This window comes from Theropithecus gelada, chromosome 12 (genome assembly GCF_003255815.1).
Source record: "Theropithecus gelada isolate Dixy chromosome 12, Tgel_1.0, whole genome shotgun sequence".
NCBI classification, from domain to species: Eukaryota; Metazoa; Chordata; class Mammalia; order Primates; family Cercopithecidae; genus Theropithecus; species Theropithecus gelada.
The window spans coordinates 124,069-195,940 of NC_037680.1; the positions used below are offsets into that span (position 1 = coordinate 124,069).

At 47.6% G+C, this 71,872-nt stretch overlaps 1 protein-coding gene and 2 pseudogenes across 4 annotated transcripts; all 3 read left to right on the forward strand.

The window, feature by feature from the left end:
- The first annotated feature begins 26,695 nt into the window (after positions 1-26,695).
- On the forward strand, positions 26,696-39,246 carry AMER3 (APC membrane recruitment protein 3). Of its 4 annotated transcripts, none has more exons than XM_025404885.1 (2): positions 26,696-26,934; positions 33,191-39,246. In XM_025404885.1, the coding sequence occupies exon 2, from the start codon at positions 33,210-33,212 to the stop codon at positions 35,793-35,795; it is 2,586 nt and encodes an 861-aa protein (XP_025260670.1). In that variant the 5' UTR covers positions 26,696-26,934; positions 33,191-33,209; the 3' UTR covers positions 35,796-39,246. The 4 variants fall into 4 exon arrangements, with proteins under 4 accessions (XP_025260670.1, XP_025260672.1, XP_025260671.1 ...); XM_025404887.1 differs by having other exon boundaries at positions 26,913-27,064; XM_025404886.1 differs by lacking the exon at positions 26,696-26,934 and adding an exon at positions 27,528-27,612.
- A 22,914-nt stretch (positions 39,247-62,160) lies between these two features.
- LOC112636435 lies at positions 62,161-65,189 on the forward strand (annotated as a pseudogene).
- LOC112636118 lies at positions 64,417-66,547 on the forward strand (annotated as a pseudogene).
- Positions 66,548-71,872: the final 5,325 nt, after the last annotated feature.

Here is a 71,872-nt window from a genome sequence, read left to right on the forward strand (position 1 = left end):
GAGGCAGGAGAATGGTGTAAACCCGGAAGGTGGAGCTTGCAGTGAGCTGAGATCTGGCCACTGCACTCCAGCCTGAGCAACAGAGCGAGACTCTGTCTCAAAAAAAAAAAAAAAAAAAAAGAAAGAAAGCAAATACTCACTAAATGAAAGCCAATAGAAGAGACAAAGCTGACTTTACAGCAAAACAGCCTTTCTAGAGTAAAGAGGGTGACTACATGGTAAGTTCCAATTTATCAAAGGAGATAAAAGTAACGTATAATAAGAGAATGAAAATTTATAAAGCAAACATTGACAAAATGACAAAATTTTGAAGGGAAATTAGCAAACCAACCTTCAAAGCGAAGTTTAAGAGTGCTCTCTCTCTAACTGGTAGAGCAACCAGACAAAATAAATAAGGATATTGAATATTGAACAACACAATTGACAAGCTTGACCTAGCGAATAAATTTAAAATATGGCACTTGACAATTGGAAAATACATAATATATACAAGCATGCCTGGAATTATTAAGAAAATTGACCACATGCTACCCCCATAAAGCAAATCTCAGTAATTTCAGAGACTTGATTCCTATGTAGATTGTATCATTTGGGTCCAGTGTAATTAAGTTAGAAATAAGTAGCAAAAAGATAATTGAATAAAATACGCTTGGAAATGTAAGAATCACATTCTAAGCAATTCATAGATCAAAGACTAATTAATTAAAAGCAGAAATCAGAAAATTATTTAGAACTGAGTGATAATAAAAATAGTACACTTCGAAATGTATGAGATGCAGCCAGCAACATTCAGAGGCAAATGTACTCTTACGTGTGTTCCACCCAAAATGAAAAAGGCTCAAGATTAATGAGCTAGCATCCAAATTAAGAAACTGGAAAAAGAACAGCAGATATGTGTGAGTTAGCTCTGACTGTGCCCCACAGGGGCTTTGCAGATATGACTGAGTGAAGGATCCTGAAAGGAGGGTTATCCTGGACTATCAGGTGAAAGGATGAAACCCCAAGGGCCCTTGCAAGGGAAAGGAGGAGGCAGGAGGGTGGGAGAGACATGTGATAATGATGGCAGCCAGGCTAGAGACCAGGAGAGATGGGGAGATGCCGCGCTGCTGGCTTTGAAGATGGAGAAGGAGCCACCACCCTAAGAATGTGAGCAGCCTCGAGAAAAGGCAAGGAGGTGGATTCTCCCTTTGAGCCTCTGGAAGGACACAGTCCTGCCTGCACTGATTTGAACTCAGTAAGACCCGTTTTTAACCTCTGATCTTTAGAACTGCAAGCTAATACATCTGCATTGTTTCATACCATAGATTTTTGGTATTTTGTTACAGCGGCAACAAGAAACTCTTCCAGTGGCCTTGGCTTGGATGCTCTTCTCTGCTTCACAGTGTTGCCACTGCCAGCAGGTTAACCCAGGCTCGTTCACAGGCTTTCAAGAGAGGTTCACAGGTTTCCACGACAGCAGACGTGCCAGAAGCTGAGAAGCAGCAAGCCATGACTTTGCTGCACTCTGCTTGACAAAGCGCCACGCAGCACAGCACAGCAGCAGGCTCATGGAAGAAACAGTAGACTCTACCTCCCCATAAAAGGAGCTCCAAGCCCACACGGCAAGGGACAAGGATACAGGGAAGGGAAATACTAGGGCCATTGGCGTAATCTTCAACCACAAATACAGCAAAGTTGAGGATGTCCTTACTTCAGCAATTACATTCCCACATATATTCCCTAGATAAACACTCGTTCATGTACTCCATGTTCACAGAAGCACTATTAGCTAAAAATGAGAAACAACCCAAACAACCGTCAATTAAAGAATGGGTCAATGCCTATGGAAGAGTCATGCAATGGAATACTATACAGCACTGAAAAATAAACAGTTGTACACATCAGTATGGATGAATCTCATAAGTATATGGGTTTCAGATGAATCCCGTAAGTATATGGTTTTTGGAAAAAGGCAAGTCCCAGAAGAATACATACTAATATGACTGTATTTGGAGATAAGGCCTGTAGGGAGTTAAGTAAGTTAAAAGAGGTCATGAGGGTGAGGTCCTAACCTGATAGGATTGGTGACCTTAAAAGAAGAGAGGTATCTCTCCCTTCCTACAGTGAAAAGATAGCCACCTGCAAGCTGGGAAGAGAGGCCTTGCTGGGAACTAGTGCCGCCTGCACCTTGATGTCAGACTTCTGGAGCCTCCAGCACTTCGAGAAAGTATGCTTCTGTTGTTTAAGCCACCCAGTGTGTGGTATTTTGTTACAGCAGCCTGAGCAGGCTAATACAGTGGGAAAGTATTAAAAAAAGATAATAACGAACACAAAATTCAGTAAAATGCCTATTGATATGTGGTGGGGAGGACGATGCAGAGTTCTAAACTGTGGTTCACATATTTCTTCAGCAGGGTGATGGGCATACAGCGGCTGTTCCTTTGTTATATTTAAAATTGCATAAAGAGGCCGGGCGCGGTGGCTCACGCCTGTAATCCCAGGATGTTGGGAGGCCGAGGTGGGCAAATCACGAGGTCAGGAGATCGAGACCATTCTGGCTAACACGGTGAAATCCCATCTGTACTAAAAATACAAAAAACTAGCCGGGCGTGGTGGCGGCGCCTGTAGTCCCAGCTACTCAGGAGGCTGAGGCAGGAGAATGGCGTGAACCCGGGAGGCGGAGCTTGCAGTGAGCTGAGATCCGGCCACTGCACTCCAGCCTAGGCTATGTATGGTTAAGTTGATTCAGATTGTGCTCACAGAGCAAGACTCTGTGTCAAAAAAAATAAATAAATAAAAAATAAAAAATAAATAAATAAATAAAATAAAATAAAATAAAAAATAAATAATAAAAATAAAATTGCATAGTTTATATACACCATTTAATGCATGATGCGTACCAAATAAAATAATTAAACCATGTAGCCTACAGCCTCCCCCCAGCCCTCCCACTTCCCCTCTCCCCTGTGCACAGAAGAAAATAAGACCCAGGAAGGACAGAATGTGCCCAAGGTCACAGGCTGCTCATGAAGAGGCCAGCCTGCCAGCTCCTGGCCATGTGCCTCACCGGCTTACACCAGCAACAAGCCGCTGTGGCGTGGTGGACTGTGATCACCCCAGGCTCCCCCTGCTCAGGAAACCGCTCGGGTGGATTTGTGAATTTCCCCTCAAAATTTTGTCAATGTTGGCTTTATACATTTTCATTCTCTTATGATTCATTTTATCTCCTTTGATGAATTGGAACTTACCATGTAGTCACCCCCTTCAGTAAGACTGTTTGGCTTTAAAGTCAGCTTTGTCTCTTCTGTTGCTTTCATTTAGTGAGTATTTGCCTTCTTTCTTTTTGAGACAGAGTCTTGCTCTTTCGCCAAGGCTGGAGTGCACTGGTGTGATCTCCGCTCACTGCAACCTCCGCCTGCCAGGTTCAAGCAATTCTCCTGCCTCAGCCTCCTGAGTAGCTGGGATTACGGGCTCCCTATACCATGCCTGCCTAATTTTTGCATTTTTAGTAGAGATGGGATTTCGTCATATTGGCCGGGCTGGTCTTGAACTCCCAACCTCAGGTGATCCATCTGCCTCGGCTTTCCAAAGTGCTGAGGAGCCAGCTGGGGATAATGTGAGCATTTCTGTTATTGGTCCAGAGTGGCATGTACTGTAAACAGTCCACCAACAGAAGTCTTCTCTCCCATCTGAGGGCTCTGTGGCCTGTGGCTGCCATCTGTGGCCGCTAGGACAGCAGAGGTCCCAGCTCTCCTGATAAGCGGCCAGTGAGATGCGCCACCCCAGACCCAGAAACATGAGCCAGTGATGCCAGAGCCGGGGCAGCCATCGTGGTCGCTGCAACACCATCCCTCGGGCAGCAGAGCCCCTCTGAACCCGCCCGTGTGGTCAGGCAGGCAGGCTGCGGCCTCACTGGCCAGCAGCAAGGGTGGCACCGTGGTGACTCTGAGACCTACCCAGGATCTCTCAGTACACCTTTCCTTCAGTTAAACCAGCCAAGGTTGGATTGTTGCTTGTGACTAAGAATTTGGATTTATACAGAATTTGATATAGGAAGAGGCAGAGTCATTACAAGTTTAAATAATAAGGCTTAGGCCAGGCGCCTGTAATCCCAGCACTTTGGGAGGCTGAGGCGGGCGGATCACGAGGTCAGGAGATCGAGACCATCCTGGCTAACACAGTGAAACCCCGTCTCTACTAAAAAAAAATACAAAAAATTAGCCGGGCGTGGTGGCGGGCGCCTGTAGTCCCAGCTACTCGGGAGGCTGAGGCAGGAGAATGGCGTGAACCTGGGAGGCAGAGCTTGCAGTGAGCCGAGATCACGCCACTGCACTCCAGCCTGGGCGACAGAGACTCCGTCTCAAAAAAAAAAAAGAAGTGAACTCATGGGAAGCCCTGTCCTGGTGGTTCTACATGAGAAACAATTCTCCCTAGCAACTTATGAATGTAACATGATCCCAATCCATACTTGAAGCAATATTGCCTTTACAAAAAAATGAATGAACAAGGATAGCCAGGAATGTCCTGGAAAAGTAAGGAGCGGACACTGGGCCTGCCAGCTACAACCATGGGGTGCTAGCAGGGGATGGAACGGGGCGCTCAGAAATCGCTCCAAGACACAGGGCATGCAGGTATCAAGCCTTCTTCAGCAGAAGCCCACCATCTGTACTCCTCCTTGTGGCACTGGGGCTGGGCTCTGCACACCCCGCTTGACCACCTGCCAATAGGCTCTGCCAGTAACGCTCGCAAGAGGCCAGCTGGAGGGGAGGTGAGACACTGGGCCTTCCTGTTTCGCCCCGTTTCTGTCTGCATCCCCCAACAGCAGCCCTTCCCCTCAGCAGGAACCGCTGGTTCCCTCTCACTGTGGCAGCACCCACTGGAGGGCACCCCTTTCTCTGGCTCTGGTATCCACAGCCTCTTCCCTGTGTCCCACAGTGCTTGGGGAGGAGCCGCTTCCTAAGGTACTATCTCTTCCTTTCTCAGGGTCCCCTCCTGCCCCTTTAAACATGTTCAAACAAGTCCCTATGTCCAGTTCTTTCTATTAAAAGAACAGTGTGGTTCTGTTTTTCTGACTGGTTCCTGACTGATAGAATTAAAGAGATGATAGATATATAGCTTGACAGACACCATTCCATAGCAGTGGGAATGATGGATTATCCGATCAATCATGTTGGAACGCCCAGGAGACCATCCAGACAAAGACAATTTCCAGGCTAATCAAATAGTTAAACATCAAAATACAATCATAAAGAGCTAGAAGTTGTTACACTTTTTTTTTTTTTTTTTTTTTTTGAGATGGAGTCTTACTCTGTAGCCAGACTGGAGTGCAGTGGTGTGATCTTGGCTCACTGCAACCTCCGCCTCCCGAGTTCAAGTGATTCTCCTGCCTCAGCCTACTGAGTAGCTGGGACTACAGGCGCATGCCACCACGCCCAGCTAATTTTTGTATTTTTAGTAGAGACAGGGTTTCACCATGTTGGCCGGGATGGTCTTGATCTCCTGACCTCATGATCCACTCACCTCGGCCTCCCAAAGTGCTGGGATTACAGGCGTGGGCTGCCGCACCCAGCCAGTTGTTACACTCTTACAAGATAGAAAGTTTCTCAGTAGAATACAGGATACTGAAGTGTTATAAGGATATATTAACTGATTTCCCCATAGAATACTAGAAATTTCTGCAGAAGGGAAAAATGCCATAAGTGAAATAAAAAGACAAATCAAAAATTGTGACAAAATATTTGCTACTGATACGCAAAAGGGCCAGTTTTCAAAAAAATATAAAGTCAATAAGTTTAAGATGAATAAGCCAATTAAAATTGTCAAAGAACACACACACAGTTCACATAAAGGGAAATGGCCATGGCTCATAAACATATGAAAAGATGATGGGCCTCACTCATTCAAGAGACATGGAAAATAAGGCCACATGGACATGCCATTTCTCACCTCTTGGTTTGGTAAAGACTCAGTAAATTTAATAATACTTTCCGTTGACAAGTGTGATAAGCCCAGCTTGTGAGAATGTAAATTGTTTAAACCCTTAAGGGAGGGCAATTTGCAATAACTAACAATATTTTAAACATGTACAATAATGATCCTATGTGATAGATAGCATATCACCTTCTCATTTTGCAGATTAGGAAACTGAGGCACACAGAGGTTTAGCATCTTCCCCAGGGCCACAGATCTAATAAACAGTAGAACTGGAATTCAAGCTCGGGCAGTCTGGCACTGAATACAATATGCAGGAACACTCCACTACACGAGTCATCCACTCATGTGACCCAGGGGTTCCACTTCCAGGTCTTTATCCTACATCTCTCATTGCACATGTACAAACTAAATATGTTCACAGATATTCACTGTAGCAGAATACTTCGAAATAATCTATTTCCCTCCAAAAGAGATATGTTCAAATAATTACACTGCATCCGTAAAATGGAATACAATACAGCCGTTACATAACTGAAACTTATACCAAAAAAAAATCACCAAGACAAACTGTTGAGTGTGAAAAACAAGGAGCAGAGCGCTTCCAGTTCTGGCAGCAATGGCGCCGCCTCTCCAGGCCTCCCCATCACACCATACGATTGACAAAAGCTGGATAAATCCCGTGGAACGGTAGTATGCATTACAGAGAGCAACCAAAGCAGCCGAGGTAAGGGGCTGAAATCCTTGAGTGAAAGTCATGAGTTGCGTTCCACATCTCGTTTGACTCTTCCCCCGGAAGTTATTCCACGGCCCACAGGAAACAGAGCCCAAGCACAGCAGAACATCGTAACTGGGCTGAGGGTACAAGGGCCAGCAGCACAGACAGAGGGGAGCTAGGGAGAGGGAACCCCAAAGCCGGCATGCGCATTCTCTTCAAGGTGTGCAGCGGCAGGGCTGAACGCCAAGAAACTAGGCAAAAAGCAGCCACTGGGAGGAAAAGAGCTGGTGGGAAGTTGTTGCCGACATGGTGCAGGGGAAACAGAAGCTGGAGTCAAGTCCTGCCGTGGGGGAGAAGAATTGCGAACATCCCAGGCTCTCAGTCGCATGCCCGAGGAGGGAGGCCATGCAAGAGGTCAGGTAAATTACAGCAGCCTGTCCCAGTGGACAGTAGAACATATTCAGACTGAAGCGCAATGAGAAGGATGGGAAATGCAGAAAGGGCATGGGAGAGATATGGGATATGGAAAAAACACACACACACACAAAAACAAAACGGAATATATCTATATCTGGAATCCCAGAAGTAAGAGATTGGGAGAGAAGCAATATTTAAAGGAACACTAAGCGGCTGGGCGCGGTGGCTCACGCCTGTAATCCCAGCACTTTGGGAGGTCGAGGCGGGTGGATCACGAGGTCAGGAGATCGAGACCATCCTGGCTAACACGGTGAAACCCCGTCTCTACTGAAAACACAAAAAACTAGCCGGGCATGCTGGCAGCGCCTGTAGTCCCAGCGACTCAGGAGGCTGAGGCAGGAGAATGGCGTGAACCTGGGAGGCGGAGCTTGCAGTGAGCTGAGATCACGCCACTGCACTCCAGCCCGGGCGACAGAGTGAGACTCTGTCTCAAAAAAACAAAACAAAAAAACACTAAGCAAGAATTTTAAAAATCAATAAAACATGTCAAACCACAGATTAAAGAAGCCCTGTGAACACCAAAGGGGATAAATACAAGCAAAACCACACATTATACTAAAACTGCTAAAAATAAAGGATAGACAAAATATAAAAGTAACCACAGAAAAAAAGACATGTTACTTTAAAAGGAGCAAAATGAAGACTGGCATATTTGAGAAATAATGGAAGCCAGAAAAAAATGAAATAATATCTCAAAGCTCTGAAAGAAGAAAGACTGCAAACTTCAAACTTTATACCTGGGGAAAATATGCTCCAAAATTAAAAGTGGAATAAAGCAGATTTTGTGTTTTAAAAAAATAATACAATTGTAACACAAACCTGAACAAGTAATGAACAAAAATGTCATCTTGAAGAAAGGGCCCTTCAGGATGCATGGAACACAGAAAGGAACAAAGGAAATTGGAAAAGAAAAGTAAGCGGTAAATGCACTGACTGCTTACAACAACAATAGTAAAAGTATCTTTAGGGCTTAAAATACACATGGAAAAAAGATAATAGTCATTGCATTAAATGAAAATGAATGAAACACTTCAATTAAAAACATATTTCCAGACTGGATAAAAAAATATAAAGTCCAACTACATGTTAACAAAATACACATGAAATGAAGAAACACAGAAGGACTGAGCAGCTGGACCCAGTCGAGGGTGGGGAAAGTCTCAGATCCCTCAGGGGTGAAGTTCTGGGCCACCCCTACCTGCAAGGCTGAAAGGATCTAGAATGGGTGACAGGGCAGGGAGATGATTAATATTGTCTACAATCTTGGGACCAGCTAAAACCCTAGGGATTGTAGCTCTTGTTTGGTTTTGCTGCTTTCTTCAAGTTATTTATTATTTATTATTATTATTATTATTTTTTGAGATGGAGTCTCACTCATTCTGTTGCCCAGACTGGAGTGCAGTGGCGTGATCTCGACTCACTGCAACCTCCACCTCCCAGGTTCAAACAATTCTCCTGCCTCAGCCTCCGGAGTAGCTGGGATTACAGGCACCTGCCACCATGATGGGCTGATTTTTGTATTTTTAGTAGAGACAGGGTTTCACCATGTTGGCAAAGCTGGTCTTGAACTCCTGACCTCAGGTGATCCACCTGCCTCGGCCTCCCAAAGTGCTGGGATTACAGGCGTGAGCCACCACGCCAGGCCTATTTATTTATTTATTTATTTATTAGCGACAGGGTCTGGCTCTGTGGCCCAGGCTGGAGTGCAGTGGCACGATCATGGCTCACTGCAGCCTCGACCTCCTGGGCTCAAGCATTCCTCCCATCTCAGGCTCCTGAATAGCTGGGACCACAGGCATGCACCATGTCCCATGAATGTATTTTTTATTATTTTTAGCAGAGATGGGGTCTCCCTATGTTGCCCAGTCTGGTCCCGAACTTCGGAGCACAGGAGATCCAACCACCTCGGCCTCTCAAAGTGCTGGGATTACAGGTGTGAGCCACCATGCCCAGCCTGGTTTCGCTTTTTTTTTTTACTCCCCTTGTCGATTCTCTTCAGAGACCATTGCTTTCCACTCCGTGACAGGGGCTCTGTGGCTTGCTGGATTTGTCTCTTCACCGTCAGGGAAGAAATGACATTGTGTTCCCAGATCAATGCAGTGTAGCTGCCGTCGGTGACTGGACAGAATGAGAGGGCATGAGCGGGCCAGGCAGTTTCAGGGAGGCCTGCAGGAGACACAGTCTAGCTGCCGCCACAGCTCCCCAGGGCCCTTGGACTCCTGCTGGTCCCCACTGGGCTACAAGCAGCTTAGTGAGAGACATGGGGGCGGGAGGATCCGCTGGCTCGGTGCCTCTGCAGCCTGGAGAGATGGAGACATTAATGTTCTGTGGGAGGATGGACCTTTAGTCAGCAGATCAGTTCTTCTCCTGTGAGATGCAGCAGTTCACAGGTCTTTCAGAAAATGAAAGGCAAAATGGGAGCTTCAACCCAGTATGCATGTCCTACCACGCAGCTGCCAGCTCTTCGGGGCACAATTCCAGGTGCTTTCCTTGCTTCTCTGACTCATTCTCCTTTTCTTTTCTCCTGCTTCCCTGGAACTGCGTTCTTCAAAAGATAGAGCATACACATTTTATCTGGGACTCTGCTCTCTGAGGAATCCCATGTAAGCACAGGTCAAAGAGGAAAATCCAGACCGCTGTTCGTAGAGTCCAAATATCCCAGTGTTTTACCTCTTGAATAGAGAAAACATCTGAAGAGGAAGTCAAATCAATCTCTGAAAAGGTAGTTGCATGTAAGGGTACAACTCTTCGCTCCAATGGGTTATCTGTGTAAGATGCCACTCCAGGAGAGAGGCCATGTTCTACACACTGTGGACATGAAAAAATAACGTTTGGCCGGGCACAGTGGCTGACGCCTGTAATCACAACACTTTGGGAGGCCGAGGTGGGCAGATCACAAGGTCAGGAGATCAAGACCATCCTGGCCAACACTGTGAAACCCCGTCTCTACTAAAACTGCAAAAAACTAGCCGGGCATGGTGGCAGCGCCTGTAGTCCCAGCTACTCGGGAGGCTGAGGCAGGAGAATGGCGTGAACCCGGGAGGTGGAGCTTACAGTGAGCTGAGATCCCACCACTGCACTCCAGCCTGGGAGGCAGAGCGAGACTCTGTCTCAAAAAAAAAAAATTGACGTTTAACGTTCTTCAGGTTATATTTTAGTGAATGTTAACATATGATCCAAAATTCTATGGGATTTCTAAAATTCTAATATGCCTGAGTCTATGCTGTCAATCATTATTATGGTTATTGTTATTGTAGGCCACAGAAATAACCACATTTCCTTGTCAACTGTGTCTTCAACTATGAGTATTTAAAGTCATTTCCACAGTTAATTGCTTAATTCTGATGCAGTTTCTGAAACTTCAGGAGCATGCAAAAATCCTTGAGTATATGGTGTCTTTTAGGAGTTTCATAAAAGGATGGAAAGAACCCTGAAAAGCACTCTTGAACAAAGTCCGGGGGCAATCCAGGGAGCCCAGGCCCAGACCCGGCAGGCAAGAGGCAAGGCTGCAGCAAGCAACTCTGCAGGAAGCACGACCTGCGCATGCCACCACCTACTGAGGCCTCAGCACAGGCGGGGCTTCCCCTCCACCTGGGCGTAAGTGGCAGGGGCCCAGGATCCCTCCCAGGTAAAAGGTGTGCCCTTGGAAGACGCAGAGGCAGGAGAAACAATCCCTTCCTTGGCTGGCTCCAGGGGCCAGAGACCTCAGAGAGCTCTTTGTGCTTCCCTGATAACCCCCCAGGGCGGTCTTGTCGCCGGAACCCTACGGGGCAGCAGATGGTTGTGCGCTTGATCAAACACAGGCAGAGATAAGACAGTGTCTGGGATTGCCCCAGAGGTGCCATCGCTGGCAGGAGTCAGAGGACACTTGAGACAGTGATGTGCTCTCGCCGAATCTGTTGAGCTGAGCTGAGTGGTCTGTTTTTCCTCCCAAGGCCAGCAGGCCAGCAGGGAGACCGAGAGGAGAACAGCGCTTAGCCTGGGGCGGCCTGCCGGGGAGCAGCAGGCCCACCGCCCTTCCCGAGAGGCTTGGCTGGGGCGGGGGTGAGGCCAGGGTCCAGCCCTCTCTCCAGTCTGCCAGGAGCTGAGGCTTCACCCCGAAGGGCATGCACCTCAGGATCCATCTCCAGAGAAGCTGAGTGGGCCCAGACTCCGAGTGTGGGGGGTGTCAGCAAGCAACTGGGGGCTGCATGCACCGCCAGCAGAGCACCCGCAGGGCTCCTCACCCGCCGTCGGTGGGGGAAGCCTCCAAAGTGAAATGCGCAGATCAAAGCAAACACAAGAGAGGATGGAACACAGAGGAAAAAGGCAATGCCGGGGCAAAAGGAAACTGGAATCTACAGAAGGGAAATGATAGGAAATAGGGAATCCAGGACTCCAGGAAGAGGGGTTCTGAGAAAAGGAACAACCGGGGCCCCAGAACACTTCTAACACCTGCCAGGAGCTCTTAGAAATAAATTATGCACGAGAAATGAAAAGCTCAAATAGAATAGGAACATGAATTTGAGAAAATCTATTAGGAAGTAGAGAAAATAATAAAATCAAAGGATCAACCCAGGAAGTCCAACTTATAAATACTAGGAGTTCCAGAAGGAAAGACGAGGAAAGGAATTATTACAAAAATATTCAGTAAAATTTCCCAAAGTTTAGTTTTCAGATTTAAAGAGCCCACTGAGTTTTCAGCATAATAAATGGAAAAAAAAAATCCTACCAAGTTATATATTACCAGCACATTTCAGAACAGCAGGAATAATGCTAAAAGTTCCCAGAGAGAAACGGGGCAAATAGGTGACAGAGATTTTTTTTTTTTTTTTGTAATGGAAGAAAGAGGATCAATTCCTTTATAATTCTGAGGGAAAGTTGTTCCCAGCCTAGAATTTAGCACTCAGTCAAATCTAAGAGTAGAATAGAATTATCTCAGACATATAAAGTCTCAAAAAATTTACCTAAGGAAGCTACTAGAATACAGATTACAGCAAAACCAGTGAATTAGCCAAGAAGTAGGAAAATGACCCAGTCCAGGAAAGGAGCCAGAATCCACCAGGTGGTGAAAAGAAATCCTTGGGCTGGGGCTGTGCCACTGGTCCCACAGGAGTAGAAGAGGGAGTTCCAGGGTGGAGATATTCACAAAGAAGAAGTGAAAGAAATTGATAGATGAGGAATGCATTTGACCATGTGAGAAATATAGTTTATTTACATAGTTGTTGAAGAGTTTGAGCCGCCACAGATACATGGAAAATTAAACAAACAAAAAGAAGCAATGATTAACTCCAGGAAAATAAAAAGTACAAGGAAAGCAGCCTGATCCCAGTACACTACTGAGTTCATCAGTGAATAATACTGACATTATCATAATAAGAATGCAGCACTGATTTTTAAAAAAGGAAAGTTGTAAAAGATACCTCATTCCTAATACCCAAAGGTATGTGGAGCTGTTTGGGGGCAGAGATGGATTTACCCAGAGTCCATCCCTGTGCTTCGTCCTCCTTATGAACTCATGCAGTGTGGGTAAATCTCTCACACGGTGGGCAGCTCAGTCTGCTCTATGAAAAAAAAAAAAAAAGTCTGTAAATCTGATTACAAATCTGACCGGTGACCCAGGCCTAAGTGTTCCAAATCTGAGTTCTGGGGGCTCAACCAAGGTTGCCTGCACATCCTTCCACACAGCCTGCCCAATTCTCCAGCAGCTGTGCAGTGGAAACACATGGGTTTGGGGTACAATGGTGGAAGATTTGGGCTCTCTATCTGCTCTGCTGAGAACAAGCTGCATCACTTTGTGCAAATCTCTCAGCATCAGGCCTTGGAGTCCTCATCTCTCAAGTGAAGGCAGTGATGCTAGGTGGTGTGTCTCATGAGGCTGTCCTGGCCATCCACTCTCTCACTTATGAGCACTTACTACCTGCCAGATCTGCACACATATAACCTCGTTTGGTTCTCACAATAACCCTGAAAATTAGGTATTATTGTTTCCCCGTCATGCAAATGAGAAAATTGAAACAACTGGAATCAGTTTTCCCTGTGATTCCTCCTCCAGACTTCAGCCAGAAAGGTCTAACTGTGCACGGGTCATTTCCTGCTCAAAACCCTTTGTAAAGCCTCTACTTCTAAAATGTTGGGGTGTTTCCCATTTCTCCTCTAAAAAGGCACCCAAAAGCAACCAAGAAGAAGAGGAACAGAGACAGAGATGCTACTGTTGATAAATCGAAGAGACATCTAAAATTCAGAGCCGCAAAACAGAAGGGAAGACTGCCAGGCGCAGGCACACCAACCAAGGCATGGCGGGGACTTGGGGGAACCTCGCCCCTCAGAGCTCAGAGACAGCCAGCAGAACGTGTGTTGTTGCTTTTTTTTTTTTGAGACTGAGTCTCGCTCTGTCGCCCAGTCTGGAGTACAGTGGTACAATCTTGGCTCACTGCAAGCTCCACCTTCTCAGTTGACGCCATTCTCCTGCCTCAGCCTCATGAGTAGCTGGGACTACAGGCGCCTGCCACTACACCCGGCTAATTTTTTGTATTTTCAGTAGAGACAGGGTTTCACCGTATTAGCCAGGATGGTCTCCATCTTCTGACCTTGTGATCCGTCTGCCTCAGCCTCCCAAAGTGCTGGGATTACAGGCATGAGCCACCGCGCCCGGCCCAGGCTGCTCTTAAATCCTGGGCTCAGGTGATACTCCTGCCTCAGCCTCCCAAAGTGCTGGGATTACAGGCATGAGCCACCGGCCCGTTCCCAGAACATGTTTTTTAAGGTTAAGGTACATCTTAAATGACGAACCGATGAAGGTCAACAGAATCTGAGAGCACAAGATGGAGCTGGGGCTTCCCAGGACTGGTGTGGTTGGGACAAGGGTGATGGGCTGTGCCAAGGTCATGAGGGGAAGCCACATTTGTCAGGAAAAGCCTGTGGTTTGCAGGGGCGCAGGAGGGAGGCCTGTACTGAGCTGCCTGAGCTGCCTTTGGGTGCAGATCTGAAAGCTGAGGATTGATAAAGCTAAACACAGTGGCCTCACGCCACATGTGAGGACAGCCCCAGACCACTCTCCATGGAGCCCCCTGCCAAGCTGCTTCTGGAGGAGCTCAAGCAGAAGGAAGCTAGCAAAGCTGCTATGTAAAGCCATCACTACAACAGGGGATGTGGGAAAGAGGAGGACAAACACTACCACAAAAAATGACAAGTATGTAAAGTAATTCTATTGGTTCGTTCTCGCACTGCTATAGAGAAATACCAGAGACTGGGTAATTTATAAAGAGAAGAGGCTTAATTTGCTCATGGTACTGCAGGCTGTACAGGAAGCATAATGCTGGCATCTGCTTGGCATCTGGGGAGGTCTCAGGAAACTTATAATCATGGCAGGAGGTGAAGAGGGAGCAGGCATGTCACATGGCCAGCATGGGAGCAAGAGAGAACTGGAGGAGGTGCCACACACTTTTCAACAACCAGATCTCAAAAGAACTCACTATCATGAGAACAGCACAAAGAAGATAGAATCCACCTCCATGATCCACTCACCTCCAACCAGGCCCCACCTCCAACATTGGGGATTACAATTCAACATGAGATTTGGGTGGGGACACATATCCAAACCATATCAGTAATGCATATGTTAATTAGCTTGACTTAGCCATTCTACAACACATACATATTTCAAAACAACACATACAAGATAAATATATACATTTTATTTGTTGATAAATAAGTAAATTCATTAAAATGTTATGTTTAAAAAGTTTTGCCAAACATAAACAGGTAGTGTAGTTCACCTGGAAACTACACCACTCCACAGAGAATTGATTTGATTTGATTTCCGATTCAAAGGCATGAATTCAAAGGTGAGTTTGTAGGGTAGCTGCTGGACCAGATGACTTTACAATTGTCCCTTCTAACTCTCCAAAGGACTCCATGGCCCAGGAGCACTACCAACAAAATGTCAACCTTTGGTCCGCCTTCTTCATATCCTCCAGGGAAGTTCTGACCAATTTCTCTTATAAGCTTCCCACATTGTCCAAGAAAATTACCACAGGCCTCCAGGATGAGTCTAAAGGAATCTTGACCATGCACAGTGTATTAGTTCACTTTCACACTGCTATAAAGAAATACCTGAGACTGGGCAATTTGTAAAGGAAAGAGTTTTAATTGACTCACAGTGCCACATGACTGGGGAAGCCTCAGGAAACTTACAATCATGGAGGAAGGTGAAGGGAAAGCAAGGCACGTCTTACATGGCAGCAGGAGAGAAAGAAGAGTGGACTGGTGAGCTGACAAACACTTTTTAAAACCATCAGATGTCATGAGAACTCGCCTACTATGACACAGCAGGAGAGAGAGAAGAGTGGACTGGTGAGCTGACACACACTTTTTAAAACCATCAGATGTTGTGAGAACTCGCCCACTATGACGAGAACACCAAGGGGAAAACTGGCCCCATGACCCAGTCACCTCCTACCAGATCCCTCCCTCAACATGTGGAGATTACAATTCGAGAAGAGATTCGGGTGGGGACACAGCCAAACCATATCACACCGGCAGGAAGTTTTGTGAAACAAGCCCTGGATGCCCAGGGAGCCTAGCCAAGCTCAGAAGGCAGCAGTTGGGAGGAAGGGAATGGGTTCTTGTGGGTTTGGTTTGTCTCTTAAACTATACTCTAGGTCCTCCCTACTCAAAGGAGGAGGAAGAAGAGAAAACAAGATGACTACGATGACAACAAACAAGTAGTAGACGAGATCTTGGGCCAGGAAAATGCTGCCCTGGATGAAATGCAAACTGAGATTAAACAGTTCAATTTTGACTTCAAGCGAGCGAGAGAGAGAGAGAGAGAGAAAGAACAAACGAACTACCAAGTGTTCAGTGAAGCAATAATTTCTGCAAAACAATAGCAAAAGCAGAAAAACATGAGTGCATGGAAATTACAGCAAAATAACAAAAGGAGAAGGAGCATGAATCAGCAGAGCCTAAAGAAAGTAGAAGAATTAAACAATTGTGGAAACAAAATTAAATAGGAAGCTGCACAGAGAGAGTGGACTCTGCCATTCCTGGTGAGGAAGGAAAAGGACAGCAGGGGATGAGAGGATGCTAGTGAACAGGAACTTGCAGGGCAATGGCACCCAGTCATCACGACAAATCATATTTTAATGCAATCTTGTCTGACCTGCGGCCCAGAACGGCTTTGAATGCAGTCCAACACAAATTCGTAAACTTTCTTAAAACATTATGAGATTTTTTCTGATTTTTTCTTTAGTTTATCAGCTATCATTACAACTGTACTAGTTCGTTTTCAAACTGCTATAAGGAAATGCCAAGACTAGGTAAATTATAAAGAAAGGAGGCTTAATTGGCTCACAGTTCTGCAGGCTGTACAGGCAGCATGATGTACAGTTCCTACATGAACAGGAGGCGGGCTCTATAGCATGATGTACTGATGTTCAGTATGTTTTATGTGTGGTCCAAGACAATTCTTCTTCCAGTGTGGCCCAGGGAAGCCAAAAGATTGGACACCTTTGCTTTAATGCAATATTCTTAAAATCAAAATTAATGCATAATGAACAAAATATCAAAATTTTAAATAAAGACAGAATCAATTTTTTCCTTTTGCCTCAGGCTCCAATATGATTCCACAGAGCATTGGAGGAGAACACTGAAAGAAAAATGAGCAAGAAAAAGTGAAAATAAACACAGGTTTTAGAATAATTAAAGAGAACATTATGGAAATTGAATGGATAGTTATTGTACTTGAAAGAAACCCTTAGGCAGCCAGGCCAAAAACAAAATGGCAATAAAAACCTCCGTCTTTTTCGTAGGTATGTTGAGGTATGTATTAGCATGTGTAGCAATACCTAACTCACACGTTTTGTTTGTTTGTTTGTTTGTTTTTGAGATGGAGTTTTGCTTTTTGCCCAGGCTGCAGTGCAGTGGCACAATCTCGGCTCACTGCAACCTCTGCCCCCCAGGTTCAAGCGAGTCTCCTGCCTCAGCCTCCCAAGTAGCTGGGATTACAGGCACCCGCCACCATGCCTGGCTAATTTTTGTATTTTTAGTAGAGACAGGGTTTCACCATGTTGACTAGGCTGGTCTCGAACTCCTGATCTCAGGCGATCCACCCGCCTCGGCCTCCCAAAGTGCTAGGATTACAGGCATGAGCTACCACACCCGGCCCCTCACATGTTTTTAATTTGTGTTTCCCTAGTGACCCAAGATAGATACCTCTACACATGCATAAAAAGATTGAGGTTGTGGTTGTTTTGTTTTCTGGCCTGACTGAAGGGAGTCTGCTCATCCTTAATCTTAAAGATCTGCTGGACCATAGAATGGTCCCTTGGATTCCTATGGTTCAGCTGAGCCTAAACTAAAATTTTAAAATAACCCTGACAAAAGGAAGTGATCACAGCCGGACACAGCACTGGATGTGGTATCCAGAGCTCATTTCTGTTCAGCCTGACGTGCAGTGCTGCTCCTGAGAGCTGACTGTGAGCGAGGAAAGAGGTTCTGGGAAAAGCGAGTGTGCATCCCCCTGCCTCTGAGAAACGGTAGCAAACACTTTAAGCCACCCTCCTTTTGAAAATAGTTTACATAGCAAGATTTAATATTGAAAATGCATCGTAAATAAGTCATTGATCAAGACCCAAAATTAAGAGAAACATGGATTCCTGGAAAGTCAGTATCAGTTTTGCCCTAAGGGCATCTGCAAAACATCAAGGTCTAATCACTGAGAGGGGCTTAGAGAGGGGACACAGGGTCCCAGGGTGAGGAGTCTGGGAGGAGGCATTGGCATAGAGCTGGAAGACTGTCTCGGATCATTCTTGCTGCTAGAGCAACACGCCACAGCCTGGGCAAGGTATATGTAATATTTATTTCTCACAGTTCTGGAGGCTCAGAAGTCTAAAATTAGGGCACCAGCAGGTATGATGTCTAGTGAGGACCCAGTCTCTCTGTGTCCTCCAGAGAGGACAAATGCTATGTCCTGACACAGCCAAAAGGACAGAATGACAAAGGGGGTCACATGCTGTGGGAGGCCTCCTTGATAAAGGCCGTCTTCCCACCCGCAGTGAAGGAGCCTCATGACCTAATCATCTCCCCAGGGCCCCACCTCTCCACACGACTGCGCTGGAGATTACATTTCTTTCTTTTTTTTGAGACGGAGTCTCGCTGAGTCTCCCAGACTGGACTGCAGTGGCATGATCTCAGCTCACTGCAAGCTCCGGCTCCCAGGTTCACACCATTCTCCTGCCTCAGCCTCCCGAGTAGCTGGGACCACAGGCACCCACCACCTCGCCGGCTATTTTTTTTTTTTTTTTTTTTGTATATTTAGTAGAGACGGGATTTCACCATGTCAGCCAGGATGGTCTCGATCTCCTGACCTTGTGATCTGCCCGCCTCGGCCTCCCAAAGTGCTGGGATTACAGGCTTGAGCCACCACGCCCGGCCTAGAGATTACATCTCAAGAGGAATTTGAGAGGGAACACAAACATTCAAACCTTAGCAGAACCTAAGTGTGAAACAGGAAGTAAGCCCTCGGAATTGAAGGAGTCCGCAAAAGAACCTTCCTGTGTTGAACCGTGGCTGGTGGAGAAACTCAGCCGAGACTTTGTGAGCATCAGTCAGTCACTGTGTGGATTTGCACCTCAAAGCAGAAACAACCCTCGCTTGTAAAATTTGATTTTTTTTTTTTTTTTTTTTTTTTTGGGGGGACGGAGTTTTGCTCTTGTTGCCCAGGCTGGAGTGAAATGGCGCGATCTCAGCTCACCGCAACCTCTGCCTCCCGGGCTCAAGTGATTCTCCTGCCCTAGCCTCCTGAGTAGCTGGGATTACAGGCATGCACCACCAGGCCCAGCTACTTTTTGTAATTTTAGTAGAGATGGGGTTTCACCATGTTGACCAGGCTGGTCTCAAACTCCTGAACTCAGGTGATCCTCCTGTCTCGGCCTCCCAAAGTGCTGGGATTATAGGCGTGAGCCCCTGCGCCAAGCAGATAAATTTTAAATTTAAAAAGTGATGCCAGATGGGTAGAGCTCCTAGAAAACTAGAGGAAATGAATTCCAATGAAGGAAGTTAGTCAATCCCAACTAAAGCTTCAAGAAATTCCCACAGATAAAGTTCAAGGTAATTGGTCAGCTCAATGTGAAAAAAAAGTCAAAACTCACAAAGAAATAATACAACAGAGAACCAAGAGAAAAAGCAGAATCAGATCCAGACTTCGGATCAGACACAGAATGTGAAATAAGTTTAAAGGGCTTAAAGAAATAAAAGAGAGACTTAGAAATATGAACAATTAATGAGACACTATAAAAATTAACAGGGGAACGGATAGATGAACAACACTTTTAAAAATGCATTATCTAGTAATTGAAATTAAAAACTCAATGGACAGCAAAAAAGCTGCCACAAAAAAAACTGAGGAAATATAAGATATATCTAAAGAAATTATGCATAACCCAACCAAATAATAAATCAAAAAGATTTTAAAATATGTTTTGAAGAGGGAGAGTCATGGAAAGGAGATTGAGAAGATTTAACATAACTAGATTCCAAGAAGGAATAATAGGGAAATGAAGAAAAAGCAAAATTTGAAGAGATAAAGCCTGAGAATATTCTACAATTATTTGAAGGTGGTAAGCCTCAGATCCAGGAAGCAGTTGGCCCTAAAAAGGGATACATAAAAAGAAATCTGCAATAGACATGTTACCAGGGAAGTTGGAAGCAACAGAAAGAAAAGATTGACTATTTACAAAAGATCAACAAATAACCGATGACGGGTATGTATCGTTCAGAAGATGAGCAAATCACCCGGTGACCTTTCACGTTGTTAGTTATCTCTGCTAAGACCTTTTTCTGGGCATTGGAGCATCCTCAGTTCATTCCCAGGATAGGCCAGGAGTGCGTGACACCTACAGCCCTTGGCCCATGATGAATGTTAAATATATGGCCCACCTTCCTTTCTCCAGGTGTGGATAACTCAGGAATGCTCTAGATAGCTTCTTGGAGCCTCACAGGGAGACGGAGGGCCAGCCCCTGACAGGAGCAAATGGCCTGATAGTGTCCCCATCCGCTGCCTCAGCCCCACTCACTGCGAGCGCTTCCTGACATCACATCCCAAACTAGTAAGCACCCACATCATCAGGGCCAGCTTCTGGGGGAACCCAAACAGGACAGGCTCCAGCACAGCAGCCTTCTGCACCCCTCACCCTCTCAGCAGGCCATTTTTCCTAAGCAAGCCCTCCTTCCACCTCATTCTTTTTTTTTCCTTTTTTTTATTTTGACAAAGTATTGCTCTTGTTGCCCAGGCTGGAGTGCAGTGGCACGATCTCGGCTCATTGCAACCTCTGCCCTTCGGAGTCAAGCAGTTCTGCCTCAGCCTCCCCAGTAGCTGGGGCTACAGGCATGTGCTACCACACCCAGCTAATTTTTTGTATTTTTAGTAGAGACAGGGTTTCAGCATGTTGGCCAGGCTGGTCTCCAATTCCTGGCCTCAAGCGATCCACCCGCCTTGGCCTCCCAAAGTGCTGGGATTACAGGCATGAGCCACCGCATCCGGCCCACCTCATTCTTTTTTTTTTTTTTTTCTTTTTTTTGGAGACAGAGTCTCGCTCTGTATCCCAGGCTGGAGTGCAGTGGTGCGATCTTGGCTCACCACAAGCTCCGCCTCCCGGGTTCACGCCATTCTCCTGCCTCAGCCTCCCGAGTAGCTGGGGCTACAGGCGCCCGCCACCACGCCTGGCTAATTTTTTTGTATTTTTAGTACAGATGGGGTTTCACCTTGTTAGCCAGGATGGTCTCGATCTCCTGACCTGGTGATCCACCTGCCTCAGCCTCCCAAAGTGCTGGAATTACAGGCATGAGCCACTGTGCCCAGCCGGGCCCACCTCATTCTTTAGAGTCATGGCCTGGCCGTGACACCAGCCCCCAAAGGCATGGTGGCCAGGTCTGTACACATCCAGCCCATTCCCTGCATAGCAACCCCAGGAAGAGGGGTCCCCACTAGTGACTTCTTCTGAGGAAAACAGTCATACAGGGTGAGAGTTTAACCAAGGACATGAGGGATCTGCTCAGCCAGCAAGGCTCAGGGCAGTTGGGGCAGGCGTCTGCCTCTTCTTTCAGTGGACTGCAGGGGCCCAGTGAGATGATGTGCATGGACACGCTGCAGACTTTCCAGGAGCATATGCTTCTTCACACACGAGCCAATGCTGGCTGCACATCCACTATGCACACAACACTGTTGGGAAGAAAGAAGAGCAGTCACTCGACCCAAAGCAGAAGCAGATGACAATGATCGTGACAATTATTACAGCAATGATGCGAGTAGGGAAAAGCAAGTTGTAACTAAAATCATAGGTAAAAACTATGTGGAAGACATCAGGAAGGGCTAGAAGGAAGTTAATGCATCTGAAGGCACTTGCGCTTTTGGGAAGAGGGAGGCTATATTATTACCTCCTAGCCATCAGGAATTTTTCAGCTCCATTATAATCTTATGGGACTAATTCTGTCGTTGACCAAAACGCCATTATATAGCACATGATTCTGTGTGTGTGTGTGTGTGTATTGTATGTGTGTTTTTAGTTTTTTTTTTTTATTAATCATGTTGGTTTATAAAAACTTGGAAAAAAATCACAAGGCTGCTCATAATTCCACCACCCGAATACAATCTTTTAAATATTTTAGTATATATTTTCAAGTTGTTTTGTTAAATATATTTATTTTACAGAATTAAAACCAGATTATATGTATTTTTTCTATGCTGCCATTTATTTAGAAACATTTCATGAGTATCATTTCATTTCCCAGGTTATAAAATATGGTGTCCAACATATTTTCAATGACTGCATAATTCCCCACTATATGGATGTAACCAAAATTTATTTAACCATTACCAGTTTGGGGGCCAGAAAACTATACTCTGTTTTAGACTGCATTATAAGCAATGCCATTATAAGCATCCTCAAGGTTTTTGTACGTCTAATGGTTTCCCAGCCTCTCAGCCACTTTATTTTTCTCCATAACTAACCAACCATCTTGTTTATAACCAACGTACTATACCTTTATTTTATTGCCTATCTCCCTCGATCAAAATCTAAGCCCCTTGAAGGCAGAGCTTTTCATGTGATTTATTGCCAATGCCAAGTACAGTGCCTTGGATGTCATAGTCACCAAATAAATACTTGTTGGATGTGGATGGATGCATGAATGGATGGATGGATAAACAGAGGGATGACATGAGAGAAATACAGAATATGATAAAATCCTGGAAAAATGGGCCAACAGAGTCAAATGCTTTAATGGAGGGATTAGGGAGAGGCAGGAGTTTGTGTGAGTTCTCTTGGTTCCAGAAAACTGTTTGTGCTTGTGGATGCCAAGTGTGGGTAGGGTTGGGAATCTACGCTACCTTCGTCAGCCAGGGGCTCTTTCAGGCCCCTCCCCCTCCCCCTTTTGAAGTAGACCACCCCCAGGTTCAACCAGTTTCAGACTCTACCATTTTGCTAACCCAAGCCTTTTTTTTTTTTTTTCTTTTTTCTTTTTTAAGACGGAGGTTTGCTCTTGTTGACCAGGCTGGAGTGCAATGGCGCGATCTCGGCTCGCTGCAACCTCCACCTCCCAGGTTCAAGCAATTCTCCTATCTCAGCCTCCTGAGTAGCTGGAATTACAGGCGCATGCCACCACACCAGGGTACGTTTTGTATTTTTAGTAGAGACAGGGTTTCATCACATTGGTCAGGCTGGACTCTAACTCCTGACCTCAGGTGATCCACCCGCCTCTGCCTCCCAAAGTGCTGGGATTACAGGTGTGAGTCACCTCGCCTGGCCCCTAAGCACTTTCATAGGTTAAATGAGATTGTGCCAAATAAACTGTATTTCATTATTTTTTTCCCAGTGTTTAAGGGCATAGTTGTTAATAAGGGTGATAAAAACAAGAAATATAACTAAGCCAGAGAGCCTCGACATAAAATTTTAAAATAAAAGGGTTTGGGCCGGGCGTGGTGGCTCAAGCCTGTAATCCCAGCACTTTGGGAGGCCGAGACGGGCGGATCACGAGGTCAGGAGATCGAGACCATCCTGGCTAACATGGTGAAACCCCCTCTCTACTAAAAAATACAAAAAACTAGCTGGGCAAGGTGGCGAGCACCTGTAGTCCCAGCTACTTGGGAGGCCGAGGCAGGAGAATGGCGTAAACCCAGGAGGCGGCGCTTGCAGTGAGCCAAGATTGCGCCACTGTACTCCAGCCTGGGTGACAGAGCAAGACTCCCTCTAAAAAAAATAATAATAAATAATAAATAAATAAATAAATAAAAGGGTTTGAATGCTTACAAAAATAGGGACAAAGCTACAGTAATCAAAACAGTATGGTACAAAGACAGACAGACAGACAGATAAAATAGGATAGAGAGCCCAGAAACAAACCCTCAGATATTTAGTCAAATGATTTTCAATACGGATGCCAAATCCATTCAATGGAGAAAGGACAGTCTTCTCAACAAATTATGATGGGAAATCTCAACAAATTATGATGGGAAAACTGAATAGTCACATCAAAAAATGAAATTGGACTCTTACCTTATGCCATAAACAAAAATTAACTAAAAATTGATCGAAGAGCTAAAAGTATGAAGCTTTTAGAAGAAAACCTAGAAAATCTTTGTGACATTGGATTTTGCAATGATTTCTTTGATATGGCACCAAAAGTTCAAGAAATAATACAAAAAATAGATAACCTGGACTTTATCAAAATTAATGAAAGCCACTCATCAAGAGTGACAAGGCAATCCACAGAATGAAAGAAAATATTTGCAAATCATCTATTGGGTAGGGGATTAACATCCAGGATATATAAACAACTCCTAGAACTCAACAATAAAGACAAACAATCTAATTAAAAATGGAGAAAGGACTTGAATAGATACTTCTCCAAAGAATATATACAAATGGCCAATAAGCATATGAAAAGATGCTCAGTATCATTAATCATTAGGAAAATACAAATCAAAACCAGAATAATATACTACTTCACAGGCATCCTAATGGATGACTACTATTTATAAACGAACCAAAACACTCAGAAAATAACATGTTGGCAAGGATATGGAAAAATGCTCTGCATTGCTGGTGGGATGTAAAATTGTACACAGTGGAGAACAGTATGATAGTTCCTCAAACAATTAAACATAGAAACCATATGACTCCAACACGGCACTTCCATGGTTTATATTCCAAAGAACCAAAAGCAGGAACTTAAACAGATATTTGTACATTGCTGTTTATAATAGCATTATTTACAATAGCCAAAAGTGGAGCAACCCAAAGGGTCCCTTGACAGATGAACGGATAAACAAAATGTGGTCTCCACACACAATGGAATAATATCCACTCTTAAAAAGGAAGGCTATTCTGACTCATGCTACAACATGGATGCACCCTGAAAACATTATGCTAAGTGAAATAAGCCACAGAAGGACAGACACTGTATGATTCCACTTCTGTGAGGTACCTAGAGTGGTCACAATCAGAGAAAACTAGAATAGTGGTTCCCAGCAGCTAGGGGGAGAGGAGAATGAGGAGTTTTAGTGCTTAATGAGCACAGAATTTCTGTTGGGGTCAGGAACGTGTTTTGGCAATAGACTGTGCTATGCTTGCACAACAATGTGAGTGTAAATGTCACTGAACTGTACACTTAAAAAAGGGTAAATGGTAAATTTCATATTATGTATATTTTACCACAATAAAGAAAAAGAAACCAGCCGGGCGTGGTGGCTCAAGCCTGTAATCCCAGCACTTTGGGAGGCTGAGGAGGGTGGATCACCTGACGCTGGGAGTTTGAGGCCAGCCTGACCAACATGGAGAAACCCTGTCTCTACTAAAAATACAAAATTAGCCGGGCGTGGTGGTGCATGCCTGTAATCCCAGCAACTTGGGAGGCTGAGGCAGGAGAATCGCTTGAACCTGGGAGGCAGAGGTTGAAGTGAGCCAAGATCACACCATTGAACTCCAGCCTGGGCAAGAAGAGTGAAACTCCATCTCAAAAAATAAAATAAAAAAATTTTTTTAAAAAGAAAAACCAACTGTTCACTGTTTAGAAAATATGAAAGAAAGAAAAGTTTTTAAATATTGAAAATTTTAAAAGAAAAAGAAACGGCTCAAAGCAGTAGGTCTGATGGTACCCCACAAATGCAGCTGACCTGACTGGCACAGTGGACAGCCAGTTCATTTGTGCCCATAGAAAACTCTTTGGCCTGCCAAGAAAGCAAGGGGTGGTGTGGCCAGAAGGTCTGAGACCCTGGGGACAATCAAGTGACCAGGAAGCTAGTTCTAGGAAAGAAAAAGTTTACACCACTGCTCAAAAACACAGATAAGAAATCTAAGTCAATGTATTGTAAATATAAAATGTAAGTTCACATTAGAATAATATTTAAGAAAAATCATTCAGTGGTATCTGAACTGGGTAGCCTAGTGTAAAAGATTTTTCCAGGGGTCCTTGGGGAAGACCTGATCCTACATCTTGGAGAAATAAAAAATTTAAAATATATATTTTCATGTTACCCAAAAGTTAGGGGTGTTTGAAAACTCTCTGAAATGACAAAGTAGAAGAGTTGGAACAGTTTGCACTAGCCGAACGATGACCACATAAGCATCGAATATGAGCAACTATCCCTCACTGGAAGAAGCTGAATCTGTAATTATCCTCAAAATTACATGATTTTGGCCGGGCATGGTGGCTCACGCCTGTAATCCCAGCACTTTGGGAGGCCAAGGCGGGTGGATCATGAGGTCAGGAGTTCAAGAGCAGCCTGGCCAAGATGGTGAAACCCTGTCTCTACTGAAAAAAAACAAAAAACAAAAATTAGCCGGGCGTGGTGATGCACGCCTGTAGTCCCAGCTACTTGGGAGGCTGAGGCAGGAGAATCACTTGAACCCGGGAGGCAGAGGTTGTGGTGAGCCAAGATCTCGCCATTGCACTCCAGCCTGGATGACAAGAGCGAAACTCCATCTAAAAAAAAAAAAATATGATTTTATAAGAAACATAAAAAGATCCTTAAATGCAAAAGGGGAAAGCGTAATAAGGGGGCTAATGCTTACTAATTTTAACAAGAGGAGGACAGTGGGGTCTGGGGGAGTCCTACCCCTGACTTTGGGTGTAGGTGGCAACGAGGCAGAAACCGCCTTGTGTCCTACCTAAGAGAAAGAGGGAACTCCCACAGCCAGGATCTGCCAAAAAAAAGGTCAGGACTACCAACAACATGGGCGAGGGGGCCTCTGGGGTCACGCTGTTAGTCGCTGCGTAGAAAGAGGGCTCGAATCTAAAAAATGCAAGAAGGTAGGTCACCCAAGGGTGGGGAAGGTCCTGGCTGGAGGATGAAGGGGCCTCTTGGCTCTGGGGCAAGACGATGTCAAGGGGAATGACAAACCAAACCAATCCAAAGCCAGGGGACTCTGTGTCCTGGGTTCTCGGACAAGGTGACTGGGAGGGAGCCCACCAAGCTCAGGGAAAGGCCTGGCCTCCGTCATCCACCTGACCTCTGCCCTCCTTTCAACCTCAGCCTCAGCGTAGACCCGGGAGTCCTGCGTCCTCTCGTCCTGCTCCGCCTGGGCACACCATGGCCGCGAACCTCCTGCTGGCATCAGCCCCTCCCCAGCACCGGCTGTGCGCTCCCGCCCCGCCCCCCGCACACACCCCCGCCCCACACTCCCGGCACTGCAGCCTGAGCCTTCCTGGAGTTACTTAATCCACCCCAGCCCCAGGCACTGAACCACGCGTGCAGACCCCTCGTCCTCAGTTCTGCGGAGAGAGGGTCCCCACAGCATTTCTGCTCCTCCCCCAAGACTGCGGCAGGGCCCAGCACCAGCAGACCCCACACAGTGAGTACCTGTAGGGCAAGTGCCTCTTTCGTTCTCATTAATAATAGTCAGCTCCCTTCTCCACGGGAAGACCCTGCCTTGCAGCCGCTGCCTGGCCTGCCCCTTCTTGCAGGCCCGCTCCGAATCCTGGGTAGGACTCGTGACGAGGCTCCGGGTGGCCGAGCCCTTCCGCTAGCGGTGCGGTCGGCTGCGCTGGCGCTCTGGGTTGAGGGGGAGGGGCTCCCACACCTGTGCGCGCCCGGGAGCGGGGACAGCGGCGGGGGCGCCCTGCGCACGGGGGCGAGGGGAGACGACTGCGCCTGAGGGAGGCACAGCCGCAGCCGGGTGGGAGGCAGAGACACCGAGAAACAGAGACCGGGCGATACGCACAGACAAAGCCGGCCCGAGCGCGGCGCAGGAGGCTACAGCCTGGCGGAGCAGCCCTCACCACCCCTGCGCGCCAGCGCCGACGCCCTCCCCGGCCCGCCCCTCCCGCCGGCCTCCGGAGGCTTAACCCTCGCCTGCCCGACCCCGCGGGGCCCCTGGAGCGGCGGTGGGTGGGTGCGGGCGCCGGGCCTCCCCCTCCAGGCCTCAGCGCGCGGCGCCGGGAGCTGACCGTGGTGCTGAGCGCAGCTCGCGCTCCGACGCGGTGCCCGACGCTGTGGCGGCCGCGCCCTGCTGCACCGCCAGCCCCCTGCGGTAAGTCGCCAAGGCCCCGAGAGGCTGCGTCGGTCCTGCCCCGCGGATGTGGATCCTGGGGGGAGGGCGAGAATTAGGGAATATGGTGCGTTCTCTGGCGCGATGGACGGGCAGAGTGCAGGAAGCAGGGTCGACACCCTCCACCCAGTGGTGCCCGGCGCAGTCAGGGGCCTGGGGGCGGTGACCCTTTTAGGTCTGGGCTAGGGAAACGGAGAAACCGTCCGCCCGCGGATGCAGGAGCTGGAGAGAGCCAATACGGCTGTGAGGCCCATCTCCTTGCCCCTGGGCAGTCCAGAGGCGCCCTCCGAGGAGGTGGGCCAGGACCTTCCCTCCCCAGAGGGCCCTTTGTCTCCCCAACGTGGGGGTTGGGTGGCTTGGTGGTGCTCTCACAGCAGATTCTATTTCTGCTTTATTCTCCATTCCCACCCCCCACCCCCCCTCCCCAGAGCACGGTCGCTTTCCCTCCCCACAGTGGCCTTCACTCCAGCCCTCCCATGACAAGGCAGACTACTACTGAGAACGCTATTGCCCCATAGCTCTGCCTCCAGCCCAGTTTCCAGAGGTTCCTGGGCCTGCGCTTTTTTATCACCATACACTCCTTTGTATCTCACTGCTGCGACTTTCCTACATACTGGGGAAGGCATAGAAAATACCAAAACTATTAGCCAAACGTTTTATGTCTCAAGGCGTTTCTGTGGCATGTGTATTCCTCCAGGGTTTTTATTTTGCTCCATGAAAGCAAATACCCAGACACTTCCATGTTAAGAAAGGAAAGACAGGCACAGAATTACCTTCTCAAAGTAAAAAGGAAAAGCTGGGCAGCTAAGCCTGAGTTCGTCATGTAGAAAAGCAACCAGTATAATAACTTCGTTTGCCCAATTTGCAATAAATTCATGTCTGTGTGTGCCGTGTAAAGCACTGTGATGGGAGGTGCACAGACACAGGAGTTTCTGCCACCACCTTCTCTCCCCTAAACCCTGCTTGGGCTCCTAACTCGCCTCCGTATCTCCACTGTCCATTTTCACCTGCATCTTTGAAAGTGAGAATTGGCCCCTGTCACTTGCCCTGGAAGGCTGGCTCACCGTGGCTTGCAGATAAAAGCACGGCCCTCACTGAGACCTCAGGTCAGGTGTGGTGTGCGCAGCCCATCTCCAGGCCTCATCCCTCTGGCTTGCTGCTCTGGCCACTTGAGCCGCTCTGGCCACTGGAGCTGCTTTCAGATCCTTAAATACTCTCCTTCTCTTGCGCCTCGGGGTCTTTCTGAAGCGTGTTCTGTCTGCCTGGAATATGCGTCCAGTGTCTTTTGCCTGGCTGTCCTCTTCTGTCTTATAGGGTTTGGTTTAAATATCACATCCCTGTAACAGAATTACTTAAGTAAATACATTGTGTGGTCTCTGTTCCCATGGAACTTGCAAGTTCATCTTAGAGATGAAAGACTCAGCCCAGGGCCCTGGTGTCACTGAAACCTGTCTTAGAAAACGATGCACATAGGCCGGGAGTGGTGGCTTACACCTGTAATCCCAGCACTTTGGGAGGCCAAGGCAGGAGGATCATGAAGATCATGAAGTCAGGAAATCAAGACCATCCTGGTCAACATGATGAAACCCCATCTCTACTAAAATTTAAAAAAAATTAGATGGGCGTGGTGGTATGCTCCTGTAGTCCCAGCTATTCAGGAGGCTGAAGCAGGGGAATCGCTTGAACTCAGAAGGCGGAGGTTGCAGTGAGCTGAGATCATGCCACTGTACTCCAACCTGGAGACAGAGCAAGACTCCATCTCAAAAATAAAAAAAAAGAAATAAATAATAAAAGAGAAAATGATGCACATAATAAAAAAAATTAGCTGGGTGTGGTGGCACATGCCTGTAGTCCCTACTACTCGGGAGGCTGAGGCAGGAGAATCACTTGAACCCGGGAGGCGGAGGTTGTAGTGAGCCGAGATCCGCCGCTGCACTCCAGACTGGGCGACAGAGCAAGACTCTGTCTCAAAGAAAAAAAAAGAAATAAATAAAGAAAAAGACAAAGAAACTAAAAGAAAATGATTCACATAAACTGTATCACAGAATTAAAATCTCAGAGTCTGCATCCTGTTTAGGGAACTTAGGTGTAAACATTTGACTCAGATGTCTCAAATATAAAACAGTGCATTTAATTAAGTAATAGCTCACCGCCTGCTATAGCTGGAGTCCCGGAACTTAAAAGAATTTTCAAGCTCGTTGGGGAGTGAGACCAAGCACCAGAATGAATAGCTGGTGGTTGCTGATCCCCGCAGACAAGAAGGCACCCAGAGGGTAGGGACAGGTCTGAGCCCTCCTTGGGGGAGGGATATGGCACTTGTGGGGTGGACCTGTCATGTTTCTTGCTGGGGTTCCACTGATGCGTCTTTAGCCACAGGGTTACAAAACAGTGTGCATTTTTGCAACTGAGAACCTGGGAACATTTGGCCTCTGCCCTCAGGCAGTAACAACGCCAGCATCTGGCTGTCCACATAAATCCCACTCTGCCCCAGAGAACTGTCACAGGAGTTGACTTCTCAGCCTGCCTCCAGCCAAGCAGTGGGCCCTCCAACCACCCAGGGAGTTCCTACCCCCATCATAGGTCACACATTTCCAAAGAGACAGGTTCCGATAAAGTATTTTAATATGGATTTGGACTGGACCGAACACAGACTAGAGTTCATGGGATGCTCCAGTATTGCTGCGCCTCTGGCTCATCATTCTGTGTCCTGTGTTATTGTCCTGTCTCTATGTAAAGTGCTCAATCAACTCAGAAGATGGGCTTGGCATTGTTAGTGTCACTGAATCCGGCCATCTATAGCAATGACAGCTATTTTAAAGGATCATTTTTCAAGTTCAGAGTGGAGTGAAATTTCCAACTGTTCATGATTTTAAATCAGTTGACTGTTATGAGAACTGAGAAACTGGTAGTTTTATTTATAGACATCTACATCAGATAAAACATTTGTGTTCTTGCAGTTGCAAAATTCTGCACACAGTGAAATAATCCTTGCTGTGCCTGGCTGAAGTTATTTCCAATAGAATGTCAATCAAGATTTTTTCCAAAACATAGAAAAGACTAAGGCAAATAGAGATCTCATCATGAATATTTCCAAAATTTCCTGCCATAGGAATTATTATCACCTTCAATTATAATTTTTCTAAATTTGTGTGAACTACCCTTCTTGCTTTTAATTTTCACTTTCATTGTGTTTTACAATACTTTTCATGAAAACACATTTATTATTCTACTTTTAGATTTCCCACAAAAGCGTCTGAGCTGTTGGTTTATAGACTGTCAGGTTCAGAATCAGATAGACCTGGGTTCAGATCCCAACTCCGTCACTTAACACCTGTGTGACGTGGGTCAGTTCATTGACTTCTCTGAATCTGAATTTATCCTTTGTAAAACGGGGGTTACAATTGTTTGCCCCTCATACAGTGATGGGCCAAGCTATCCATCTGGTTAGGTGGGTGTAACCAAGACTCCAGCCAGGGTCATCTGAGCCACAGCTTGGAGAGTAAGCCCTGTGCTGTGTGCGGCAAAGCCCGGCAGAGCTGGGGAGGCCTTATCATGGCTGCAAAGGATTGTGCTGAGTGGAAAGTCTGCAGGTGCAGGGTGGGTAAGGCTTAGGCATGCACCATCTGGCATGAGGCCGAAAAGCCAGTGTGGCTGCTCAGGGCACTCTCCCTCTGCCCAGGGTGCCACCAGCAACAGCTGAGCTGCAGCCATAGCCCAGCCCAGGTTCTGTGGCTCTCCTGGCATGGTGCCTGCTTCTTTCATCCTCCAACCAAAAGTCTGAAGTGCTCCTCCAAGGGGAGGAAGCATTTCCCTCAGGTGGGAGCGGGTGGAGGCTGGTCGGCTTGACCCTGCCAGCCCCGGTAGTGCCAGCTTTTCCACCCCCTCCCATCTTCTTGGCCTCAACGTGCCCACTGGGCTATAAGGCAGCCCCTTGCCCCTCTGGGTCCTCATGAAGAAGCATTTCAGGGTCTCTGGCAGGTAGCTGCAAGGCTTACTTGGGGTGGGGTGTGAAAGACACACAGGCTGATGGAGCCCCAGGTCATGTTCATGCCTGCTGCAGGCTTCCTCACAGCCAGGAGCTGGGGGATCAGTGCAGGGCTGCCTCTGGGTAGTCCTTATGGAGAGGCGAAGGAGCCAGCCACAGTTTCTCCCTGGCCAGGACTGACTGTCAGGCCACTCATTACCAAGACAGGTGGAGACCCTGGCAGACAGGGGTGTTTTGGGTGAAAGGAGCAGGCTGAGTCCAGGGCCATGAGGACATGGTGAGGGGAACAGAGGGGAGGGGCTCAGTCTGCCCTCCCTTCCTGGTACTGAAGGTCTCCATAACACACCCCAAGGCAGCATGTTTAAAACTAAACCCTAGCTCTTCTTTCACCTTGGCTCAGCTCCCTCCTCCTCCCCTCATTTCCCTCCTCCAGCTGTCCAGCGCTGTCCCTGCCTGCTTCTCTCTCCCTGCTGTCGCTGGACCCTGGCGTTCTTCCCTTTGGAAGACCCTACTACGTTACCCCTGCAGCCTCCATCTGCCTTGCTCCCCATCCTCAGTCCTCTGGCAAGTACTCTCTGCTCATAACTCTTTTTTTCTGTCCTCCACTCAGAGGTCAGATGCGTGGCCCTAGACCGCCAACTTCATTAAAGTCCCTGCTTCCACCCGCCCATCGGAAGATGGCTGTAGCTCCCCACTGATTTCAGGGTAAGGCCGGATGCCCTAGCTGGGCCGGGACAGTCAGTTGGCAAGCACTGCTGCCACCTGTCCACCTGCATGCCCAGGGCGGATCCCAGGACGCTTTCCCATTGAACACAGACCGGGCATCAGAACCCTTCTCTGGATGGCACTGCAGGTGTCAGTATGCCTCAGTGATGTGTGCACAAAAGGTGGTGGCTGCCTACCTTTGCAGCCCTGCCTGCCCACCCTGTGCCCCATGCTCACCTCCCACCACGATGCTCTGGTTCCTCTCTGTCCATGCTCTGCATGCACTGTGAGGTGCTGGGCTGTGTCTTGCCTGATGGCCTCTGTAGATGGAGTCTTGTCCACCCCGCCCCCCACAGGCACACAATCCTGGAGTTTGCATTGTGCACGCCCCCACAGCCCCAGCTGAGGGCCAGCTGCCTTCAGCCCAGGAGGCAGGCAGGCGTGGGTGTCCCTTTAGCTGCCTGATGAAGGAGGCAACTGCTCTAATTGGATCCTCCACCCATCTACTCAGAAGGGCCATGACACACACTCCTAAGGACAGGCTGCAAGTACACTAGGGAGCTGTGTGTAGAATACCGGGCACTCTGCACAGAACACGGGAGTCTGAATGGGCCAAATGAGCTAAAAGGGGGATTGGGAGAGTCAAACACTCATGGGTGCAGCAATCACCAGGCCCCAGGCAGCTCTCATTTGGCTCCTACTGTGTGCCATTGTCTACAAAGGCAAGAGCAGTGAGTGGGCGTGGCGGGGCTGCTGCCCTCTTGCTCCCCCACCTGCAAGGAGGCCCCTGCAGAGAGTGAGCTGTGTGAGAGGGCTAGGCAGGGTCTTCCAGAGTCTGTGATACTGAGTGCCTCCTGCTTTCCTCCACAGCCGCCGGGGCGCTGGCAGCATGGAGCTGAAGAGAGGAAAGACCTTCATCAAGTCCAGCCTGCAGGTTTCCCATGAGAAACCCCCAGACCCAGCGGCCGTGGCGCCAGCCAGGGAGGGGGCAGGCCCCTGGTCAGTCCTGCCAGGAGGGCAGCAGAGGCCCCACAGTGAGAAGGACCCCCAAGCCAGCCCCAGTGCCCAAGAATACGACAGATGCCCCAACAGAGGGGCACAGCCAGACCCCAAAGGGGGACCCGCAGCCCTCTGCGGAGCCACCTTCAAACCGGTGCGAAAGAGCAAGACTCACGACAGCGTGTCTGGAGCAGGCAGGGCCACGGCTGCCACAGGGCAGTTGGTGGGCAGTGCAAGCTTCCCGGGCTCCCCGGGCAGCCGGCGCATGATCGACTACCGCCACTTTGTGCCCCAGATGCCCTTCGTGCCGGCTGTGGCCAAGAGCATCCCCAGGAAGAGGATTTCCCTGAAAAGGCCCAAGAAGTGCTTTCGGAACCTATTCCACATTCGCAGAAACAAGACTGAGGACCTGGCCTCGCTGGCGGCTGAGGGGAAACGTCTGCCCTCCCCAGGGGACCCATCAGACCCTGGGGGCCGGCAAAGCAAAGCCTTCCTCCCGCCAGGTGAGGGGCCGGGGCTGGACAGCCTGTGCCAGGACCTGTCGGACAGCGAGCTCCTAGCCGATGCATCCTTTGGTCTATGCAGGGCCCTGTGTGAGGACGTGGCCTCACTGCAGAGCTTTGACTCGCTCACGGGTTGTGGGGAGGTCTTTGCGGATGATAGCTCAGTGCCATCCCTGGAGCTGAATGAGGGCCTGGAGAGCCCAACCCAGGCAGCTCAGAGCCTGGAGAGCAAGGTTCCCAGGGGCCCCCTCCAAGGCAGTGTGGAGCAGCTGGCCTCGCCCGCCCAGAACGAAGCCTCTGACTTCACCAGGTTCTGGGACAGTGTGAATCGCTCAGTGCGGCAGCAGCAGCGTGCCCTGCTAGGCCCATGGCTTTCGGGCCCCCAGGGCACAGACAGGGACCAATCCCGGCTGGACACAGCTGGGCTCGCTGAACTGCCCCTCTGCCCCTGCAGGGACCCTCGCAGCGGCTCCAAAGCCAGCTCCATCGACACAGGCACCCCCAAGAGTGAGCAGCCCGAATCCGTGTCCACGAGTGACGAGGGCTACTATGATTCCTTCTCGCCAGGACTTGAGGAGGACAAGAAGGAAGCTGAGAGCCCAGGCACTCCTGCCGCCACCTTCCCACGGGACAGCTACAGTGGGGACGCCCTCTACGAGCTCTTCCATGACCCCAGTGAGGGTCCTGTTGGCCCCAGCCCAGATGATGACCTGTGCGTGTCTGAGAGTCTGTCAGGACCGGCCCTGGGGACGCCACTGTCCATGTGCAGCTTCCGAGTGGGGGCCGAGGAGAACTTGGCCCCAGCACCAGGCCCCGACCTGCTCAGCCAGGGTTTCCTACAGAGCTCTTGGAAGGGCAAGGAGTGCCTGCTGAAGCTGTGTGACACTGAGCTCGCCATCACCATGGGCATCGTCAGCTGGCTGCGTCGAGGCCCCACGCCCCGTGCCCCACCCACCCCTGGGCAGCCTGCAGCTCCATCTGGTCCCCAGGGAGCCCCCAGGGCACCCACAGAGAAGTTGGGGGGCAGGGAGGGCCTGGCCTCAGATGCAGGCGGGGCAACAGTTTGCTCAGCACCCAGCAGGCAGGAGCTGTGGGCACACACGGGCACCACAGACCTGCTTGCCGGAGAGAGCAAGGCCCTCGGGGTGGCCACACAGGGGACTGGCACACTGTCCAGGGATGCCTCTGGAGAGGAAGGGACACGAGGTCACTCTGAAGACTTATTCTCCTCTGTGGAGTCTGCAGCCACTTCAACAACAGATACTTCCAGTGAAAACAAGGCCCCAATCCCTTCTGCCTGGCCCTGCTCCCAGAAGGAGCCTGGGCCACCAGGCGTCCTGGGGTGTTTCCGAGGCCCCTGGAGGCCAGGTCACGGGGCTGGCACTCTAGATGCAGAGCCCATGCTGGCAGGCTGTGTGGCCCGTGCGGCAGCCCTGAAGATCAGCTCAAACGACCAGCCCCCGGCCGCATGGCCTCCAAGGCAAGACGTGGGCAGTGGGCTCTTTGGGCAGCGCCGGGCCAGGGGCCCCGACATTCTGGAGCAGAAACAGTCCAGCGGCTCCCCCAGCATGACCACTGTCCATGGCCCACCCTACTCGGCCAGCACACCGGACCAGAGGTGTCGAGATCATGTCCAGGACCTGAGCTGGCTCAGGGTGGAGCCCCCCGGGCTGGGTGTCCAGGCCTGGGCCTCTGTGGAGGACCCGGCCCTGCAGCTCAGCACGGCGGCTGTGGAGCAGGTGGCATACAGCAGAAAGCTGGACTCTGAGCCCCCATCAGCCCCTGCTGCCCAGTGGAGTCCCCAGGGCCACCATCCAGAAAGCCTGGGCCTCACTTTGAACCGCCAGCGGGAAGGGGGGGTCTCTGCAAGTGCCCCAGAATGCCGCTGCAGCCTCCTGGCCCGTGAGGGCCTCCTCTGTGGCCAGCCAGAAGTGGGGGCCTCCAGGCCAGCCGTGGCGGAGCCCCATCTGTAGGACAGGCTCACACACACCAGGAGCTGCATGTGTCTTCGTGACTGCTTTCAGGAGAGCCTAGGACTCAAGTCTCTATCTTTTGTCCCTGATGTGCGGACTGTGTTGGGGGGAGGGGGTGGCAGGACTCAGGCATGCGGAGGGTAGCATGTTCATGGGGAGGCATCCTTGCCTGAACCCACCAGCTCAGGCAGCCCGCCGCCCCACCACCAAAGACAGCGTGAAGCTGCGGCCACCTCGCCGCTCCTCATGCAGGGGGCTGGAGAGAGGGGCGGGGCTTGAAACCGATGGGAAAAAAGAGCTGCACCTTGTACATGGGAAGCAGAGAGCCAATGAGTCTGCCCGGGGATTGTGTGGGAATCCCGAAAGACACAGTCCCAAATGCCATAGTCCCAAGCGTTGAGAATCCAAAATATTAAAATTACTCTAAAATCCAAAAATCACAATCCCAAAATATCTAAATCCTGGAAATATAATTCTGGGAATTTGTTTTTAAAATTTTTTTTAAGATATTTACATTTTAAAAGGATTTGAGAAACAGAAAAACAACAGAACACATCATTAGCCACTTTACACAATAAAATAGGCAATAATACATATTTTTGCAAACATAAACACTCAGGTAAATACTAATGACAGTTACACAGGTGTGAGTTATTAGCAGACAAACTATATTCATAAACAAGTCAAAATGGGAAATGTATACATGCACGTCACTATGCTTGGTAATTGCGTGCACCCGGCTTGATATCTGCAGTCACGTCATGACCAGCAACCCGTCTTTTGATGAAGTCAGTCTACGATGCGTCACCACCACACACGCAGTTGCCCAAAGAGCGGAGATGGCAAGAACTTTCCTCTCTCACAAACACAGATGTACAAAAATTACATCTCTTCATTTATGGAGGAAGTTTCGATGTTTTTACCCACACGCACAACGCTTACACACACAGTCAACCTGGGATGCCGGCAGGGTGGCTCAGGACGAAAGCCTCAGGACCCAGGAGGGCCACGGGTGTAAGTCCCAGAGTCCAAAGGCCAGCGAGCCTGGAGCTCTGATGTCAAGGCAGTGGAAGAAAAGGCTGTCCCGGCTCTGAGAGAGACCAGTTCGCCTTCTGTATTTGTTCCCTCTGGGCCTCAGCAGATCGAATGCTGCCCACCCACATTGAGCGTGGATCTTCCCCACCTAGGCCCCTCAGACTCACATACTCATCTCTGAAAACACCTCACAGCCATGCCCAAAATAACGACCTCCCAGGTCTCTAGGTATCCCTTATCCCAGTCGAGTCCACACCCAAAAGAAGTCCGCAGGTCCACCCCTTGTCAACCTGGCATCCATCTGCATCCCCTTCAACCATTCTCAGTCTCCAAATAAAGCGCTAAGCAAGGTCGTAGCTCCACCCAACATGATGCCACTATCCCGGGATTGTGATTTTCAAGACTTTAGATGTCAGGGATTTGAAACTTTAGAGATTTGTGTCTTTCACTATTTCAATGTTGGGGACCAGTGTTTGGAATTGTATCTTTCAGAATAATGATCCACACTTGTGTGAGGACTGCGAGGCTCAGGATGGGAGACAGATGGGGGAGCCGACCTTAGGAGGGCCCACTGAACCAGCCTCAGTCTGGCCCCAGTCTGGCCTACTTGCTGCCCCAGGACGGGTGGCTACAACCTGCTGAGGGCCTGAAGGGCGCTCCTCAGGAACACTGTATTACCCTGTTTTGTGTTGCTATAAAGGATAACTGTGACCAGGTCATTTATAAAGAAGTTTATTTGGCTTATGATTCTGCAGGCTGTACAGGTATGGCACCAGCATCTGCTGCTTTTTTTTGTTTTTTCTTTCTTTTTTTTGAGACAGCGTCTCACTTTGTCGCCCAGGTGGGAATGGGAGTGCAGTGGCACGGCCTTGGCTCACTGCAGCCTCTACCTCCTGGGCTCAAGCAATCCTCCCATCTCAGCCACCCAAGTAGCTGGGACTATAGGCGTGTGCCACCATGCCCGGCTAATTTTTCTATTTTTTTTGTAGAGACGGGTTTTCACCATGTTGGCCAGGCTGGTCTCAAATTCCTCAGCTAAAACGATCCATGCGTCTCAGCTTCCCAAAGTGCTGGATTACAGGCGTGAGCCAGCCAGCATCATGCATCCCTGTGCAGCCCCACCAGGGTTGGCTGGACCCTCCCACCCTTGTTGATGGGCAGTGCTGGATTGTCACGAGTCATCCCCTACAAACAATGATTTCCCTCCACTTGCGCTCTCTAACTAGAGCCATAGATGGCCAAATGCTCTTTGGGAAGAAGCCAATGGATTCTCCTCAGCTCTGCCTGCAAGTAAAAAGGCTTTTGACTCCACCCCCTCCACGCTGTCAGATTGCCATTCCCCTTCAGGAAAACTTCGAATGGGGATGTGGACCTCACTCCCCAATGTCACAACATACATGCAGCACCCCAACATTCAGAACCATGAAGGGCGAAGGTGGCTGATGTCTGTAGGAGGGACAGGTGCCCGTCCTGGCCCAGTGTCAGGCCAGCAGGTGCAGGGACAGATGGGCCATCCACATTCTCCAGGATTAGCTTCTACCTCAACCAGCACATCTCAGCAAGATGCCAGGATGGGGCTCCACAGGCAGCCGTGAAATGGGTTTCTGGAGGAAAGACCAGCACAAGAAAAGGGGTCAGTCAGGTCGCAGGCAAACTGCTAGGGAAATCCCATCTCATGCAGGGCTCTCACCAAGAGGAGCGTGCGTTGTGCTGCCCTGGCTCAAGAAGAAGGCAGTACGGGATCTGCAGCTGAGGGTGGCCCTCCCACCAGGGGACGCTGATCCGTGCCTCTCCTGACTGCCTGACGCTTGGTCTCCGGTGGCCCTCTCTCACAGGGCTCCCTGAGGCCTGCAGCGAACGGGGCACAGGCTGCACGTCACAGGTTCCAAAGTGTGCAGCAACTTCTGACCAGGCCCATCCAGACCTGGAGCCCCTGTGGAGCCACATCTGAGCCCTCCTCCCGAGACTCATACACAGGACCACAGCAGCATCACCGAGCCAGGCCGGGGGCCCAGATCTGCCTACCTAATCCTTGCATCAACCTCAGTGCAGTTGTCAGCCCCGTTTTTCAGATCTGGACACGGAGGCACAGGGTGCTGGTGTGACTTGCCCACAGTTAGTGTGTGAGGTGATGGGTTTTGTCCCTTCCCAGCCCCAAAGACCCTGCTCTTCCTCAGGCTCCAGAACCTCTCACTGAGCTCCTGCAGGGAAGTCCCCACTCAGAGCCCTCAGCCCTTCCTGCTTTCAGGCTGCAGATGTCAGAGCACCCTTGGGTGCCAGCCACAAGTGCTCCTCTGGCAGGCTGAGCCCCCAGCGGGAGGCTGCCCTGACTCAACCCCAGCCCGGGCCTTTGTGCTGCCCCTGAGGGAGTAGCCGCTCGGTAAATCCTTGTTGAAAGAATGAAGTGTCAAAAGGTTGTGTGTGCGTTTCTGATTTCTTGTTGACCATGAGCCTTGTGTCTGGAGGGTGACTCTGACCTGAGTGCCAGCCACCTCCCCCCTGGCAGAGACAGAGCACTCCCTTGTGCAATGCTGTGATGCAGGGACTTGTGGTGATGGAGAGCCCAGCCAGGCCCAACAGGCTGGGAAGGGCAGGAATCCAGGGGGTTAGGGAGTGGTCAGGAGGGCCTGGGATCCAGAGAAGGGCAAAGCGTGCCCAAACCCCGGGCCATGTGGAGGCGCGGTCTACGTTGACCCGGCGGCAGGGCCATGCCTCCTGGGAGGACCTGCTGGCCTCGGTTCTCCACTTGGGGGCACTACAGACAACCCCAGAACCCCAGATTCGAATTCAGCATCTGGGGCTGGGGTCCCAGGAGCGGCCTGCTAGGCACCCTGCTGGAAGATGGAGGGGGCGGTGTGAGCTCCCTCAGGGTGATCTCGCTCTCTGCACCCCGCCCTCAGCCTGTCTTTCCCAGCAGGCCTCAGGGTGACCCACTGTGGATAAAGAAGGGACCTTCAGGCCGGGCGCGGTGGCTCACGCCTGTAATCCCAGCACTTTGGGAGGCCGAGGCAGGCGGATCATGAGGTCCGGAGATTGAGACCATCCTGGCTAACATGGTGAAACTCTGTCTCTACTAAAAAAATACAAAAAATTAGCTGGGCGTGGTGGCGGGCCCCTGTAGTCTCAGCTACTCAGGAGGCTGAGGCAGGAGAATGACGTGAACACGGGAAGCGGAGCTTGCAGTGAGCCAAGATTGCGCCACTGCACTCCAGCCTGGGTGACAGAGGGAGACTCGGTCTCAAAAAAAAAAAAAAAAAGGGAACCTCAAGCCCAGCTCCCTGGACACGTGCCTAGCCCGATGCTGGGGCGGAAGAGGCTGGCTGGGCATGTTCAGACCTCCCTGGTCATTTCCAGCCCTCTCGTCCACACATGGCTGTAGAGGTGACCGCAGGTTTCCCCACGTGAAATAAAATCCTGAAGTCGGTCCAGTTGTCCTAAGCTCACAGCTGTTCACCCAGGGTCCCAGAGCCCCACAGGCTGTGGAAAAGGGGTTTGCCCAGGGGACTGTGCACTGGAGCTTCCAACCACCATATTGTGCTGGAAGCTGGGAACACTGGGTAGGGCCAGGAGGGAGAGAGGGAGGAGGACAGGGAGGACAGGTGGGAGGCGCTGGAAAGGAGAAGTGGCGAAGGCCAGCGCAGGTCAGGAGAGACTGCAGACTACATCCCAGGATGCTTCATGTCTTTCCTGGTTTCCTATTTTATTTTCTGGAATCGGAATAAATACACGGGATACAAAACTCAGAAGGCTCAGCAGGGAAACAGTGGAAGTGGAATCGCCATCCTTCCTCCCTCAGCCCTCTGTTGTTACAAAATTAACCCACTCTGACAAAAGACAAAATTGCAACAAATTTCATTACAGATCTAACTGGCTTTTATTTGCGATTCGTGAATGTGGTAGCCTCCATTCTACAAAACAGAATGACAGCTGCTCCAGGCAATGGCAGAACACTGGGTTTTGTAAGGTGGGGGCAAAGAAACACTAACAGGAGAGAAGCTGATCAGTTAACAGCAGGCTCCTTCAGGTGACTGCAGTGTAAGGGCTGAAGCAGAGGGGCTTGCTGATCACACAGACGCCGGAAGACAGGAATCTCTCATTTCCAGGAAAAACTGGTCTGTTTTGCAATCTCTCTGCTTACTTAAAGTTTCCGTTTGGTGATGTGGCATTTAGCACGAGTGACTGCATTGGGGTTTGGTCTGGTCTGTTGGGACGTGGGGCAGGAGCTCAGTCCAGAGCCAGGGCCACCTGGGATTGTGGTTTCACAACCCTGACCACACCCAATCCAAACAGCCCCAGTGCACAGCCCCCTTCCCTCCTCTCCTCCAGCCCTGGTGGGAGACGTCAGACTCTTTCTATTCCCTTGACATACATACTGTTAACAGAGAAACCATATTCTGTCGAATATCTTAAAGAGGCTTATCCTGAGTCAATATGAGTGGCCACGGGCCCAGGAAAACACAAACCCAAGAAGTCTGGGGTCAGTGGGCCCGAAGCAGTCGGATTGCAATTTGGTTTTATGCATTTTAGGAAAGCAGTGGTTACAGGCAAAAACATAAATCACACTTGCCTGAAAAATCTACTTAAAATAATAAAACATGAAAAAAGGGGGAAAAAAAGATATAAATCAATCAGGGAAGTATACATTGGTCCAGCCCAAAAAGGTGGGATGTCTTGAAGTGGGAGGGAGGGCTTACAGGTTACGGGTGGCTTTAGAGATTCTTTAATTTGCAATTGGTGAAAGGAGTCAGGCTCTGTGTAAACTTTGAATCATCAGTAAGGAAAGTTTTCAGTTCAGGTAAGAATGCTATCTATGTAGCAAGATTGCTGGCCTGCAGGCTGACTTAACCCTGGCCTTGCACGGCCTTAGGTCTTGCTTATAATTTGGCATCTTATTGCCCCAAAGAGTCTGTTTTGGCTGGTGTGGTGGTTCACACCTGTAATTCTAGCATTTTGTGAGGCCGAGGCAGGAAGATTGCTTGAGTCCAGGAGTTTGAGACCAGCCTGGACAATATGGCGAAACTCCATCTCTACAAAAAATGCAAAAATTAGCCAAGCATGGTGGCTCTCACCTGCGGTCCCAGCTACTTGGGAGGCTGAGGTGGGAGGATCACTTGAGCCCAGGAGGCTGAGGCTGCAATGAGCCATGATCGTGCCACTGCACTCCAGCCTAGGGGACAGAGTGAGACCTTGTCTCAAAAAAAAAAAAAAAGCCTCTTCTGTCAGTTTTATGGTTTCTATTTCAACATTAATGCTGGTCGACTGTACCTAAACTCCAAAAGGGAGGGGGTATGAAGAGGTGTGTCTGACCTCCCTTCTCATCAAGGCTGATAATTTAGATTTTATGGGTTTTCTGGGGTCCCCTTGGCCAAGTGGGATTCTGTTCAGTCAGTGGGGGGCTTAGGATTTTATTTTTAGTTTACAACACACACGTAAACTTTAATGAATTTTTACTGCCCAAGACATCCTCCCCAGCTTAGCAGGCACCACAGCGGGCAGCTCCCCCAACCTTCTGCACAGCTGTTCTCCTGGAAGGAGCAGTTAATTTAAACACTCCCCCGTTGATGGACATTTAAGTTACTTCCCATTTGCTGTTGAAACAGTGCTGCACTCACTCCTTCCTTCCCAGAAGTGTTCACCATTAAAATCCTCTTCCAGATTGTCAAAATGAAACTGACTTGTCAAAGAAAAGACGCATATTTTTAATGAAGAGCGCCTCTTGCCTCCACCTCCACCCACTGCCCACTGTCTTGGGGCCCTGGCATGGATGTCTGGACCCCAGGCCTATATGAACATCACACACCCTGCCTTTGGGAGGGGAGATGTTGTTTTTTATTATTACATGTAAAGACCTTGGAAGTGGCCATTCTTACCCTTCAACAAGGAAAAGCTGGACACACCAGCTTTTTTTTCTTGACCCATCTGAAAAATGAAGTTATAGGGCAAAGAACCTTCCAGAAACCTGGAGAGCCAGACCATCCAGAGAAATTCAACAACCAAGGCCTATGGTTGGGAGCAAAAGTCTCCAGATACCCAAAGCCAGTAGAAACACTGAAATTACAACGTTGACACATGGTTGCAGGCTGAAGAAGCGGGGGGATGGGCAGTAAAAAGGGTCCAGTGTCAGAGGCTTTTCCTCCAGGAACCACTTCACATTTTCAGAGTGAGGATCAGACAAAGACCCTTCCTTCCACCCCTACCCCTGCAAGGGGAGGTGGGGAAAGAGGGTCCTTTTTTTTTTGGAGACAGAGTCTCGCTCTGTCGCCCAGGCTGGAGTGCAGTTTTGCCATGATCTTGGCTCACTGCAAGCTCCGCCTCCCAGGTTCACGCCATTCTCCTGCCTCAGCCTCCCGAGTAGCTGGGACTGCAGGCGCCCGCCACCACGCCCAGCTAATTTTTTGTATTTTTCAGTAGAGATGGGGTTTCGACCGTGTTAGCCAGGATGGTCTCGATCTCCTGATCTTGTGATCCGCCTGCCTTGGCCTCCCGAAGTGCTGGGATTACAGGCGTGCGCCACTGCGCCCGGCGGAAGAGCCTCCAAACTTCTCCTTAACAAAGCCTTCCCTGAGGGCTATTCTGAAACCTTTTCAAGCTAAAGGAAGGGGTTCTGCCCCCTCCCGTCCTCTCCAGCCTTCAGGTCTCAACCAAGGGAAAATAAGCAAAGCGACAGTCAACAAGGGAGACGGCTTCAAGAAAGCAGGCCGGAAACACTGGCCAGGGAAGGGACCAGGGCTCTGAAGGATCAGCCCCACCCTGAGACCGAGGCACCAAAACTAAAAGAATGAGACCTGATTGGAGGTTGGAAGACAAGGGAACCCCCTCTCCCCACTTGCCAGCACATGGTGCCACCACACTAACAAGGCTCCAGGAATAACAGTGGGTTACAGCTAGCAGAGCGAACAGACAAACTCTCTCTGATGACCGGAATCAAAGGAAGCCACAGAGAAGAAAGAAGAGAAAAAAGCCCCCTAGAGTGATTTGAAGCAGCTGGTGGCCTAAAGCTATGACAAATATTACAACAGCCCAACTCTCGGCCAAATTAATAAACCCTGATATTGAAAACCTATTGACCTCAGTACCTATGGCCCAATATGTACAACATGTCTGGCTTTAGACAAAAAAATTACAAAGCCTGTTAAAAGCAAGAAAAACCAAAGCCTAAAGAGACAGAGAAACCATCAGCAGCTGATTCACATATGACACAAATGTTGGAATTATTAGATGGAATATCAAATAGCTATCATTAATATGGTACAAGCTTTAATGGAAAAAGTAGACAACTTACAAGAACAGGTAGGTAATGTAAGCTGACAGAATTCCAAGAAAAATAAGAAAGAAATGTTAGAAATCAAAAGCACTGGGCCGGGCGCGGTGGCTCAAGCCTGTAATCCCAGCACTTTGGGAGGCCGAGACAGGCGGATCACGAAGTCAGGAGATCGAGACCATCCTGGCTAACACGGTGAAACCCCGTGTCTACTAAAAATACAAAAACTAGCTGGGCGTGGTGGCGGGTGCCTGTAGTCACAGCTACACGAGAGGCTGAGGCAGGACAATGGCATGAACCTGGGAGGTGGAGCTTGCAGTGAGGCGAGATTACACCACTGCACTCCAGCCTGGGCGACAGAGCGAGACTCCGTCTCAAAAAAAAACCAAAAACACAAAAAAACAAGAAGGGAAGTCTACAGTGAAATATATGGTCATGGATTAGAATCCGAGACAGTAGAATGAACTCATGTTTAGCATAATGTAGATACTGATGGGTAAATGTGGAATAGTTACAGATATATGTGTATATTTGGGTCAGTGTACATACATCTATTTCCTAGCTCAGTCTACAAAAGCCGCCCAGAAGCAGTGACGCCCTGCAGCAATAAGCACACCCAGCCTCCAGATGTCTCGTAAAAGGAATAAGGGTCTTTGATGATATGGCTGAGTGCAGAATATGTGAGATGAGCCTGGAGCACCTTGCAATGCCAGGAATTAAGAAAGTGCTTAAACACACACACGCAATAATGAGACTATGTTAAAGGGACACAGGTGCCAACTGAAAGAGCGTCCAACGGCCAAATGGATGGCTGGGGCGATTTGAGCAGCAACAGAAGATAATGTGATATGGAGTTACGCTCAAAGGGTGTGTGTGGGCTGTACTTGGTTACTTTCTTCGAGAGTACAGTGAGGAAAGGGGATAAAAAGTAATTTTACCATAGATAAACCTGGCAAAGATGACCTCAGCTAGGCAGACAGGGCCAACATTAACAGTGATTGAGTCATGTTGAGCTCTCCTTGATATGATGTGGAGAGAATGGTGCCTCACCTCTATGGTCTTCCTCCCAAAACCCATAAGCCCAGTCTCACTACAAGAAAAACATCAAACCAACCCAAATTGAGGAGCATTCTATAAAATGTCTGGCCACTACTTCTCGAAACTGTCAAACTCATCAAAACGTGGAAAGGCTGAGAAAAGGTCACAGCCCAAAAGAGAATAAGGAGATATGACCACTAAATGGAATAATGGAATATGGTCATTTGGATAAGATCTTCAAACATAAAAAGGACATTAAGGAAAAGCTAAGGAAATCTGAACAAAGTATGGAGTTGAGTTACTAATAATGATGTATCAATACTGGTAAATTAGTCATGACAAAGGTACCACAGTAGTATAAGATGTTAATTAGCAAGGGAGATGTGTGAAGAGTGTGTGCAAACTGTGTGCTATATTCATAAGCTTTTTTGGAAACTTTTCTGTAAATCTAAAATTTCTAAAGTAAAAAAAGTGTGTGTGTATGTGTGTGTGTGTATATATATATATATATATATATATTTTTTTTTTTTTTTTTTTTGTTTTTTTGTGTGTGAGACAAAGTCTCACTCTGTCGCCCAGGCTGGAGTGCAGTGGCGTGATCTTGGCTCACTGCAACCTCTGCCTCCCAGGTTCAAAGTATTCTTCTGCCTCAGCTTCCCGAGTAGCTGGGACTACAGGCACCTGCCACTACACCCAGCTAATTTTTTGTATTTTTAGTAAAGACGGGGTTTCACCGTGTTAGCCAGGATGGTCTCGATCTCCTGCCTCGTGATCTGCCCGCCTTGGCCTCCCAGTGTTGGGATTACAGGTGTGAGCCACTGTGCCTGGCCTATATACGTATTTTTAAGTCAGCACTGGTGCCACCCCTCCCACCCGAAAACGAAAACCAAGAACAGCTCTGCGACACCGCTCACCTCTCCTTATGGCTCCACACGTCTCACTGGGGCCCTGGGCAGGCTGGGTGTGTTCCCTGTGGCTGGCGTGGGCAGCTGCTGGAAGCGCAGGCAGGAGCTCAGCCGAATAGGTCAGCACAGCCTCCTCCTCCATCGCCATCTGTCCAGTTAGGTCAGTCAAGAAGGCCCCAGTTTTCCACAATGACAGTCGGCTCCAGGTTGGCGTTCACCCTGAGTGCTAATGGAGATTGTTTTCTTTTTTGCTTGATTACACTTCTCTGAAACAAATAGTTCACCTCTCATGGCTTCAGTGTGCTTGTTGGCCAAACTCCAGTGGCTGTGCTAGTTCGCGCCAGCTGCCATAACAGCATATTGCAGACTGGGCGGCTTCCACAACAGAAATGTATCTCTCACCGTTCTGGAGGCTGCAGGTTCACAATGGAGGTGCCAGCAGCGTCGGCTGCCCTGAGGTCTCCCTCTGTGGCTTGCGGATGGCCACCTTCTTGTGGCCTTTCCTCTGTGCACACCCAGCCTGTGGTCCTGTGTCTTTCTGAGTGCCCAAACATTGTCTTCTTTTCAGGGCCCCACTCACACTGAATGGAGGGCTCACCCTGAGGCTTCGCTGTGAGTAACCTCTCTAAAGGCCCTACCTCCAAACAGCCCCATTCTGAGGTACTGAGGCTCAGGCTTCAACGTGTGAGTTGGGGGACATACAATTCTGATCATAACAGTGGCATTTACAGCTAGTGAGTGGCTCACTGTGGGGTTCCTGTGCGTGTTGGCTGGTGGCATTCATGTGCCACCCTTGATTGGCCAGGCAGGCAAGGGGCCAGCTGGGCTGCTGCGGCCAGCACACTCCTCACGTCTTCGGTGAACAGTGACCTTGGGAAGAAACAGAGCCTGGATCTTCTTTTAAAATAGTGGACAATACTATTTCACTCACAGGGAGTTACTGAACAGACGTAGAGGGCTTTTAGGTCTGAAGACTATTGTATTAGTCCATTCTTGCACTTCTATAAGGAAATACCTGAGACTGGGTAATTTATAAAGAAGAGGGCCTGGGCCGGGTGCAGTGGCTCATGCCTGTAATCCCAGCACTTTGGGAGGCCATGGCGGGTGGATCACAAGGTCAGGAGTTCAAGACAGAGCCAGACTCCGGGCAACAGAGCCAGACTCCATCTCAAAAAAAAAAAAAAAGTTTATCCTTTAAATATTTCATAATGTATCTTATTTAAAAAACTCTTATACAGTATTTATCATTTATCATAAGTCAGACACTCTAAGAAATGTACAAATATCAATTCATGGGGTGAAGGACCCATTTGAGGTCAATTTTAATGTTTTTCCCATCCTGCCATTGTAAAGTTGATATACTGGCCAGATGTCTTGCTGGAAGGACAGGGAAGTCCCTGGTAATAACGATTATTATTACATATATACTCAGGTTCCATGGCCTCTAACTTGTATCCATGAAACCCTACATGATTATTACAGGAAATTTATTTGTCACTGTTTGATGTAGAAAATTTGTCAGCTCCCTCCAAGGCAACAAGTGTGTTTGCCTCCGGAAATTGAATTTGCTCAGCGCCTATATTGTAATTAATCCACTGACCATCACCTCCCGGCTCTTGTTATCATTTCCTCCTTCTAAATTTAAATTGTTTAAATACTCTTGTTTCTTAGGAAATGTCCTTTCAAGTTTTTCTCCCCAGTCACCAGATATTCACTGTAAAAGCACAGCACCATCTCTAAGCGCAGCACCATCTCTATCTTCATTCTCCATGAGCACAGAAACACCTATGCGAACACAGCCACGGGGTGCCCCAGAAAAGATGCCGTTTGCTAGACTTCCTTCTGTCCATTTTCCACCAGCATCCCGAGCCTGGCTGTTCCCATCCTCTCCCATGATGCTATCTTCTCCCCATGGCAGCAGCACCACCCCTGTGCTAGTCCTTCTCTGCCATCCTCCCCAAGTTTATTTCTGCCTGACACTAGTGCCCCCCCCACCATGCCTTTGCTTTCTCTTTTGTTTATATATTTTTTAATGTTTATTTATTTATTTTGGGACAGAGTCTCCTCTGTCGCCCAGACTGGAAGTGGCGCGATCTCGGCTCACTGCAGCCTCCCCTCCTGGGTTCACGCCATTCTCCTGCCTCAGCCTCCTGAGTAGCTGGGACTACAGGCGCCCGCCACCACGCCCGGCTAATTTTTGTATTTTTAGTAGAGACGGGGTTTCACCATGTTGGCCAGGATGGTCTCGATCTCCTAACCTCGTGATCTGCCCGCCTTGGCCTCCCAGACTCCTGAAGTGCTGGGATTACAGGTGCGAGCCACCATGCCCAGGCACACCACGGTGTCTTTTCTTCTGGTTCTTTGCCTTTACCTCACCACGGGAAGGAGTCCTGACCAGCCTTTCCTGTCGTCCGTGGTTGCAGCCACCTGCGCGAGGCAGACCAGTACTGACCAACGCACACCTCCCCCGGGTGGGCCCCAGGCGGTCAGTCTCCATGGGTCTCTGCTCTAACACTGCCTGAGAATGCCTGAGACGGAGAGCAATTAGAAGATACCACTTTATAACAGTCTAGTCAAGGAAGTGGAGGGAGAAAAAGAAACGACGTAAAAGGAAACAAGTGCTTATTTGCTTGCTGTTTAGAATTGGACAGTGGTCACCAAAGTGCTATGGTGCTTAGATTTTGTTGAAGAAATTTAAAAGTGTGATATTCACTTTTTGCTTAAAAATATTAATTTTTAGGACACACGGGTGAGTATATCCTTTACAACCATTTAGACCACCTTGAGATAAAAGGAAGTTGGGGTTGCTGTTTTAAAATGTTCAAGGGAGTATATAGATTTTCAAAACAAATGGGCCAGGGCTGAAGATGGAGAGGGCACTGTGGATCGGGGGCAGTGGAGGGCAGAGCAGTTCGCAGGTGCTTAGTCCTCAACAGTGACCTGCACCTGGGAGGCAGTGTAGACCGGAGCTCAGGCAGCACCTTGCCTGAGTTGCTGACTTCTTAGACTAGTACAAAAGGCAGCTTTTGTGGAGCCGGGCGCGGTGGCTTACGCCTGTAATCCCAACACTTTGGGAGGCCGAGGCGGGTGGATCACGAGGTCAGGAGATCGAGACCATCCTGGCTAACATGGTGAAACCCCATCTCCATTAAAAATACAAAAACTTAGCCGGGCGAGGTGGCGGGCACCTGTAGTCCCAGCTACTCAGGAGGCTGAGGCAAGAGAATGGCATGAACCCGGGAGGCGGAGCTTGCAGTGAGCCGAGATGGCGCCACTCACTCCAGCCTGGGCGACAGAGTGAGACTCCATCTCAAAAAAAAGAAAAACAAAAACAAAACCAAAGGCAACCTTTGTGGATCACTGACGTGGTTTGGGTCTGTGTTCCTGACCAAACCTCATGTCTAATTGTAATCTCTAGTGTTGGAGGTGGGGCCTGGTAGGAGGTAATGGGATCACAGCCGTGATTTCTCATGAATGGTTTAGTACCATCCACGTTGGTGCTATTCTCATGATACAGTTCACACGAGATCTGTGGTGGTTTAAAAGTGGGCAGCACCTTCCCCCACGCTTCTGCTCCTCCTTTGCCTTCAGCCATGATTGAAGCTCCCTAAGGCGTCCCCACGAGCAGAAGCTGCAATGCTTCCTGTACAACCTGCACAACCCTGAGCCAATTAACCTCTTTTCTTTTTTCTTTCTTTCTTTTTTTTCTTTTGGGGACAGAGTCTCGCTCTGTCGCCCAGGCTGGAGTGCAGTGGCGCAATCTCGGCTCACTGCAACCTTCACCTCCCGGTTCTAGTGATTCTGCTGCCTCAGCCTCCCAAGTAGCTGGGACTACAGGTGCCCACCACTGCACCCGGCTAATTTTTGTATTTTTGTAGAGACGGTCTCACCATGTTGGCCAGGCTGGTCTCAAACTCCTGACCTCAGATGATCCGCCCACCTTGGCCTCCCAAAGTGCTGGGATTACAAGCATGAGCCACTGCACCAGGCCCTCTTATTTATTTTTATTTTTTTTAATTTTTTTTTTTTTTTTAGATGGAGTCTCACTCTGTCGCCCAGGCTGGAGTGCAGTGGGCCGATCTCAGCTCACTGCAACTTCCACCTCCCATGTTCAAGCGATTCTCCTGCCTCAGCCTCCCGAGTAGCTGGGACTATAGGCGCCTGCCACCACGCCCAGCTAATTTTTGTATTTTTAGTAGAGACGGGGTTTCACCGTGTTGGCCAGGATGGTCTCGATCTCCTGACCTCGTGATCCACCCGTCTCGGCCTCCCAAAGTGCTGGGATTACAGGCGTGAGCCACTGTGCCCGGCCCGTCTTCTTTTGAGAAGTGTCTGCTTATGTCCCTTGTCAATGTTTTCATGGGGTTGTTTTCCTCATGTTCAACATCACTATCATCAGAGAAATGCAAATCAATGTGAGATGCCATCTCATATTAGTCAGAATGGCTACTATTAAAAAGTAAAAAAATAACAAATTCTGGTTAGACTTCAGAGAAAATGAAATGCTTACACACTGTTGGTGAGAATGTAAATTAGTTCAGCCACTGTGAAAAGCAGTTTGGAGATTTTTCAAAGAATTTAAAACAGAAGTACCATTCAACCAGCAATTCCATTACTGAGTATATATCCAAAAGAAAATTAAAAATTCTACAAAAAGAAACCCCACATGCACTTGTATATTCATTATATTGCTATTCACAAAAGGGAAGGCATGGAATTAACTTGTGTGTGAATCAATAAACTGGATAGAAATATGTGCCAGATATACACCATAAGATACTATGCACACATTAAAAAGAATACAGTCATGTCCTGTGCAGCACTGTGGATACGTCTAGAGGCCATTATCCTAAGGAAATTAATACAGGAACAGAAAACCAAATACCACGTGTTCCTGCCTGTAAGCGGGATCTGAACATGGGGTACTCATGAATATAAAGATGTCAGCAATAGACATTGAGAACTACTGGATGAAGGAAGGAAGGAGGAGGGCAGGGGGTGAGAAACTACAGGTGCTATGCTCACTACCTTGGTGATGGGATCAATTATATCCCAAAATATATGCTCACTTCCTTGGTAATGGGATCAACAATATCCCACATAACTCAGCATCACGCAATATATCCACGTAAAAAACCTGAAAACGTACTCCTTGAATCTAAAAAACTTAAGGTAGAGACAGAGTAAGGGGCAGAATAGAAACCTACACCCTCATCCCCCACAAAAAAAACACCAAATTTTCACAATTCACTACATTCAAGAAGCAGTGGTCAAAGGGACCAAAAATTGGGTGAACAATCCCAGTACCTGGCATTAACATCATGTCACTCAAGGAGACACTGGAGAAGACAAACAAACGACAGTCTAGAAGCACAGATGCCACCTCTTTTTCAACCACCAGTAGTGGCCACATGGTGCAGAGACTGTATGTTTGGGAGAGGGAGAGCACGGGTTGTGAGGCTTTGCAATAAACTCAGTACTACCCTGTCACAGAGAAAAGCAGAACCAGACTGTACTCAGCTGACATCTGCCAAAAGAGGGAGCACTTGGACTGGCCCTAGCAGGAGGAAAATCTTCCATCTCAGTGTTGGGAGCTTGAATCTTTACAAGCCTTGCCGTCATGAGTTGACGTCCTATTGGACCTTAAGAGAACTGAAGGGGCAGTCTAGGCCACAAGGACTTCAATTATTAGGCAAGTCACACACCGAGCTGGGCTTGGAGACAGTGGAATGTGGAGGGTGGGGAGAATGTGGCCTCCTGAGACAGCAGCCAGAGCAGCTAAGGGAGTGCTCACAACACCACGACCCCACCCAGCAGCAGCCACACAACACAGAGAAAGCTGTGATTTTGGGAGAGGGAGAGCACAGTGACTGGGGGACTTAACATTAAAGTCAGTGCTGCCATGTCAGTAAAGACCTGGCAGAATTCCTCACCTGCTGACTGAAGAACCCCTGCACCCAGAATAAAAACAGTGATACCCAGGCAATACACCGTGGGCACTGGGCTCTGAGAACTGCCAACTTCAGGTGTGACCCAGCACATTTCCAGCTGTGGTAGCTACAGTGAAAGACTTCTTCTGTTCGAGAAAAGCAGCGAGGAAAGTAAAGGGAACTCTGTGTTGCACCTGATATACCAGCTCAGCCACAGTGGGGTAGAGCACCAAGCAGATTCTTAGAGTCCCTGAGTCCAGGCCTGGGGGCTTGGTCAGCATTTCTGCACTCGCCCTGGGCCAAAGGTCGAGTTCCAGGCATTGCAGAATTTATCCCAAGCTAACCAAAGAGTCCTTGAGTTTTAAGTGAGAAATTGATGATGATTTGGCAGAACCCCCACCATGGGCCAGTGGTGTTGGCAGTCATAGGAGAGGCTCCTTTGCCTGCAGACAGGGGAAGGAAGAGTAGAAAATACTTTGTCTTATGCCCTAAGTGCCAGGTTAGCTACAGTAAAATAGAAGAGCAGGTAAATTGTGAAGATTCTATGCTTTAATCTCTGGCTCCCAGAAAGCATCTACGGACCTGCTCATGGCTGGGGGAACTTGCCGCCCTATAGGCAGAGACACAGACCTGGCTGGCTTTGCCATCTACTAATCACAGAGTCCTAGGGCTTTGAGTAAACTGATATGGTAGCCAAGTAGTGGTTACAGTGGGCCTTGGGTGAGACCAAGTTCTGTGCCTACGTCAGGTGTGAACCAGCACAGTCTCAGTGGTGGTGGCCACAGGGGTGCTTGTGTTACCCCAACCCCAGCTCCCCATGCCTCAGCACAGAAAGAGAGACTCTGCTGGTTTGAGAGAAAGTAAGGGAAGACAACAAGAGTCTCTACTTGATAAATCAAGAGAATTTTTCTTGTTTTCTTTTTTTTTTTTTTTTTTTGAGACGGAGTTTCACTCTTGTTGCCCAGGCTGGAGTACAATGGTGCGATCTCGGCTCACCATAACCTCCATCTCCCAGGTTCAAGCAATTCTCCTGCCTCAGCCTCCCTAATAGCTGGGATTACTTACAGGCATGCGCCACCATGCCTGACGAATTTTGTATTTTTGGTAGAGACGGGTTTTCTCCATGTTGGTCTCGAACTCCCGGACTCAGATGATCCACCCGCCTTGGCCTCCCAAAGTGCTGGGATTACAGGCGTGGGCCACCACACTCGGCCAAGAGAATTTTTCTTGATGCTAATCCGAGGCCACCAAGGCAGTACCTCTTCGTGTTTGCATAAACAACTGTGTTATTGGGCTTGGGACCCAAGTCTCTTTGAATACCTGGAAAGTAGTTCCCAAAAATAATGGGCACACACGAGCCCAGACTGTGAAGACTACCATAAAGACTGAACTCTTCAATGCCCAGATATAGATGAACATCTACAAGCATCAAGACCATCCAGGAAAACATGACCTCACCAAACAAGCTGAATAAGGCACCAGGGACCAATCCTGGAAAAACAGAGATATGTGACCTTTCATACCTTTCAAAATAGCTGGTTGAGGTAATTCAAAGAAATGCAGTATAACACAGAGAAGGAATTCAAAATTCTATCAGATAAATTTAACAATGAGAGTGAAATAAAAAGAACAAAGCTGAAATTCTGAAGTTAAAATGCTATTGTCATAGTGAAGAATGGATCAGAATTACTTAAAAGAATTGATCAAGGAGAAGATAGATTTAGTGAACTTGAAGCCAAACTATTTAAAAATACAAAGTCGGCCGGGCGCGGTGGCTCACGCCTGTAATCCCAGCACTTTGGGAGGCCGAGACGGGCGGATCATGAGGTCAGGAGATCGAGACCATCCTGGCTGATACGGTGAAACCCCGTCTCTACTAAAAATACAAAAAACTAGCCGGGGAGGTGGCAGGCACCTGTAGTCCCAGCTACTCAGGAGGCTGAGGCAGGAGAATGGAGTGAACCCGGGAGGTGGAGCTTGCAGTGAGCTGAGATCCGGCCACTGCACTCCAGCCCGGGCGACAGAGCAAGACTCTGTCTCAAAAAAAAAAAAAAAAAATTTAAAATAAAATAAAATAAAATAAAATAATACAAAGTCAGAGGAGACAAAAAAAAGAATAAAAAATAAAGCATGCCTATGGAATCTAAAAAATAGCCTTAAAATAGCAAATCTAAGAGTTGATTGGCCTTAAAGAGGAGGTAGAAAAAGGGATAAGAGTTGAACATTTATTTAAATAAATAATATTAAATAATATTAAACAATTCCTCAACATTTAATATCAACATTCAAGTAAAAGAAAGTTACAGAACATCAAGCAGATTTAACCCAAAGAAGACCACCTCAAGGCACTTAACTGAACTCTCAAAGGTTAAGGATAAAGAAATGATTCTAAAAGCGGCGAGAGAAGAGACACAAATAACATTCGATGGAACTCCAATACATCTGACAGCAGACTTTTCAGGGGAAAATTTACAGGCTGAGAGAGCGGCATGACATACTAAAAAAGCTGAAGGAAAAAAAAAAAATTTAGAATAATGTATCTGGCAAAAACGTCCTTTAAACTTGACGGAGAAATAAGAACTTTTCCCGGCCGGGCGCGCTGGCTCAAGCCTGCAATCCCAGCACTTTGGGAGGCTGAGACAAGCGGATCACAAGGTCAGGAGATCGAGACCATCCTAGCTAACACGGTGAAACCCCGTCTCTACTAAAAAATACAAAAAAAAACTAGCCGGGCGAGGCAGCGGGCGCCTGTAGTCCCAGCTACTCCGGAGGCTGAGGCAGGAGAATGGCGTAAACTCGGGAGGCGGAGCTTGCAGTGAGCTGAGATCCGGCCACAGCACCCCAGCCTGGGCGACAGAGCCAGATTCCGTCTCAAAAAAAAAAAAAAAAAAAAAAAGAACTTTTCCCGACAAACAAAAACTGAGGGATTTCATTAACACCAGACCTGTCCTACAAGAAATGCTAAAGGGATTTCTTAACCTAAAAGAAGAGAAGTTAGTGAGCAATAAGAAATCATCTGAAGGTACAGAACTCACTAGCAATAGCACATGGAAAAATACAGAATATTATACCTTGGTAATTATAGGTTGCAAAAATCTCAAATAGAAAGAGTAAACAACAAACCAATAAAAAATAATAACTACAACATATTTCCAAGACATAGACAGTAAAATAGGGAATGAAGAGAAACAACAAAAACTTTAAAAGAATGGCAATAAAGTAGTTTTTATTAGTTGTTTGGCTTGTTTCTTTGTTTATGTAATCAGTGTTAAATTGTCCACAGTCTAAAATAATGTATTAAATTATTTTCAAGCCTCATGGTAATTTGAAATAAAAAAGTATACCACAGATGTACAAAAAGTCAAAAGCAAGAAATTAGATTATAATACAAGAGGAATCACCCTTACTAAAAGGAAGACAGGAAGAAAGGAAAGAAGGAAGAGAGGCCAAAAACCAATCAGAAAACCGATAACAAAATGGCAGAAGTATGAGACTTGGACACAGGAAGGGGAACATCACACACCGTGGCCTATTGTCGGGGGGGGAGGGTCAAACTCATTCTTTGAGGCTAGTATTACCCTGATATCAAAATCAGACAAAGACACATTAAAAAAGCAAACTACAGGCCCATATCTGAAAATATTAGTGCAAAAATTTGCAAAAACCCTAGCAAACTTAATTAAACAATACATAAATAGGTAATTCATAATGACCAAGTGGGATTTATCCCAGGGATGAAAGGATGGTTCAACATACAAATCAATCAATGTGACATGTCACATAAACAGAATGAAGGGGCTGGGCACAGTGGCTCATGCCTGTAATCCCAGCACTTTGGGAAGCCGAGGTGGGCATATCACCTGAGGTCAGGAGTTCGAAACCAGTCTGGCCAACATGGTGAAACCCTGTCTCTACTAAAAATACAAAAATTAACCAGGCATGGTGGTGGGTGCCTGTAATCCCAGCTACTTGGGAGGCTGAAGCAGGAGAATCACTTGAACCCGGGAGGCAGAGGTTGCAGTGAGTTGAGATCATGCCATTGCACTCCAGCCGGGGGGACAGAGGGAGACTTTGTCTCAAAAAAAAAAAAAAAGGACAAAATTCATGTAATCTTTTGAATTATGCTAAAAAATTATTTGATAAAATTTAATATATTTAATAATAAAAGCCCTTTGAAAACTGGGTATGGAATGAACAGGCCTCAACATAATAAAAGTCTTATATGACAGACCCACAGCTAGTATCAGACTAAGTGGGGAGAAACTAAAAGCCTTTCCTCTAAAATCTGGAAGATGACGAGAATGTCCACTCTTACCACTGTTACTCACAGTAATTCTGAAAGTCCTGTCTGGAGCAATCAGACAAAAGAAAGCAATAAAAGGCATCCCAATTGGAGAAGAAGTAAAATTATCTTTTTTTGCCAATATATAATCTTACATTTGAAAAAGCATAAAGACTCCTCTAATAGGGTTTGAATGTGTGTCCCCTCCCAAATGTCATATTTAAATGTAATTCTCAATGTTGGAGGTGGGCCTGGTGAAAGGTGATATAACTATTGGGGTGGATTACTCACAAATGGCTTAGCACCATCCCATTTGGTACTATCCTCATGATAGTGAGTTCCTATAAGATCTGGTTATTTAAAAGTGTGTAACAACTTGCCCCTCTGTTTTTTGCTCCTGCTTTTTGCCCTGTGATGTAGAAGATTCTGCTTCAACTTCTGCCATGACTGTAAACGTTCAGAGGCCTCCCCAGAAGTGCATGCCAGTGCTATGCCTTCTCTACAGCCTGTAGAATCATGAGCCACTTAAACCTCCTTTCTGAAAAATAAATTACCCAGTCTCAGTTATTTATAGTGATGCAAAAATAGCTTAATACAGAAAATTGGCACCAAGGAGTGGAAAATTTTTATAAGAATACCTGAAAATGTGGCATCAGCTTTGTAATTTGGTAAAGAAGCAGAGGTTGGAAGAGTTTGTAGGACTCAGAAGAAGACAGAAAAATGAGGGAAAGTTGAGATTTTCTTACAGACTGGTTGAATGGCTGTGACCAAAATGCTGATAGTGATCTGGACAGAGAAGGCTGAGCTGAGAAGGTCTCAGATGAAAATTAGAAACTTATTAGGACCGAAGCAAAGGTCATGCATTTTGTCTTAGCAAAGCGGTTGGCTGAATTTCTGTCATGCCCTAGGGATATATAAAAGTTTGAATTTGAAATTGATGACTTAGAGTTTCTGTTGGAAAAATGTCTAAGCAGCAAAGCATTTTAGATGTGGCCTGGCTGCTTCTAACAACCTATGCTTACATGTTCTAGCAAAAAAAAAAAAAGTTGTAACTTATACTTACAAGGGAAGCATAGTGTAAAAGCTTGAAAACTTTGCAGCCTAGTCATGTGGCTGAAAAATAAAAAGCTTTTATAAAAGAGGAACTCAAGCAGGCTGTGGAGCAACCACTTGTTAGAGGTATTTGCATAACTTAAAAAAAGCAAGTGTTGATAGCCAAGACAATGGGAAAGACGAATTGAAGGCATTTTAGAAATTTAAAAGGCGGCCCCCACCCATCACAGGCCCTGAGGCCTAAAAGAAGAGAATAGTTTCTGGGATCAGGCCCAGGACCTGCTGTCTTGGGTAACCTTGGAACATAGCTCCCTGCATCCTAGCCACTGCTTCAGCTTCAGGTGTAGGTCAAATTGACCCAGGACAACTCCAGTCACTGCTTCAGAGGGTGCAAGCCATAAGCCTTGGTAGCTTCCATGTGGTGTTAGGCCTGGGAGAGTACAAAATGCAAGACTTGAGACTTGGGAGCCTCCATCTTTATTTCAAAGGATGTATGAAAAAGCCATGGTGTGCAGGCAGAAGCGTGCTGCAGGGGTGGAGCCCTCATGGAGAACCTCTACTAAAACAATGGAGAAAAGAAATGTGGGGTGACAGTCCCCATGCAGGCTCCCCACTGGGGCATGGCCTAGTAGATCTGTGAGGAGAGGATCACTGTCCTCCAGGGCCCAGAATGGTAGATCTAGCTACAGCTTGCACCTTGCACCTGGAAAAGCCAGAGGCACACAATACCAGCCAGAGGCACACAATGCCAGCCCATGAGAGCAGCTGTGGGGGCTGAACCCTGCAAAGTCACAAGATTGAACTTCCCAAGGCATTAGTGTGCCCTGGAAATGGGACACAGAGTCAAAAATAATTATTCTGGAGCCTTACAATTCAATAACTGCCCTTCTGGGTTTCAGACTTTCATGGGTCCTGTGGCCCCTTTCTTTTGGCCGATTTCTTCCTTTTAGAATAGGAGTATTTACCCAATGCCTCTGCCCCATTTTTATCTTGGAGGTACCTAACTTGTTTTTTATTTTACAGGCTTATTAGGAGGAAGAAACTAGCTTTGTCTTAGATGAGACTTTTGACTTTTGAGTTAAAGCTGAAATGAGTTAAGACTTTGGGGATTATTGGGAAGTCATGATTGTATTTTGAAATATGAGAAGGATATGAGATTTGGAATGACCAGGGGCAAAGTGATATGGTTTGGGTGTGTGTTCCCACCAAAATCTTATATTGAAATGTAATCCTCAATATTGGAAGTGGGCCTAGTGGGGAGGTGATTGAATCATGAGGGCAGGATTTCCATGAACAGTTTGGCATCATTTCCTTTGCTGCCATTCTCACAATAGTAAGTTTTCATGAGAGCTGGCTATTGACAAGTGTGTAGCACTTCCCCCCCTGCCCTCGCACTTACCATGGGATGTGCAAGCACCAGATTTATTTTCCACCTTGATTGTCAGTTGTCAGAGGCTTCACCAGAAGCAGACGCCAGTGCTATGCTTTCTGTACAGCCTATAGAACCATGAGCCAGTTAAACCAATTTCCTTTATAAATTAACTAGTCACCAATTATTTTTATAGCAATGTGAGGATGGCCTAATATATCCACCAAAAAACTATCAGAAGTAATAACTTGAGTAAATTTGCAGAATACAAAATCAACACATATAAATCAGTAGGATTTCTATATGCCAACAGTCAACAAATTGAAAAAGAATTCAAAAAATGTAATACTATTTGCAATAGCCACAAATAAAACAAAATGTGTGGAAATTTACCAAAGAAATAAAAGTTCTCAACAATTAAAACTGTAAAACACTGATAAAAGAAATGAAAGAGGACCCAAAAATTGGAAAGATGTTTTTATGTTCACAGATTGGAAGAATCCGTATTTTTAAAAAATGTCCATACAATCCAAAGCAATCTATACATTTCATGCCATCTCTATCAGAATAACAGGCCAGGGGCAGTAGTTCATGCCTGTAATACCAACACTTTGGGAGGCCGAGGTCGGTGGATCACGAGGTCAAGAGTTCAAGACCAGCCTGGCCAACTTGGTGAAACCCCATCTCTACTAAAAATACAAAAAAATTAGCCAGGCTTGGTGGCAGGTGCCTGTAATCCCAGCTACTCAGGAGGCTGAGGCAGAGAATTGCTCGAACCCAGGAGGTGGATGTTGCAGTGAGCCAAGATCGCATCACTGCACTCCAGTCTAGGTGACAGAGTGAGACTCCATCAAAAAAAAAAAAAAAAGACATTCCTCACAGAAATAGAAAAAAAAAATTTAGATGGAATGAAACACCCTAATAGTCAAAGCTCTGCTGAGTATATAAAACAAAACTGGAGGAATTCCATTACCTGGTTTTAAATTATACTACTAAGTTATACTAATTAAAACAGCATGACACTAGCATAAAAGCAGACATAATGACAAATGGAATAAAATAGAGACCTTAGAAACAAACTCATACAGCTAAACTAAACTTATTTTCAACAAAAGTGCCAAGAACATACAATAAAAAATAAGACAATTTTTGTAATAAATGGGCTGGGAAAACTGGCAAGCCATAGGCAGAAGAATAAAACTAGAACCCTATTTCTTGCCACGTACAAAAATCAAATTAAAATGAATTAAATACTTAAACCTAACACCTCAAACTATCAAACTTTTATAAGAAAACATTGGGGAAACTCTTTAGGGCATTGGTTTGGGCAAAAATTTCTTAAATAATGCCCCATAAGCACAGACAACCAAAAAAAACATGGACAAACGGGATTACAGCAAGTCAGAAAGCCTTTTTAAAGTGAAGGGAACAATAAAAATGAAGAGAAAATCCACAGAATGGGAGAAAATATTTGTAAATTATCCATCTGAAAAGCAATTAATAGCTACATGATATGGTTAGGCTTTGTGTCCCCACCCAAATCTCATATTGAATTGTAATCCCCAGGTTTTGAGGGAGAGATCTGGTAGAAGGTGATTGGATCATGTGGGTGGTTTCCCCCATGCTGTTCTTCTGATAGTGAGTGAGTTCTCATGAAATCAGATGGTTTTATAAGGGGCTCTTCTCCCTTTCCTTCACATACATGCTGTCTCACCTGCTGTCATGTAAGACGTGCCTGCTTCCCCATCTGCCATGATTGTAAGTTTCCTGAGGCCTCCCCAGCCATGCAGAACTGTGAGTCAATTAAACACATTTCCTTTATAAATTACCCAGTCTTGCCAGGTGCGGTGACTCATGCCTGTAATCTCACCACTTTGGGAAGCCGAGGCGAGTGGATCACAAGTTCAGGAGTTCAAGACCAGTCTGACCAAGATGGCGAAACCCCATCTCTACTAAAAATACAACAATTAGCCAGGCATGGTGGCAGGTGCCTGTAATCCCAGCTACTCAGGAGGCTGAGGCAGAAAATTGCTTGAACCAGGAGCTGGAGGTTGCAGTGAGCCGAGATTGCCCCACTGCACTTCAGCCTGGGCAACAGATCAAGACTTCATCTCAGTAAATAGGTAACCCAGTCTCGGGTAATTTTTACAGCAGTGCAGAGACAGACTAATACACTACACTATATTGAGTTCAAAAAATTCTGTAGAAAGAATGTAATAATCCAATTAAAGAGTGGACAAATAATTTAAATAGACATTTATGAAAAGAAGACATACAAATGTCAAACAGGCAAATGAAAAGCTGCTCCACATCATTGATCATCATAGAAATGCAAATCAAACCCCAAATGAGACATCATTTCACCCCAGTTAAGGTGGCTTTTATCCAGAAGTCAGTCAAAAACAAATGCTGGTGAGTATGTGGAGTGGAGGGAACCCTTGTACATTGTTGTTGGGAGCACAATTAAGGACAGTTTGGATGTTCCTGATTTAACTAAAAATAGAGCCACTATATGGTCCGGCAATCCCACTGTTCAGTATATGCCTAAGAGAGATAAATTCAAAGACATATTGTAAATCAAAGACATATTGGCACTCTCATGCTTGCTACAGCAGGGTTTATAATAGCCAAGATTTGGAAGGAACCTAAATATCCGTCAACAGATGACTGTTGATAGAGAAAATGTGGTACATACACCCAATGGAGTACTATTCAGCTATAAGAAAGAATGAGAGTCTGCCATTTGCAATAACATAAATGCAACTGAAAGTCTTTATGTTAAGTGAAATAAGTCAGGCACAGAAAGACAAATGTCACATGTTCTTACTTATTCGTGGGTGCTAAAATTCAAAACAATTGGTGTCATAGAGATAGAGAGTATAAGGATGGTTACCGGAGGCTGGAAAGGGCAGTGAGGGAACAGGGGGATAGTGTGGATGCTAAATGGGTAAAATAAAATGGTCAGAAAGAATGAATAAGACAGTATTTGATAGCACAACAGAGTGATTATAGTCAAAAATAATTTAACTTACATTTTAAAAACCTAAAAGAGTCTAATTGGATTGTTTATAACACAAGCTATAAATGCTTGAGGGGATGGATACCCCATTTTTTATTATGTATTACTCACTGCATGCCTGTATCAAAGTATGTCACGTACCCCCATAAATACATACACCAACTATGTATTCACAAAAATAAATTAAAAACTGAAATTAAAATTAAAACCAAAGGGAGGAGAGTATAATGAGGAATGCGTGACCCATGGCTTGAACCGGCTTTTCAGGTTAACTTTGGAATGTCCTTATCCAAGAAGAGGAGTCCATTTAGTCAATAGGAGCTTAGAAAATAATTTTTAGTTTATTCGTGGAAAAAAGGATTTTTAATCCTGAGCCATAACTCTCAGTCAATCAATCCCTGCAGGGAACCCTGTTCTTTACTCTGGAGATAAACACTATTTTTCTTTTCCACTGAATAACACCACATTTCAAAATGGGGGAAAATATCTTGAAACGAAGAGGTACAGCCTCATTAAATTTGATTTGGTTTCAATTGTAATTAATTTAATCACATGTGTTCTAGAGTTTGTCCTCAGTCTTCTCCTACTTTAGGCCCACGATCTGTTGAATTTGCTCAGCTCCCTGCTCAACAGCAGGAAATCAGTTTGAATTATTTAAAAACCTCATTGTGGCTGGGAGCGGTGGCTCATGCCTGTAATCCCAGCAATTTGGGAAGCCAAGGTGGGCAGATTGCTTGTTGTCAGGGGTTTGAGACCAGCCCAGCAAATAGCCTTTCCTAACCACAGATCTCCTAATAGAGGAAAGCACTCATCAATTACAAAAATATGTCATCAATCTAGGGCAGGTGCAAGGCACTTTGTGAGTATGGAAACTAGAGTCCTCCCCTCCCACATGGGAGGAAAATTCAGTTTCCGGTCAGCTAAGGATTTAGTCTTAGTGAAGACGTGGGAGGAAGTTCTCCAGCTGACCAGCTTTCCCCAAACTAAACAGGGTTTAGTAGAGACCAGCCCATCTCTACTAAAGACACAAAAATTAGCTGGGTGTGGTGATTCATGCCTGTTATCGCAGCTACCTGGGAAGCTGAGGCAGGAGAATTGCTTGAACCCAGGAGGGTGAGGTTTCAATGAGCCAAGGTGGTGCACTGCACTCCAGCCTGGGCAACAGAGCAAGACTCTGTCTCAAAATAATAATAAATAAATACATAGGTATTCACAAGGTATCTAGAAGGTTAATACTTATGGTCTGAAAATAGCCACATTTTTTAGCTGGCCACAAATTACAATTGCAGAATATTTGTGGCCATACAAGACATCTTCCACCAAGTCTGAAAAGTGTATAAATGTCCTAGGAGTGCAGCATTTTTTTTGGTAAGGATTAATATTAATGAGCTAGCTTAGGTCAACGGGTTAACGGTCATTGTTAAAACAAATAGCCCCTGACTTTAGTGAGTACATCTGCACCTTCCAAGTTTAATTATAACTCTTTCTCTTTATAGTTACTTCCAAGTAGAGACACTAACAAAAGACAGTACATTCCTGCTCTTGTTTTCTGAGGATGTCCAACTCTGTCATGAAGTCATTTCTAATAAACTTGCTTCTTTCATTGTGCAGACTCATCTCAAATTTTTTCCTGCACAAGATCTAAGAATCCTACTTTGTGGTCTGTATCAGGACCCTCTTTTCCAGCAACATCTTTCAGCAACACCATGAAGGGACACCAAGACAAGACCCCCACTCCAAGAAAAACAATCCACACAGAATCAATCAGCTGACACCTGCATGCTCTGTGCCTGACATGACCCAAACGGCCAGCAATTTTCCCCTTCTCCAGTTAAACCTGCCCAACATCCAGGTGAGAACTGGCAACTCTAATGTACTCAGATGCCTTTCTGCAGGAGATTCAAATATTTGCTAATGCTCACTGATACCTTCACTGGTCAGATCGAGGCATTCCCCACCCCATCTGAAAATGTTTACCAGAAGAAATAACTCCTCAGTTTGGGTCATCTAAAAACCTGCAAAGTGACAAGGGCCCATCTTTCACAGCAGGCGTATCCCAACACCTATCCTCAGCTTGAAGAATCCAATACCACCTTCACTCTGCATGGAGACCAGGGTCCTCTGAAAGGGGAAAGGGCTAGTCCTACTCTAAAGAAGACTCTAGCTAAATCAGAGGCCTGACTGTCTCTAACACCCATAGCTTACTGCGGGTTTGAACTGCTCCAAAGTCAAACTTATAATGAAGTCCTGTCGAGTTAACATACAGAAGGCCTTTCCTAACCACAGGTCTCCTAATAGAGGAAAGCACTCATCAATTACAAAAATATGTCCTCAATCTAGGGCAGGTGCAAGGCACTCTGTGAGTATGGAAACTAGAGTCCTCCCCTCCCACATGGGAGGAAAATTCAGTTTCGGGTCAGCTAGGGATTTAGTCTTAGTAAAGACGTGGGAGGAAGTTCTCCAGCTGACCAGCTTTCCCCAACGTGGAAAGGACCACAGCAGGGACACCTGAGCTCCCCAACAGACGTTCAACGCCAAGGGATGCACAGGTGGCTACACCTGTGTGCAAGTAAAGCTGTTGCTTATTCTGGGAGCCCAATGCAAGGCTGGGAGAGGTGGGCGCGGGGCTATTTCAGCGTTGGCGGAGGGCGGGCTGGGTCACTGCGCGCGTCTGCTCCCCCTCCTCGCGTTTCTCCTGCCGCCCTGATCCCGCCTTAGCCAAGAGGGAGATCGTGCTCACGCAGGCCGGGCAGTGCGGGAACCAGATCGGCGCCAAGGTTGGCAGCCGGGGCTCTGAGGGCCCAGCTCAGGCCTGCGGGTGGCCAGGGAAGATGTTGGCAGTGGTGGGGACGGGGGCGGGTCCCTGCCGGGGACGCGGTGGGACTGGGCGGCTGGCGAGGCGGCCGGGGTGGACCCCAGGGACACGGCGGCCTAAGGATGGGGGTGCGGAGGGTGGGGTAGGAGAGAAGCTGGGGCGCCCCCGTGGCTCAGCCCTGGCCTGTCCGGCCCCTCCCGTCTCGCAGTTCTGGGAGACGATCTCTGATGAACACGCCATCGACTCCACCGGCACCTACCACGGGGACAGCCTTCTGCAGCTGGAGCGCATCGACGTGTACTACAAAGAGGCCTGCGGTGAGACCCCCGACCTTCCCCACCGCCCTCCTGGGAACGCGGCCCTCCCCTCGCTCATGCCCTCCCGCCCCTCTCAGGTGGCAGGTACGTGCCCCGCGCTGTGCTGGTGGATCTGGAGCCGGGCACCCTGGACTCTGTGCGCTCGGGGCCCTTGGGGCAGATCTTCAGGCCGGACAACTTCATCTTTGGTGAGCTGTGGGTGAGGATTGGGGTGAGGTTCCTCAGCCGCTCAAAATCTATGAGTGCCCCAAGGTCGTCGCCGTGGGAACTGTAGAGCCAGGGTCCCTGAACACCCTCCTATCATCCCGGTCGCTCCATCTGCCTCCTTAACGGGCTTTGGGAGGAAGGCCCAGGTGTCTCCTCAAGGTGAAGAGCTACTGATGTCAACTCCCTGCAGGGAGCTGAGCTGGGGGCCATGGCTACTGCCTTCCCTGAAAATGGGCAGGAGCCACCTGCAGCGAGGTCTGTTAGCCTGTCTCAGGTTTGACTCCTGACTTAATTTCTAACAGGGGAGGCTGCTGTCCTGTAACTCTGGGGGAGGGGTTTCATTTGCTCACTTGTAGGGAGAACGGTGCGCTCACCTCACATGACACTTGGCCTTTTTAGCATTATGGTGACCACTGATGACCGTATACCTGACCATGGAGTGACTGGCTCTACTGTCTTACAGGTCAGAGTGGGGCCGGAAACAACTGGGCCAGGGGGCACTACACAGAAGGTGCGGAGCTGGTGGACTCGGTGCTGGATGTTGTGAGGAAGGAGGCTGAGAGCTGTGACTGCATGCAGGGTTTCCAGCTGACCCACTCCCTGGGTGGGGGGATGGGGTCTGGGATGGGTACCCTTCTGCTCAGTAAGATCCAGGAGGAGTACCCAGACAGGATCATAAACACATTCAGCATCCTCCCCTTGCCCAGGGTGTCAGACACGGTGGTGGAGCCCTACAACGCCACCCTCTCCGTCCACCAGCTCATAGAAAATGCAGATGAGACCTTCTGTATAGACAACAAAGCGTTATACGACATCCGTTCCAAGACCCTAAAACTGCCCACACCCACCTACAGTGACCTGAACCACCTGGGTGTCTGCCACCATGAGTGGGGTCACCACGTGCCTGTGCTTCCCGGGCTAGCTGAATGCTGACCTACGGAAGCTGGCCATGAACATGGTCCCGTTTCCCCGGCTACATTTCTTCCTGCCTAGCTTTGCCCCTCTGACCAGCCAGGGCAGCCAGCAGTACCCGGCCCTGTCCGTGGCTGAGCTTACCCAGCAGATGTTTGATGCTAGAATATGATGGCCGTGTGCAACCCCTGTCATGGCCACTACCTAACGGCGGCTGCCATTTTCAAGGGTCCTATGCCCATGAGGGAGGTGGATGAACAAATGTTCCACCTCAAAAATAAAAACAGCAGGGACTTCGTTGACTGGCTTGCCGACAACGTCAAAACAGCCGTCTGTGATGTCCCACCCCGGGGGCTAGACATGTCAGCCACCTTCATTGGGAACAACACGGCCGTCCAGGAACCCTTCAAGCGTGTCTCAGAGCAGTTTACAGCAATGTTCCGGCGCAAGGCCTTCCTCCACTGGTACACGGGCGAAGGGATGGATGAGATGGAATTTACCCAGGCCGAGATCAACGTGAACGACCTAGTGTCTGAGTATCAACAGCGTCAGGATGCCACGGCCAAGGAGGAGTTTGAAGAGTATGCTGAGGAGGAGGAGGAGGCCTAGAACTTTCCTTTTCTAGGTAAAGGGGAGAAGCAGTGTGGATTCTTTACTGTGTTCTGACTGCTATGTGTCACTACGCACTGGTTGGTGTCTTCACCTCCTCCTCCTGCATTTTAAAGCATTTTTATAGTATACGATTTTGCCTAATAAACTATTCTTATTGCATCTGGCTTCACCTCAAACTTCTTTCTATGGGCCCTCCGGCTACTGCTGCCAGGTGCGCATGGTTGTCCTGCAAGGCTGAAGCTGTCTAGGTTTATCACACGCCCAGGAACAAGCATTCCAGTGGCTCCCGGAGGGGTCGGCATGGGCTGTGGACATGGCAGGCAGGCTTCACATGAACCTGGGGATGCCCTGGGCCTTGGACGGCTACGTGGTGGAAAACCTGTTCTGAAGGCAAGCCTTGGCTTATCCCATGTTCCAGACTTCTAGGGGACCAGCTGGTCCTCTGTTTCTGCAACTGTAAAAGTGGTCAGTGACCCTGGTGGACAATGTCCCCAAAGTCCCAACTCAGGATAGAAATGTGGTCAGGCTCTGAGCCAGCAATGAAGGGTGGGCAAGCAGGACCCCAGCTGCTCCATCACCATGACGGCCTGGGTGTGTTTGTGTGGCCTCATTCTCTTGGGGTGGGTGTGGGATATCTGGCCAGGGACTAGTGGGCAGGAATCAAGCCCAGTGTATACTCACATGCACTGACCCTTATGTAGAAGGGGATTAGGTCCTGGGGGCCATAGATGGTGGTTGCTGGGCCTGTGTGCTCGGGGCAGTCTCTCCAGAGGCACAGATGGGGTTTCTGAACAGGACCTGGGGAGACGGGCAGGTGCTCACAATGCTGCTTCCCCAAACTGGCAGCCAGTGAGAGAAACGCCCGAGTGGAGGTCGGACCTGCCCCAGTCTGGAGGGCTGGGGCTCTCTGGAAAGGTGGCTAATGCGTACTGTCTGTGTCTCCCTGTCCCCCTCTCCAAAACTTCAGGGCAAAAATAACCCAAGATTGTCAGGATGAGACTTGTGGGGATAGGTCCTTTAGCCTGGCAAAGTCTCCTCCCCAGGCTTCTCGGGGAGCCTGGACTTCAAAGCCTGCTTTGGGGAACTTGTCAAATAAGAGGTGTGTGTGTGTGAGGGCTGGGTGCCGGGCAGCATGCACGGACAGTGGTTTTCTACCTGGCTCTTGTAGAACTTGTCCATGGCCTGTGTGATGATCTCTTGGTAATTCCCACCCCACCCCCATCACACAGATAAGATGAAGCCAGCATGGCCTGGGGGTGGGCAGATGTACAGGTTCTACCCCAGGTCCTCTGGACATACCCACCTGCCTCCGACGTGTCGGGGAAACAGGTGAGGCCCCTTTTTGTTCTCTGAATGTTGGCAATGGTCTATTGCAGCCAAATGGGAACAGGCAGGCAGGAGAGTGCCTCATCTCTAAAGAAGTGGCTCCTGGAAGCAGCTGGGAGGGGGAGAGGTCCCTCATACTCCCCCAACGTGCTCTTGGAGCAGGAAAAGGGGCCTCTGTGACAGCCCTGCTCAGTGACTTTCACTGTCTGAGGGGTGTCCTTGCCCAACCCAGGTGCACACCCATCTGAGATGGCCTTGCATGGACCTGGTTGGGAAGGTTCAGTTGCAGCAACCACTGGAACCTGCCCACACCTAGTGTCTCCACTCATGCGTGGGGCTAGATGTTCCTCCCTCCTATAGTGGTGCAGCCAGAGTGGCAGAGGGGGCAAGTCACTGCTGCAGTTCCCACGTGGGTCTAAGTGGGGGTCAGCCTGGGTGCCCATGTATTTCCCAATTACCTGGTTCCATCTGGGGGCTTCACGGACAGGAGTGGTGCTTTTCCAGGCCTCTTTTCCATATGCCAGCTACAAGCCCAGGTTTCCCAAGTTTCTGGGGCCCCTCTTCCAGCCTGGCAAGCATGGCGGGTTGTAGGGGAAGGACATCAAGCCTACAGGCAGCAGAACCTGTCTGGGTATGTTCTCTACCCCTGGAGGCCGCTGGTTGTTTACCTCTTTGGGTGAGAGTCGGCTTAGGATCTCAACATTCTTGTAGGACTCCAGAACTGTACAGACAGGGGCCCAGGAGGGAGCAGGGGCTAGGACTGGCAGCTAACCAGTGTAGTGGGGTTGTAGGGCTCAGTTTGGTCTTGCAGGAAATTCAGGGAGGCTTGGATTTGCTGAGGCTCCAGACAAGCTTGGGCTTGGATATGGAAACAGCATAGAACACGGGCCCTTCAGCACACTGGGCTCTGAGTAGTTGCACCCTGGTGCACCCACAGGTGTTCCCCACCTGGAGCACTGCTGTGGATAGAAGCCGGGAGAGCTGTGGAGGGAAGAGGAGGAGGAGGGAGTCTCAGGGCGGCCCCAGCAGCCAGGCAGGGCCTCCGCAACTGAGAGGCAGATCCAGCTTGTTGGCCACTTAGCAGCTGCTTGGTCAGCTGCAGATCACCTGACCTCTGCTCACCAGTAAATGGGGGTTGCAGAAGCACTTTCCTTCTGGGACTTCTGAAGCTCGAAGGGGCAGCACACACCACGTGCTGAGAAAGCACGGAACTCAGGCAAGCTTCTCTAAGAGCACCACATCATATTAACATCCGACCTGTACAGGACACCACCAAATCTCCCCATCCCTCATTCCAACCGAAGAAAAGGGAGTCTCTGTCCTAGGGGAGCAAGTACAAGCATATCTATGCAGTGGGCACATGGCCCAGGTTGGGGCAGTGGGTCAGGGAAGCACCAGCAGTTGAGGACCATGTGGAGAACCACTACTGGCCAAGCATTCCCAACCTGACAGCAGAACAAGAGTACAGCAGAGCTGAGGTGAACTTGGCAGAGAACTTTTGAGACCATGAAGGCAGCCAACACTTCCAAGTCATCACAACCTGCTTCTCCCATAGATTTATTGTAGACCAACTCAACCATCTCCATGTCAACAAGAAATGGTCCTCACTCTGAGCCATCACCCTTAGATTTAGATCATGGGGCTGTTCTGTCTTTATTATGGAATTGAAAAGCTTTAATTTCTACAAAAATGTAAGGTTTTGGGCCACAGCCTTATTAAAACAAACAAATATGAGCATAGTGGTCCACATATGGAATATCTGGGGCCTAAACAACCTGCTACTTGAAAGTATAATCATCGTCTTTTTGTTCGTTTCTTTAGCCTGGTAGGACAATATCAGAAATTTCCTTGGTCATGGAGAATATAAAACATAGTTTGAACAAAAGCAACAATAAAGCTACAAACTATTTTTTGGTGTATTTGCTTAAGTATAAGATAGCTGATTGGGGCTTTATCATGTAACATTTGCTTAGTTTTCATTAAGTTTGCTAAGCTTGAATTGTGAATAAAGATATCTCTGATTCATATTGTAATTAAACTGCACATTGACATAAACTGTACATTGAAAGTTGCACATTGTCATCCAAAATAATACTTAGGTAAAGCCAAAAATACGATCAACCAATGTCAAGGAACCTACCCTAAAATAAAAATATAGTTAACATGGAATTGCAAAACTAGAATGGGAGAAACATTTGCCCATAAAATCTTGTTTGGAACATTGATATAACACTAGAAAATAATTTTTCTAAATAACCACAATGTTCAACTGTGACTGTGCGTCTGTGAAGAGCAGGCATTCTGAATCATTGCTCTGTGTTGTGTGGTAGTACAATTTTACAGAATGCACTACAATAATTAATAAAATTCTCTAATGGGAAAATTTTGATGAATAAGTATTTACATTGTAAATATTTATATTATTAATATATTGGTGCTATTATTTCACAAAATAAAGCTGTAATACAGCCTTTAAAAGCAAATAATAGCCTTACATTTCTAAATAAAGAAAAAATATAAATTTTGTGAAATACGGTTAAGAGTAATTGATAAAATAAAAATTGGGGCATAAATTATATTATAGTTTGGGTAGAGGTTGAAAAAGTGGATGAAAATTTTAATGAGCCCTTTTTGCCTGCACTAAACTTAATCTTATAGGTGAACATTATAATATATATAGGGTACCTACCAGCTATCTAATTTACTTTTTACACAATGTATAAATCCTAGCCTATTGTTCTTAATGTCTGAACCCAAAATAACACACAAACATACAAGAGAACAAAATAAGGAAGAAATGTATGGAGACAGTGACATTATCAAGATGGTGGGATGGGGGTCCCTATTTTTATATTCCCCTGCAGGAATAAAAACTAGTCAGCCATCCATCTACCAAAGTAACTTTATGAGAGAGCCAGGCACAGTGGCTCGTGACAGTATCTCCTCCATTCAGGAGCCTGAGGCAGGAGGACTGCTTCAGGCCAGGAGATCAAGAACAGCCCGGGCAATATAGTGAGCTTCGGGATACAGGGCATTATAAAACCTTGCTAAAACCCAAGATCAAGAAGAGTCCTTTTGAGAAGGCAGGGCCTTTGGTTAATAAGGTGTCAAATTATCCAAAGCAATCTGTAAGTTAACTCAAATCCCTATCAAAATCCCTGTCTCATTTTTCATAGTAATAGAAAATACAAGCCTACAAAGTAGGCTGAAAGGCCAAACCAATCACAAGGAATGAGAAAAAAACTGGGGACATCATCCTTGTGACCCACACAAAACAGTTCAAAAGTCCCTGTTGGTAGATGACCTGGGGAAACCCTGCTAGGTACTCAGTGGAGCCATACTCACTCACACATCTGCTATTAGGCCCACCATATAGCAGAACCTTGCCCTAGTGCCTGCTCCACAGAACAAAGCCCTGAAACAATCCAGTCTGCCCAAAAACATGACAGGACTCACAACCACAAGTGCTCCTGGTAACAAGCCCACTAAAGGTAAAACCCACTCCAGATTCAGCAGCCACCTTGTGACCCAGCTACAAGCCTTTTTACTGCAAACCCAGTAAAGATCTCACCAGCCTTGAGATCCAACAGATGAAGATCTTTACCTGCTGAAACCAGTTTATAAAAATGGAAAGGTGTTTGCTCCTTCAAATGCACAAACACCAATGCAAGTCTATATTACACCCATTCTAACGGTCCTATTTTAACATAGAACTGGAAGTCCTGCATAGAATAATTAAGTCCTACGTCAAATAATTAAGCAAGAAAATCTAAAGATCCAAATGGAAAAGAAGAAAAAAAGTCACTGTTTGTAGATGACATAATCTTATGCATAAAAACATAAATAGTACATTTAAATAGTGCATTTAAACTAATAAATGCACTCAGTAAAGAAGTAGAATATACAATTAACATACAAATATCAGTTTTGTTTCTATATACTAGCAACAAACCAGTAAAAAAGAAAAAAAAATCTCATTTACAACAGCAACAAAAT

Coding starts and splice junctions, on each gene's coding strand:
- AMER3 (XM_025404885.1), top strand. CDS start 33,210: ATGGAGCTGAAGAGAGGAAAGACCTTCATCAAGTCCAGCCTGCAGGTT.